Source organism: Choloepus didactylus, chromosome 6 (genome assembly GCF_015220235.1).
Source record: "Choloepus didactylus isolate mChoDid1 chromosome 6, mChoDid1.pri, whole genome shotgun sequence".
Classification (NCBI taxonomy): domain Eukaryota; kingdom Metazoa; phylum Chordata; class Mammalia; order Pilosa; family Megalonychidae; genus Choloepus; species Choloepus didactylus.
The window spans coordinates 75188850-75260938 of record NC_051312.1 but is presented as its reverse complement, the minus strand read 5'-3'; the positions used below and the strand labels follow the sequence as shown (position 1 = coordinate 75260938).

General features: G+C 37.9%; 2 protein-coding genes and 2 pseudogenes across 2 annotated transcripts; all 4 read right to left on the bottom strand.

The window, feature by feature from the left end:
- Positions 1-29863: 29863 nt before the first annotated feature.
- LOC119536317 (olfactory receptor 502-like) lies at positions 29864-30812 on the bottom strand. The gene has a single exon (XM_037839076.1). It carries the CDS (start codon positions 30809-30811, stop codon positions 29864-29866), a length of 948 nt encoding a protein of 315 aa, XP_037695004.1. The 5' UTR covers position 30812.
- Positions 30813-42718: 11906 nt separating this feature from the next.
- Positions 42719-52623, bottom strand: LOC119538614 (annotated as a pseudogene).
- Positions 52624-55941: 3318 nt separating this feature from the next.
- LOC119536309 lies at positions 55942-56883 on the bottom strand (annotated as a pseudogene).
- Positions 56884-66452: 9569 nt separating this feature from the next.
- Positions 66453-67398, bottom strand: LOC119536321 (olfactory receptor 502-like). Its single transcript, XM_037839079.1, has one exon. It carries the CDS (start codon positions 67395-67397, stop codon positions 66453-66455), a length of 945 nt encoding a protein of 314 aa, XP_037695007.1. The 5' UTR covers position 67398.
- Positions 67399-72089: the final 4691 nt, after the last annotated feature.

Here is a 72089-nt window from a genome sequence, read left to right as displayed (position 1 = left end):
AAATCCCCTTTTATAAAAGCCAATCCATTTCTGGTTTTTTGCATTCCAGCAGCATTAGCAAACTAGAACATATGCAGTCATCCTTGTCCACTCACAAGTTCTGCTCCAGGCCTGATCTTCTTTATTTCTTGTACTATTCATTTCTGCCATGTGCCTTTTAGACCCCATGTGGGAAGATGTTCTTCAACCTAAAACAATCAAAATATTTTTCTGCAATATATCTGCCTCCTCACTTCATCAGTCCTATTCAAAAGTACTTAAGTTGTTATCAAGAAGAAGGGTTGATTGCAACACCAGAATAAGAAGGAACAGGTTTCAAAATCTTGGGAACGGTGTTTGTTACATAGCTCTGTATCCGGCTCAATCCTGCTTCAGCATTAAATTGAATTACTGTTCTTTGGGGACATGAAAGTGGCCAGTGCGCTATGAGCTACGAGATATTGAAAACAGGCCCATCATTCATTTAATAATTCATTTATTCAGTTGATCAACCAACCTAAATTGAGTCCTAGCCCTGTAAAACACCAAACAAAACAAGCCTCTACCCAGATGGAATTTATTACACAGTATGGTCGCAATACAATAAAAGCATGTAGGAGACATGTTAAAAACATAGGAGAAAGAATGACTAAATTTGGATCTAAGGGGCTGGTCAGGGAAGGCAGCATATGTAAAGGGTTCAGATGCTAACAAGGGGTATATTTCCCAGGATCCTGATGGAAACTGTGTCCAAGGGCTTGGAGACTTGGACAAGGAACTTTTGGAATTTCAAAAATTTGTTGGGGATGGATACCAGGGACAGTGCCACTACTGCCTAATTCTATCTCCGTAGACAACTCAGTCCCCTTAACTGAGGGCTGCAGGTAATGGGGAGAAGTTCATGGAGTAATCTGAAGAAACAAACAAAGCATAGTTCACTGTTACTCAAAATGTGGTCCATGGACTGACGTTAGTTGGCAAAACTGTTTATTCTCAGTCCATGATACAAAAAGGACAGAAGTTGAGAGTAAGCATTTATACATTTTTATAGCAATCGAAGACAGTAATTTTAAGTCTGTTGAATCTAATAATGAAAATTTTGGTTTGTATTTCTATGTTTTTGTTGTATTCATCATTTTTTACAGTAATTCTAGTTTATTGTCTTTCTAATAAATATTGCTCCATGGAAAACTGGGAAAAACTGGTCCTTTATTAAATAGTTTGATGAACACTTGTTGTGGCCTTTGGCATCAGGAGACCTAGGTTCAATTTAAAGTGTATGAGCTCAAATTGTTTCTGTTTGAGATTCACTTTCATAATCTATAAAATGGGGTTAATAATTCCCATCTCATAGGCTTGTCATAAGATTTAAGTGGGATAGCATAAGTATGTGGAAAAGTTAACTGAAGTTATGGATGTGTAAGAACTCAGAACACTCTCAAAACTATGACAGATAGAACAAAGTGCCTCAATGTGTTGAGTCTGATAGGTCACAGCCATCAGAGTTGGAAAGGGTCCTCTTACCTTTTGCAAATTATTCTATTTTATCCTCAATTCCAAACATTTCCTCCTCTGAGACTTGTAACATTCCAACTATGACAACTCTGCTCTGCCCCCATTGATCTCCCAGCTACTCCTGATTCACTTGGGACTTTGGCACCTGTATCACAATTTTCCTCTTGATCCCTATTTTTGCCATTATAAAGGGCAACCTCAAAACCCCTCTACAAATTCTAATGAAAGATATCAAATAAGACCTAAACCAATGGAAAGAAATTCCATGTTCATGGATTGGATGACCCAACATAGTTGAGATGCAAATTCTCCCAAATTGATTTATAGGCTTAATGCAATTCCTATTTAAATCCCATCAGGAGACTATACAGACATAGACAAACTGATACTATAATTTTTATGGGAAGTCAATGGAATAGCCAAATACAATTTGAAAAAGAAGAATAAAGTTGGAGAAATCACACTGTCTGAATTTAAGCTCACTATATATCAACAGTAATCAAGATAATGTGGTATTAGTGGAGGAATAGATACAAAAATCAATGGAATAGCATAAAGAATCCAGAAATAGGCCCACACAGTCACAACCATCTAACTGTAAGAAAAGGCACAAAAGCAATTCAATGGCAAGAGAATAGTCTTTCCAACAAATGGTGTTGGAATGACTGGACATTTTATAGGCAAAAATTTAAATAGGTAAACTTCAAATTAAATCTCAGATCTTATACAAAAATTAACTCTAACTGGATCATAGGTCTAAGCATAAAATGTAAAACTCTAAATTTTTTTAGAAGGAAACATTAGAAGGAAATCTTCATGACCTAGGGATGGATGAAGAGTTCTTAAGACATGATACCAAAAACACAGTCCATAAATAAATAAATTGATAAATAAGACTTGATCAAAATATTAATATGTTGCTCTGTGAAAGAATAGCATCTTTCAGAGGATGAAAAAACAAGCCATATAATTTGAGAGCCTCACCCGCTTTGATGCTGGATATTCTCCAGCATCAAATCTCTGAACAGCTTTCTCTGGAAAGTGTCCAGCAGGGCCCCCTCTTCCTGGGTGAAGTCTATAACTACATCTTCCAAGTTCCCTAACTCCTAAAAACATCCCAGACACTTGGGCACAGAGGGGGCCGTCTCTAACAATGTCCAGAGTAAGATGTTTGAGAGGACAGCACTGAGGGTGTGCTTTACAGAAAGCTCAAACTGAGTTTGATTTTCAAGACAGATCATTCTCAGTGCTGAAGGGTCATTTGCCTTACACACACAGAGACACATACGCACACTGAATATTTAAATTTCCATTATAAAAGAAATATCAGAAACGTGTTCTGTGATATAACCTGTACATTTTCTAATAAACTGGTCATTGTAATTTCCTCCCCCCCCAAACAAAAAAAGAAAAAAGAAAAAGAAACAAGGCACAGATTTGTGGAAATATTTGAAAATCATATATCTGGCAAAGGGCTCATAACCAGAATGTATAATGTATAAATAACAATTTAAGCTCAGTTGTAAGAAAATACATAGTCCAATTAGAAAGTGGGTGTTAAAGGTTGAATTGTGTCCTCCCAAAAGAAATGTGAAGTCCTAATCCCCATTACCTCAGAATGTGACCTTATTTGGGATTAGGGTCATTGCAGATGTAACTGGTTAAAATGAGGGCATACTGCAGTAGGTGGGCCCTTAATCCTGTATAACTAACTGGTGACTTATAAGAAGAGGAGATGAGTCATAAAGACAGAGACATACAAGGGAGAAGGCCATGTGAAGATGGAGGGAGAGACTGGAGTTATACAGCTACAATCCTTGGAATACTTCTGGTAAATAGATGTTCTTAGTGAGAAAAACTAGGAAATTGGCGGGGGTGGGGTGGGGGTGGGGGACATTTTGAAGACCCTAGAGACCAGCCAAAGCATCTAAGACATGAAAAGCCAAGATCTCAGAGGGAAGAAAATTACAGAGAAGAGTGCAAGTCATTTCCCTTTTGGGACATTTGCAAATTCTTACAAGCGATAAGAAGATAGGAATATGGGTAGAGGTTGAAGCTATGAGGCAGAGAAGCTACAGACTTTAAGAGAAAAACACTGGAGTTTTGGGGATGGCAATACAGTCAGGACTAAAGAGGTCATGGTACCAGAGAACAGGGGGATGCAGAAAGTTAGCCTGACACTCAGAGGTTTTGTCCCTCTGTGCATATGCTAAATTTTTAAAGGAGGGGATTAAAAGCTAAAGAGAAACACACTGAAAACAAAGCACGAATTTTGGCAGGCTCACAGTACTAAGGAGACAAAAACTGGAAGCCAAGGCACACTGAAGAAGAGGAGCCCTAATAAACCCCTCAGACTCCTAATTGAGACTTCCAGAGAGCTATACTCAAAGGAAATGGGTTTAGTGGTAGTAGAGCTACAGGGGTTAGACTCAGTGTTGATATCTATGGTTATCTTAGTAGGATTGACTAATCCTAGCAATCAGCAGCCTGGTTCCCCTGGACCCCAATCTAGCCTATGGTGTACATATTTCCGGTTGTTTCCAGATGTACCTTGTTGGCAAAAGGGTATAGATTACAGGGCTAGGATGATCCACCAACAGACACAAGTGTAGAAATTTCTCAGGTAAGGAAGGGGCACAGCAACAGAGTAGGGGTTAAAGTTGGAAGTCATCTGCTGAAGCAGTAGGGGATCTGATTGGTATCACGCAAATGACCTTACCCAGTATACCTCCTGGGTGTCAGGAGCAGGTCCACATTAGTTCCACAGTGCCTGTAGTGGAGCAAAGGATGTGGGTGTCAGAGAAGGATACCTCTCTCTCCAGATAGCAGTAGTGGATTGCTCTGATGATGAACAGATGCAGGCTGAGAGTGGTCCCAGAGTCGGTGGTCCCAGAGTCAGTGGTCCTTGGTCGGATCTTGATCAGGATTTTCTGTGAGGGAGAAGGGAAAGGTGAAAGTATCAGGTGGATTTTCCTTTGCTGTGGGAGTAATCTCAGGGCTCCCATGTATGTGAAAACTGATAATTTTGTTGGTTCCATTGTGGGTGTATTTACAATATAAGTTGCAGCATCTCTATTGGTGGTCTGCTTATTATTGTGCATTGAATATGATGCAGTTATGCCATAGGGACATGAATTTAATGTAATCAGGACTATAGGCAGTATTTTTACCACTTGGGGGACCAGCGTTCTCCAAGTTTTCTCAGCAGGTGTTGTTTTAATAGTTGATTATGTCATTCTTCGATACCTGCTGCCAGGATGATAGGGTAACTGAAAAACCCAACGTATGTTACTTTGTAATGCCCTTTGTTGTATTTGCTTTGCGGTGAAATGGAGGCCTTGATCTGACTGTATGACTGTGGCACTTCCAAAGGCTATAAAAACTGTTTTGTTAACCCCTCACTACAAGTAGCAGAGATTGGTGCCTTGCATGGGTAGGCCAAGAGGAAGCCAGTATAGGTATCTTACATTGATAAGGCAGTGGCTCCTGTCACTGCAGGGAGAGGTCCAATAAAGTTAATTTGCCAGTTCTGATGTGGCCCTTTCTCTCTGAATTTCTACTCCCATACAGGGGGCCCGCTGTCTAGATTTGGGCATACGGTATAAGCCCTAATGGTTTTGCATAAATGTCTCTCTGCTGGGTTGACTCCATTATTGATGGGGATCTAATCATTCCCTCCACAAAAGACATGTTTAAGTTCTAACCCCAAGGCCTGTGGGTGTGAACCCATTTGTAAATTGGACCGTTGAAGATGTTATTAGTTAAGGTAGAGCCAAATTGAATGAAAGTGGGCCTTAATCCAATATGGCCGAAATCCTTATACGCAAAGGAAATTGCACACAGATATAAGACACCAGAAAAGGAGAGAGAAATCACTATGTGATGGAGCAGAGATTTATCCACAAGCTGAGAGTCCCTAAGAATTGTCAGCAATCCAGCACCAGAATACTACAGACTCTGGGAGAAAGCATGGCCTGTGGTTACCTTGATGTTGGACTTCTAGCCTCCAAATTATTGCTTAAGCCAGCCCATTCTGTGGTATTTGTCATAACAGCCCTGGAAAACTAAGGCAATTAATCCATTCTCATAACCTCATGAGGCCCAAATGCCCTGACCTCTCTTGTGACCACTTGGTAAGGTGGCTCGTTCCTAAGTTCTAGGGTCTGCCCCTCCTCCAAGAAGCTCACCAGCTTTGGTGGATTGGTTAGTTTGTTGACTTTGGAGTTGTAGCCTTCCTCTCCTTGTCTTGTTTGGTACGAGCTGACATATGGTACACCAAGATGGGCAGACTGGGAGTGAGTGTGGCAATTTTACCCCACATCTCTTTATTTCATCTGTCTCAGCCTTATATTTTCCAACCCTGATTTTGTGAAAGACCTGACCAAGTAGATAGCCCATTAAGCACTGACCAGGAATTGGTAAAAATATGAACCTTAGGAAAATGTTTACCTAGGACATATTCTATTAGGAGTATTTCATGTAGCTTAGCCCACTTGGCACTTTGATTTGTCCTCCCTTCCCCTATGGAAACTGGGGTATTTGAGTAGGGATAATAGGCTTCAGCTATTCATTGTCTGACTCCCTTATACCCCATGCTTGCTCCATACCTAAAGAAAGTGCATTGCCTTTCTTGCTTCAGGAATGCAGACCAATTAACCTTAGTGGTTAGGTATGTGACTGTTACCTAATGGAGTTGTGACACTAGAGGGCCAGGTTTAGCCCAGTCCTGTAGATACCATATCCATTTTAATAAGGAGGCCTTGGTTGTTAACCCAATTTTTGAGAAGCTTTTTCTATTAGCCAGGGCATAATAGGAATCTCTGTCCATAGAGTAACTGTTTCTGTCCAGCAGGGGCTTCAGATTGGTTAAGTTCCCAGTACACCTCTAGGAGTCTGAGAACCGCTTATACCAGAAGTCCATGGGTATGTGTTTACCTTTCCATTTGGTCCAGAGACTCCTGGAAGCAAATTTTGGAGTGGCTGAAACATGTAATTGTTAGTCTTGTTCTTGGGGCACTAGTGGGAGATATAAAGTATTAGCCTCCTTTAGTTTCTCTTGTACCTATTGTTGCCTAGGTCCCTACCGAAAAGTGGAAGACTTACAGTTGCCTTGATAAATAGGGGCCAGCAAATGTTAGAGGTGAGGATTGTGTTGATGGCAGAATCCCACTATTCCTACCAAATGTTGGGTCTTCTCTACCTATGTGGGAGGTTTAAGTGCTAGGAGTTTTTCTTTTTTTCTTTTTTTTTTTAATTCAATTTTATTGAGATATATTCACATACCATGCAGTCATACAAAGTGTGCATTCAGTTGTTCACAGTACCATTGTATAGTTGTGTATTCATCACCAAAATTAATTTTTGAACATTTTCATTACCACACACACACAAATAATAAGAATAAAAATTAAAGTGAAAAAGAACAATTAAAATAAAAAAGAACATTGGGTGCCTCTTTTTTTGCCCTCATTTTTCTACTCATCCAGCCATACACTGGACAAAGGGGAGTGTGGTCCATATGGCTTTCCCAATCACGTTGTCACCTCTCATAAGCTACATCTCTATACAATCATCTTCAAGATTCAAGGGTTCTGGGTTGTAGTTTGATAGTTTCAGGTATTTACTGCTAGCTATTCCAATTCATTAGAACCTAAAAAGGGTTGTCTATATTGTGTGTAAGAGTGCCCACCAGAGTGACCTCTCAGTTCCTTTTGGAATCTCTCTGCCACTGAAGCTTATTTCATTCCCTTTCACATCCCCCTTTTGGTCAAGAGGATATTCTAGGAGTTTTTCTTTTACCAGATTAGGTCATTCCTACCTTCTACACTAAGGGTGAGGAATCCTTTGTTAGGGACACTATTTTTTTATCCTACACTATGGCAATCAGTTGTTTAATTTCAGCCCCTATTAGATGGAGCTCATTTCCAACCAAATACTATACAGCCAGGCAGACTCTTTCATTTGGTTCCTAAGCTACTCCTTAAGAAAAGAGTAGGCCTCATGGCAAGAGAGGGACCATGTCTCTCTTCGAAGGCAAAGCCATCCCCTCCTTTTTGACCCTTGCCTTTTGCCTTTTATTACTTTGCTGGTGGTTATCAGCAAAACAGAGGATAAACTATCCAAGTCAGACTAATGGTGGTGATATCATGGTGCCTTTTTCTCTAGAGGGCACCAGTCTACCTCCCTGGGTTCTCCCCTCCCTCTGATTTCCTCTGGGGATTTGGGTTCCTACCTCCTGTCAGAGTGGCATCCTGATAAGAAGCTGCCATGAGCTGGGCTCAACACACATGGGATACCCTTTCAGCAAAGTAGTCACCTCTGTCAGAGTCCTGGGATGGGCAGGGATATAAACTTCCTTGCCTTTAGTCACTTTAAATGATGCTTTAGTGGGTTCAGCCCAAGGGTTGGGGTCTCAATATACCTCCAGGGAGGGACTATAATGATGACAATTGCAACAGAATAATCAAGTGTCATAGCAGCAGAGGCAGGCTAGCTGCTTGCAAAGCTATCTCCCCCAACTGCACTTAGGAGACCAATATCAGCCTGTCCTTGCTGCCTTATCAACTTGTTAACCTGCCATCGTGGTCCCCAGGTGTGAGGATGCCCTCTCATCACGGCATACCCCAAATCAGCAGCCCAACTGGAGGTAAGTCCTCCCATTATAGCCCTTTATGGGATCAGAGATAGCCCACCCTCAGTCTAGAGGAGTGCACTCCTCCACTTTCCCTGTTCAGGCCCAAAGGCCTTACAGTGTCCTGCCTGGTAGGGGACCCAAGGAGGTAGGCTGACGTTCATCCTGAGCAGCTCGGCACCTCTGACCCCAAAGTCAGTTGTAATGACATGCAATCAAATCATTGGCCCTACTGCTTAGCCAGGTTAGTGAAGCACAAGAGGAGGCTATAAAAAGAGCAGAGTTAACATGACCACAGACATAGGGGACTGGTGGTTTGATGGGTTGAGCCCTCTACCATAAGTTTTACCCTTGGGAAGACGGTTGCTGCAAAGGAGAGGCTAGGCCTCCCTATATTTGTGCCTAAGAGTCTCCTCCTGAGTGCCTCTTTGTTGCTCAGATGTGGCCCTCTCTCTCTGGCTAGGCCAACTTGAAGGGTGGGATCGCTGCCCTCCTCCCTGCATGGGATCAGACACCCAGGGGAGTGAATCTCCCTGGCAACGTGGAGTATGACTCCCGGGGAGGAGTGTGGACCCGGCATCGTGGGACGGAGAGCGTCTTCTTGACCAAAAGGGGGATGTGAAGGGGGATGAGATAAGCTTCAGTGGCAGAGAGATTCCAAGACGAGCCGAGAGGTCACTCTGGTGGGCACTCTTACGCACACTTTAGACAACCCTTTTTAGGTTCTGGAGAATTGGGGTAGCTGGTGGTGGATGCCTGAAACTATCAAACTACAACCCAGAACCCATGAATCTCGAAGACAGTTGTATGAGAGTGTGGCTTATGAGGGGTGTCAGTGGGATTGGGAGGGCCATGGGGACCACACTCCACTTTGTCTAGTTTATGGATGGATGAGTAGAAAAATAGGGGAGGGAAACAAACAGACAAAGGTACCCAGTGTTCTTTTTTACTTCAATTGCTCTTTTTCACTCTAATTATTATTCTTGTTATTTTTGTGTGTGTGCTAATGAAGGTGTCAGGGATTGATTTAGGTGATGAATGTACAACTATGTAATGGTACTGTAAACAATCGAAAGTACGATTTGTTTTGTATGACTGCGTGGTTTGTGAATATATCTCAATAAAATGATGATTAAAAAAAAAAAAAAAAGAGCAGAGTGCAGCAAAGAGCAATGTCATGTCAAACTGACAGAGCACTCCAATTTTTGAGCCCCAATGACTTAAGGCTGTCCAGTGTCAATTTGCCAATTGATTGTCCTATTGACTAGGTAGGCCCCGTGTCAGTTCTTTGATCATCAGCGAATCCTCACCACGTGAGTTTGAGGATTTCAGGGCTGATCAAGAAAAAGACATAACCACAAGATGGCAGTAGCACACAATGAGCTTTATTTGGTGCTGAAACTCTTTCAGTAGAAGACCTCCCAAAGGCAGCAGTGCAAGGCCACACCAGTAAAGGAGCAGGGCAAGGGGACTCCCAGTGAACGGGGGAATTAGAGAAAGACTTCCATGTCTAGGTGATGTTCTGCATGTTCTGCAGCAGCATGATGGGGAATCTCTGAATGAGAGAGTTCCAAAGGGCAACTGCAGTTTGGAGTTTTTGTAGCTCCGGAGTCTTTCTCATCAATGGCTAGCAGATGTTGGGTGTAGTTTCTCTGGGCATGCAAACCTCCAAATGCCTAAAATATGTGTATTTGGGCTATATTGAAAAAATTGGACATGTGAATTTGAATTTGGCCCCAGTGAGCTTTGGGCTAAGAGACCTACCCTGTGTGAAGAAGTAAACAACTTAGAGCAAGACACATCTTTGGCCCAATTATATAATGTATAACACCGTGTTAGAATTCTGTCTACTGTACTTGGTGTGTCTGGTAAATTTTTATTAAATACCAGACATTTTATATAAAACAGTGTAGAGGCTCTGGAAATTGTTACAAGTTTTTAGAGAGGTTGATAGCTGGGTGTTGGATATGTCATAATACAATTAAGGACTGATCTGATATGACTCTAGGTTGCAGTACTTGTATGTCTCCTTCTGCCTCTAATTCACCCATTTCTTGGAGCGTATTCCTCTGAAAGTCTCAACTAAAAGAACTTGGGAGTATTTATTATAGCTCCTTTCTCTTAGTATGTCTTTGGTCTTTGGCTTTTCTAGTACATGGCAATGCTCATCGTGGTGTCCTCTCCTTTCTCTTCCAGGTTCCATTGACTTCTAGCTTCTGGCTGCTTCCATGGCTCCTCTTTCTGTGTCAAATTTCCTTTGCATATAAAGACTTAAACCATATTGGATTAAGGCCACCTTCATTCAGTTTGTGCATACCTTAACTAATAACATCGTTTGAGGTCCTGTTTACAAATGGATTCACACCCACAGGACCAGGGGTTGGGACCTGAAGATGCCTTTTGTGGGGACATGCTTCAACCTGCAATAGAACCATCTTGCAAAACTATAGTACATATCCCAACCAGGACATTGATATTGATACAATACACTGATCTTATTCAGATTTACAATTTTACTCAAACATGTGTGTGTATTTAGTTCTATACAATTTTATTGCATGTATAGGTTGGTATATCCCAGCACCACTGTCAATATAACAGAACAGTTCTGTCACCACAAGAATCCCCTGTATTGCTCTTTACAACCATATCCACCTCCCTCCCTCCTCCTATCACCACAATCCCACCCAGTCCTTCACCCTGCCAACCACCAATCCATTCTCCATTTCTTAAATTTTGTTTTTTTAAAAATGTTATATAAATAGAATTAAGCAATATATAACTTTGGGGATTGGCATTTTACACTCAGCACAATTCCCTGGAGATTCATTTAAGTTGTTATGTGTTTCAGTAGTCTGTTTCTTTTTATTGCTGAGTAGTGTTCCATGATATGGATGTACCACAGTTTATTTAATCATTCCACTGAAGAACACCTAGGTGGTTTCTCTTTGGGTATTACAAATAAAGCTGTACATGAACATTTATTTGCAGGTTTTTGTGTGAACATGAGTTTTCATTTCTCTGGGATAAATGACCAAGAGTCCGCATACTTAGAATTTATTCCTTCCTCTTCTGTTTTCTGGAATAGACTGGGTAAAATTGGTGTTAAATTCAATGTAGTAAAATTCTACATTGAAAACACCTGGCCTGGAGATTTCTTGTTAGATGACTTTTAATTACAAATTCAACTTCTTTAATGGTTATAATATAAATGAGATTGTTTCATGTGGGTAGAGTTTCATAGTTTATGGTTTTCAAAGAATTGATCAATTTCTTCAAAGTTGTTGAATTAATGGGCGTAAATTTGTTCATAGTATTCCATTATTATCCTTTTAATGATTGTAGGCTTAATCGTGACATCCTCTGTTTCACTCCTGATATTGGTGATTTGTGTCTTCCCTTTTTTTGTATTTGTCAGTGTTGCTAGAGGCTGATTAATTTTACTGATTATTTGGAAGAACTAGCTTTTGATTTCATGGATTCTTTATATGTTTTTCTGGTTTCAATTTCATTGAATTCTGCTCTCCTTTATTATTTCCTTCCTTGTTGTTTTTTTTTTGTGTGTTTATTTTGCTCTTTTTTTCTAGTTTATTGAGGTAGGAACTTAGACATTAATTTGAGACTTTTCTTTCACGATGTAAGCAATGCATTAATGCCATAAATTTCCCTGTCAGTACTGCTTTAGCATATCACATATTTTGATATGTTGTTTTTTTTTCATTCAGTTCTATGTATTTTTATTTTTTTATTTTACACAGTGTATTCACATACCATACAGTCTATCCAGAGTATGCAGTCAGTGGCTCTCGGTATAATCACAGAGTTGTGTATTTTTCAACATAGTATATATTTTTAACTTTCCTTTGAAACTTCCTTTTTGACCCATAGCTTATTTATAATTTTTTTTTTTTTTAATTTGGAGAACTTCCTGTTATCTTTCTCTTGTTGATCTCTCATTTGATTCCATTATGGCCAGGCAACATACTCTGTATGATATCAATTATTTTAAACTTTTCAAGATTTGTTTTGAGAAAAAGCAAACATCTTTAGATATTTTATCCAGATTCATTACTTATTTTGTGCCAGAAGGTTGGTCTGATACAAGTTAGACTGCCTTATCAAGATGCAGAAGTCTCCATATCCGTAACAGGAAGGGTTGACTAGAAAAGAATATATCAGAGATAAATATAAGCCCTGTAGTGATGAAATGGTCTCAAAGAGCCTCTTACTTAGCCTGTCCACAGAGAGCATAGGCTTAAGGAAGTCACAGTATTAACAGGTATCTGTATGCTTTGATAATTTAATTTCCCTTTCTATTCTTTAGTTACATCCTCTGTAAAATAAGGATTAAAAAACTCATAGGGTTATTCTGAGGATTACTTATATTAATACTTGTAAATCACTTAGAACAGTGCTTGGAATGTAGTAAACAATCTGATATTGTTAGCTGCTACTGCTAATACTCCTACTACTTCTACTACTGCTACTACTGCTATTAACACCACCATTTGGCTGTTAACTCTCTAACCATGCAGATATGTAAGTGAGAAATTTTTGGTAAAGTGTGATTACAAAACTTTTAGTAAATTAGCCAGGTATCCTAGTTGCCAGTCTGGGTTATTACAGTATCTCAGTATTGGCATAGCTGTGGTGAGTATGGGTTTGAGTAAAAGCCTGTAACAGTTGTAATAGGATCTAACCATGAACAATTCAATCACTTGAATCAGGCTGTAGTATTCAATAGAATAGTGACCAAGATTTGAAGCCAGTAGAGCCAGAAGTCTAAGCAAGAACAAAAGCTTCATTCAGCCACTATTAATTTTTTATTAACTCATTTAAATATTTATATGTGCTTGCTATGTTCCAAGAACGGTTGTGAAATTTAGAATCATGGCAGAAGCGGAAAGATGGCATAGTTGTTTTTAAGAAGCATCTAGAGGCAAACCTAAGATGGCAGCCAGGTGAGACAGGGCACAAAAAACACCTCCGTGTAAAATACTAGATAAAAGTCAGAAAGTGACCCAGAACACCGGGTCCAATGATGCATCAGCCGGACAAGGTCTGCTAAATCCAGAAGGACTGTGGATTTAGTGAAACGGGAGTCTGCATTCTGAAATGAGTGAGTAAGCCAGCTGAAAGTCCCGTGGCCCTGCTGCGGTGTGGGGAAACCACAGGTTGGCATTTGGAGACAGACTAGTTGTTTTAAAAAAAAAAAACAAAACCCAGGAGCGGCTGCAGATACGGCAGTGAGAACCGCGCAGTGAAGCGCGGCAGGAGTGGGCTGTAGCCAACGCTTTGGTGTCTGGCATGGAAGATAGCCCTCCCAGCACCCGCTGCTGATTGTCTTGGGGCCAGGGGGACAGAGGGGAGACAAAAGGAGAGAGAAACCATGCCCCTTCCAGACATCTCCCCGGTGGCCTGGGATGCTCCCGCCCGGGGCCGGACCCACAGCCCAGAGTCACGCCACAAAACCCAGTGAGATGGGGAGTCTTTCCCGCAGCCCTGTGCACACACGGCAATATCGGCCGTGGACAGTGGCCTTTAGTGCACCCACAGCTAATTGTCCCTGAGCTGGGAAGGCGGAGCTGTGCGAAAAGGGGGAAATTAACACGCCCCATTCAACTATCTTTAAAGCAGGCTGGGAATTGCTCTGCATGGCCCAGCGACCCAGGGCTTCCCTGGAGGCCAGCATGCACTTGTGATGTGGCACAGCCTTCCCTCAGCAGAGGTCCTGGAAGAGCACGGCTGGCAAAGGAGACCCACTTGGAAATCCCAGAGATACTATGCCAATACCAAGGACTTGTGAGTCAGTGGCAGAGACAATCTGTGGCAAGACTGAAATGAAGGTTTAGACTCTTGTAACAGCCTTAAATCTCCAGGAATACCTGGGAGGTTTGATTATTAAAGCTGCCCTGCCTGCCTAACCACCCAGACACACGCCCCACATTCAGGGCGGACAGCACCAACAACAAACCCAAACTTAGTGCACCAGTTGAACCCCATAAGAAGCAGATCCCCACACACCACAAAGACAAAGTTGGGGAGAACTGACTTGAGGGGAATAGGTGACTCATGGATGCCATCTGCTGGTTAGTTAGAGAAAGTGTACACCACCAAGCTGCAGTGCAGACAAATTAGAGATCAAGTAAAGCAAATGCCAAGAGGCCAAAAAACAACAGAAAATCTTAAAGCCTATGATAAAACCAGACGATATGGAGAACCCAAACCCAAACACCCAAATCGAAAGATCGGAAGAGACAGAGTACTTGGCGCAATTAATCCAAGACCTAAAATCAAACAACAAAAGTATGGCACAGGACATAAAGGACATGAAGAAGAGCATGGTACAGGATATAAAGGACATAAAGAAGACCCTAGAAAAGTATAAAGAAGAAATTGCAAGAGTAAATAAAAAAACAGAAGATCTTATGGAAATAAAAGAAACTGTTGGCTAAATTAAAAAGACTCTGGATACTCATAATACAAGATTAGAGGAAGTTGAGCGATAACTCAGAGTCCTCGCCGACCACAGAACGGAAAATGAAAGAACAAAAGAAAGAATGGGGAAAAAATAGAAAAAATCGAAATGGATCTCAGGGATACGATAGATCAAATAAAATGTCCAAACTTAAGACTCATTGGTGTCCCAGAAGAGGAAGAGAAGGGTAAAGGTCTAGAAAGAGTATTCAAAGAAATTGTTGGGGAAAACTTCCCAAACCTTCTACACAATATAAATACACAAAGCATAAATGCCCAGCGAACTCTGAATAGAATAAATCTAAATAAACCCACTCCAAGACATATTCTGATCAGGCTGTCAAATACTGAAGAGAAGGAGCAAGTTCTGAAAGCAGCAAGAGAAAAGCAATTCACCACATACAAAGGAAACAACATAAGACGAAGTAGTGACTACTCAGCGACCACCGTGGAGGCGAGAAGGCAGTGGTATGACATACTTAAAATTCTGAGAGAGAAAAATTTCCAACCAAGAATACTTTATCCAGCAAAACTATCCTTCAAATTTGAGGGAGAGCTTAAATTTTTCACAGACAAACAAATGCTGAGAGATTTTGCTAATAAAAGACCTGCCCTATTTCAGATACTGCAGGGAACCCTACTGACAAAGAAACAAAGAAAGAAGAGAGAGAGAATAGAAAAATTTAACAGACATATGTAGAACATTACATCCCAAATCACCAGGACACATTTTTCTCTAGTGATCATGGATCTTTCTCCAGAATAGACCATATGCTGGGACATAAAACAAGCCTCAATAAATTAAAAAAAAAAAAAAAATTTGAATATATTCAAAGCACATTCTCTGACCACAATGGAATACAAATAGAAGTCAATAATTTTTTATTTGTAACTCCACTATTTACTTCCTACAGGATGTAAAATACATAAACTCTCATGACAAATCAGTGGTTTTGGACTCAATGTAAAATATGTAATTTTTGACAAGAACTACATAAAGGTGGGGGAATGGAGGAGGATAGGAACATAGTTTACATGTCCTATTGAACTTAAGTTGGTATCAAAGAAAAACAAGATTGTTATAGATTTAAGAGGTTAAATTTAAGCTCCACAGTAAACACAAAGAAAGTCTCAGAGAATATGACCATAGAGATGAAAAGTCTAGTATGGGTTACGAGAAGTGGGGGAAGGGGCAATGGGGAGTTTAGAAATGAGTATAGGGTTGCTGTTTGGGGTGAAGGGAAATTTCTAGTAATGGATGGTGGGAAGGTGATAGCATTACAACATTCTAAATGTGATTAATCCCACTAATGGAATGCTAGGGAGGGGTTGGAATGGGAAGATTTAGGCTGTATATATGTTTCCACAATCGGGAAAAAAAAGAAGACAGTCTAAATAGGCAATGACAATTAAATGCCAAGGATGATCCTGGATGGGATCTGAGGATGGAGAGGAGGAGGCTCAAAGGGACACAGCGGGGACATAAGAAAAAAAAAAAAAGGAAATACAGAATGTAAGCTTTGTATCAACGTTGAATTTCTCGAACTTCTTAGCTGCACTTAATGGGATTGCATAAAAGAATGTTCTTGTTCATGGGAATTGTATATGTGAATTATATTGTTTGTTCAACGATATGTGCAGCTTGTTCTCATATGTTCAGAAGACAGAGCAATAGATATGGATGATGGGGAGAGAGGGAGGGAGGGAGGGAAAGAAAGAAATGGTGGTGTGACAGGATGTTAAAGTTGGTGGATCGGGGTATCGGGAGGAAAGTCAGGGTATGCTGGAGTTCTGTGTATGGGTTTTGTATTGTTTTTGCAATTGTTCCTATAAGTTTGAATTTATTTCAAAATAAAATTAAAAAATAAGTAAATAAAAAAAAGAAGCATCCAGCATTGTGGAGAAAACGAATACTGAAATCAGTAATTGCGGTGCCCTGAATAATATTAAGAAAACAAGAGTTCTGCAGGAGGGGTGACAGGTGGGCTTAATTTGGTCTTGGGCATCAAGAAGGTTTCCTACACAATGGACCTGTAGGATAGTTAAGTATTATCAAGATGAGGGATAAAGTGCATTTCAGGTAGAGGTACTGCATGTGACAGGGTCCTAAGGCAGCAAAAACTATGGTTATGTTTCAGGAATGGAAAGACCTGATGATTGGTTCCTAGAGTTTATACATGGGGGCAGAGGGGAGAAGAATTATGAGAGATGGAGAGAAAATAGAGGCAATATTTGGGCCTTGAAGCTATGTTAAGAAATTATTACCTTTATCCTCAGTATCTTTGGAGGATATTATCAAAGGAATTAATCTCTTCAGATTTATGGCCATAGTTTGTGTATGGGAAATAAATTGGAAGAGATTAAGAGAAGGGAGAAGAAAGTTGGTTAGATATAGTATTGTAAAAATAAATACAGTGATGATAGCTTGGAAATAGAAATGCTGACAGTGAAGATGGAGATGTATATATATGTATCAGACTTCGATTGTAGAAGTAGGGAGGGGAAAGAAGGTTTCTGAATCAATAAATTAATTGGATGATGGTGCTTCTTGCTGGGATGCAGAACAGGAGGGGAGCACATAGTAGGGGAGCACATTGGGGACAAAGGGGGATGATTACTTTAGAAAATTTGTGCTTGAGGTTCAATAGACAAAAATGTTTTGGTCTAAAGCACTAAGATGGGACAAAAAGAAAGGAATGTTGTAGTCATCAGCATGTCCAGGTTAATGAAGCCTGTCTAGTGGGAAGTCATAATTTCAGGGGAGAGACAGTCTAGTCCCTGGAATTTCCTGAGAAGGATGCGGTCTGACCATGAACAAGTCACTCTAGGAGTTGATTCCACTCAGTACTTGAGAGTTCAGGAGCCCTGCTCATTCCCACGGAGGAAGTCACCTCCTCTGACCTGATGCAGGAGTTCACGGGTTCGATAGGGGAGTTGCATCCTCTTCTCTGAGGACCTCCTATGTCCAGAATCATAAGCCAGGAACACAGGTCAGAATTTTTGGGGGTCCACAAAGCCCATCCCCAGCAGGTAACCTTTCTGCAAGCAGATGGTTTCCAACACTTTTACTATCTGGTTCCCCTTTGTCATTTCCCCTTAAAATGTTTTCAGTCATAACTATAGTTATGAAGCTTATCTCAGGATAAGCTGATTTGAAAATGGACATTGTCTTAAAATGTTAACTTACGTCAGAGAACTACTTTTGAAAAATATATAAATACAGTTAAAGGATTTTCAGCACATAAGGTATTTTTTCTGTAATATTACTGTAGTTAAATCAATGCTTATAAGAGATGGTAAACTTGACAGAGTCTCTTGGACATGGTCTGGGCATACAAGAGCACTTCTTTTTGTAGATATCAGTAAGAACAGTTATGAAGAGTCTTTGGAATTGAGGAACCCAAAAACGTGGAACCTTTGAGTGCTAGTTTGGTCATGGTTCTGAGTATCCAGCAACAATAAAACTTGGGAGATTAAGTGCGGTCTTTATTGGGCTTTTAAGATCTAAATGGCCATTTTTTTTCTCTGAAAAATATTTCAAAGCAGAAGGTTTTATAACATGAAATGGATATTGTCATTAGGGTGAGCAGTAGAAATGTAGATTTCCAGGAATGAAGAAAATTTAAAATCGTAAATATTTGGAATAGTATAAAAATATATTGTACTCTTCTTAATTCTTTCAAAATATGTATGTTTGAAGGAAAAATTATAACATTATCTCGTGTGTTGATCGAAATAGATTAACATGTAACAACTGCAGTGTAAAGATGAGTGGAGAGGTAAATAAGTATATACAATTGCTAGGTCTCTACATTTTATGTAAATTGACAATATATTAACTCTAAAATATGAAAAATTGAAAGCATATTTGTAATCCTGGGAGAAACAAAAAGAAAATACAATGGGTATACTAAAATACCAATGATAAATTAAAATGGAATTTTAAAAATAAATAATGCAAAAAGAAGGTTAAAAAAAAAGGGTGGGAGGACAAAAATAACCAGATAAAGGGTATTTATGAAAAACCTTCAACTAACATCACTATTAATGATAAACTATTGAATTTTTTTGCCCTGAGATTGCAAAAAAGGCAAGGAGGCCCACTCTCACCATTTCTATTCAACATTTTGATACAGCTCCTAGTCATTACAATAAGGCAAGTAAAGGTAGTAAAATGCAGAAAGATGAAACAGTAAAATTGTCTGTTTGCATGTAACATAACTGTTTACTTAGAAAATTCTGAGGGATCTCTAAAACATACACTGGAACTAATTTAGCAAGCTTGCAGGGTGTAAGGTTTATATATATATAAATAAATTGCATTTTAGATACTGGAAACAAATGATTGAAACATGAAAAATGTAAATCTACTTACAATAGGTCAAAAACTGTAATATACTTGGGAATAAATTTATGACAATCCATTACAGATTTCTCCATTAAAAATTGAACCTTTCTGAGAGAAAATAAAGAATAAATAAGTAAATGGAGAGGTTACATGTTCACGAATTGAAAGACATAAAATATTGCTAAATGTCTGTTTTCCAAAAATCGATCTATAGATTCATTGAAATCCATATCAAAATTCTAGTAGGATCTTTTATAGAAATTGATAAAGTGAGTCTAAAATTTATATGGATATGAATACCAGCTTGAATAATAAAACAGTTTTAGAAAGGAAGAACAAAGTTGGAGTGTTTGCAATATCTACTTTCAAGACTTACCATAAACCTTCAGTAATCAAGAGTGTGAAAGGATAGACATATGGATCAAAGCAACAGAAAAGACTGTCCAAAAATAGACCCAAATGTATATGGTCAATTGATTTCAGACTATTAAAGGCAAGGAAATGGAGAAAGTGTTTTCAAGAAATGTTATTGAACAAGTGTATATCCACACCCTTACTCCATAAACACACATTAACTCAAAATATGTCATAGATAAAAATGCAAAAGATAAAATTATTAATAATTTCTAGAAGTAAACATAAGATAAATTTTTGTACCTTGTTGTAAGAAAAGATTTTGCAGGTATTACGTGAGAACCAAAAAACATAAAAGTAACAAATGATAGTCTCCATCAGAATTCAAAATTAATCATATTCAGATGACACTGAAACACAGAGAGAGAGAGAGAGAGAGAGAATATTTGTACTGCATATATCTGACAAAGGACTGGTATCCAGAGAAAGGCTGGATGTGACAGCCCACAGGTCAACCACCTGTTTGTGTAAATTAAATTTTATTGGAACACAGCCATGACCATTTATTTACGTATTGTCTATGGCAGCTTTTGCACTACAAAGACAGTAATGGGTGTTTGCAATAGTGACCTTAGGGCCATAAGGCTAAAATATTTCCTTTCGAGTCCTTTAAGAAAATATTTCAGACCCCTGGTCTAGAATATATAAAGAACTCTTAGAACTAGATAATAAGAAGTAAAACAGCCCAATTAAAAAGTAGGTGAAACATTTGAACAGACACTTCAGAGGAGGTATATAAATGGCCAAGAAGCAATTAAAAATGCTTAACTTCATTTGTTGTCAGGAAAATACAAATTTAAGCCATAGATAGAATTACTACATGACTAAAATGGCTAAAATTAAAGAAGACTGACAGTGTGAAATATTGCAAGGTTTTGGAGCAATTAGAACTCTCAAATAACAAGTGGAAATGTAAAACAATACAACGAATTTGTAAAATGTTGACAGTTTCTTAAAAAATGTAACCACTATATCTCCTAGCAGTCCTGTCCCTTAGGTATTTACCTAAGACTAATAGAGATATATATTTTTGCAAAAAATTACATGAATATTCATAGTCGTTAAATTCACAGTTACCCAAACCTGGAAATAATTCCAAAGCCCACCAATAGGTGAATGGATTTTTTTTTTTAAATGCGGTATATTTATATAATTAAATACTACTCAGTAATAAATGAACCAAACTACTGTTAGATAAATCAGGGATGAATCTCAAAATGATTAAGCTGGAGGAACGTGGTGAGATGCAATAGAGTGTATATTATATGATTTTCATTTTATAAAATTATAGAATATGTGAACTGGTCTCTATTGTCAAAACGCAGATCAATTTTGGATTGGGGCCAGGGTCAGAGTGAACAATAACTGGGGAGTGACTGAAATGTTCTTTTACTTGATTGTGGTCGTGGTTTCATGGATATGAATGCAGTCTACTATACTTCAAAAAAGTTAAATAAAACAAACCCCACAAATCTAGTATAGCCTAGCCAAGTTTACACTAAAAAGCTGCCATAATGTGTTTGTGGTGTCAGGGCTCTGGTCTGGTCCTAAATATTGTAACTAGACCATTCTGGAATCCAATAATCTTGACATCTTTGTTAAAAAAAAAAGCTGGACTTTTCTTGAGTAATGGCATTGTTCTTTATTTTGATTAGTGTTTTGGTTTCATGATGTGATGTCTTAGGTTCCTGGCTGCTAAAACAAACACTATACAATGGGTTGGCTTAACAACAGGAATTTATTGGTTCATGGTTTAAGAGGCTAGAAGACTTGCTTTCTCTTGGGTCAATATCTTCTGGTTGGATGGCAGTCTTCGGGGTTCTTTGGCTTTTCTGTCACACAGTAATACACATGGCAGTGTTTTCTCCTTTCTCTTCTAGAGTTTTATTGACTTCCAGCTTCTAGCTGTGCCCCTTGGACATTCTGTCCATGTCTGAAATTCATTTTGCCTATAAAAGACTCCAGTAATCCATATTAAAGCCCAACTTGATTCAGTTGAGCCACACATTAATTGAAGTAACATCTTCAAGAGATCTTATTTACAATGGGTACACACACACACCAAAACATGAACCATGACCAAGAACATGTCTAAACTAGGGTACACAATTAAATCCCCAACACAAGGTTATATACATTTGTCAAATCTCCAAATTGTATACGTAAGATACATGCATTTTACCATATGTAACTATACCTCAATAAATAAAATATCATAACATTTAAAATCTGCCTTTTGGCATCTTTGTGGGTTTTGGGAGGGAGTAAAATTGGACGCATATATTCAATTCACCAGTTTTATCCAGAGGTCCCTACTTCCATATAAATTTTAGAATCAAATTTCTAAATTTTCTAAAAAAAATCCATTTGAGATTTTAATTCAAGTTACATTAATGTCACATCTTTATTTTGTTGAATCTTTCCAACCCAGAGCTCTTTTCATGCTTCTTTTTGGACCTTATATATATTAGTTTTCCATTGCTGCATAACCATTACCACAAATTTAGCAACTTAAAACAATACCTGTTTATAAGCTCACATTTCTATAGGTCAGAACTCTGGTCAGGCTTGGTTGGATTTTATGCTCAGAATGTCACAAGGTCAAAATCAAACCTAGCCAAGCTGGGCTCCTATCTGGGAAAGAATCCAGTCTTGCCACTCCCCATTTCCTCCCTTTCAACAATGGGATTAGGAGAGCGACATTTCATTTTCTGCAGGCCACCATCATTCCTCATCATCATGTGGTCCCCTTCAAAGATGGCAGTGGCACAAAGGATTCTTTTTGTGCATCTTATTTCTTTGCCTTCCTTTTCTGCTAGAAACTGCAAACAATTCTCTGCTTTGAAGGTTTTCACTGATTAGATCAAGTTCATCTGTATAATCTCCCTTTCTTATGGTCACTGACTTGGGACTTTAATTACATCTGCAAAATCTCTTCACAGTAGTACCTAGGTTAGTATTTGATTGAATAATCAGAGAAGGGAGTGCTGGGACAGGGGTGTGTATGTGGGGTGGGGTGTGGTTGGGTCCTATCTTAATTCTGCCTGTTGAAGTCCTTCAAAATAAAATAATTTTTATAAAGATCTTACACATAATTTGTAAGGTTTATATTTTATGTCTTTCCAGTTTTGCTACATTATGAATAGGTTGCTTTCACTATTTTTTCTAATTTGATTTTTGCATATATAGTGATGGTGATATCTGGAATATTCAGCAACAGATTTTGGGCTGAATTATTCTCATGGTGTGACTGAAGATTTCATTGGATTTTCTGTGTGTTATCACATAATTTGAAACTATCAACCAGTTTGCCTCTTCATTTTGGATTATTACAACTCATATATATTATTTGTTTCTTTTTTTTTGGCCCAAAAATCATAGCACACTGTTGACTAATGTAGTGACAGCAGCTTCCTTATCTGGTTCCTGCTTGGATTTTCTAAGTACATTATATCATTCTGATTGCAATTAGGTCTGCAATTGTGTTCTTCTGTTCCATCTTTCCTGCCTTCTTTTGTATTATTCAAAGACTTTATATTATTGCATTTTAATACTGCTATTGGCTTTTAAGCTACCTATCTTTGCACTATATTTTTAGGAATTCTCTTAGAGATTTCAATGCTCATCTTTAATTTATCACTATTTCCTTAGCAATAATATCGAATTACTTCAGTTAAAATATGGGAACTTTGCAATAGTATAGTTCCATTTTCTGTATGCCTTTCTTTTTGCTATTTTAGCCATATATAAATATATATATTCATATTATATTTGTATGCTTTATACCTCTAAAATTACAGTGTTATAATTTTTGCTTAAAACAGTCATGTCTTTTAAAAGAAATTCGAGAAAAAAATTATTTACATTCAAATATTTCTTATTTGTAATGCCCTTAAATCCTTCATGTAATCCAAGTTATAGCTGGACATTATTTTCTTATGGCTTAAACTTTTCCTTTACAATATTAATCTGCAGACAAGTTTTTCTAGAATTGCTTTATTTGAAAATATCTTTGTCTTTTATTTTTAAAAGGCAGTTTTACAGATATTAAAATTGTTTTTGACAGATGTTTTTCTTTGTACAACTTTAAATATTTTATTCCAAAATCTTCTGGCCTCCATGCTTTCCGATGAGTCATTAATTATACAACTGTTCTCTATGTAAAATGTGTTGTTTTCTCTTGTGACTTTCAAGATTTACACTTTAACTTTGGTTTGAAGACTTTGATATTATTTTTTTTCTTTTTAGCCTACTTTTTAAAAAATTTTTATTGAGATTATTCACATACCATACAGTTATCCAAAGATCCAAAGTGTACAATCAGTTGCCCCTGGTACCCTCATATAGCTGTGCATCCATCACCACACTTAATTTTTGTTCAATTTTTAGAACCTGTTCATTACTCCAGACAAGAAATAAAGTGAAAGTCGAAAAAAGAAAAAAAGAAAAAAGAAAAAAAAAAGAAAAGGAAATTCAAATCCTCCCATACCTGTAACCAACCACCCTCAACTTTTGACTCCTAGTATTGGTATAGTACATTTGTTATTGTTTATAAAAGAACATTGGAATACTACTAACTGTAGTATATAGTTTGCAATAGGTATATATTTTTTCCCTATATGCCCCTCTATTATTAACTTCTAATTGTATTGTCATACATTTGTTCTGGTCCATGGAAGAGATTTCTAATATTTGTACAGTTAATCATGGACATTGCCCACCATAGTCTTCAGTTGTATACATCCCCATCTTTTGACCTCCAACTTTCCTTCTGGTGACATATATGACTCTGAGCTTCCCCTTTCCACCTCATTCATGCACGATTCATTGCTTTTAGTTATTCTCACATCTTGCTACCAACACCTCTGTTCATTTCCAAACATTTAATTTCATCCTAGTTGAACATTCTGCTCATACTAAGCAACTGCTCCCCATTCTTTAGCCTTTTCCTGTATCTTGGTACCTTATATTTCATGTCTGTGAGTTTACATATTATAATTAGTTCCTATCAGTGAGACCCTGCAATATTTGCCCTTATGTGTCTGGCTTATTTCACTCAGTATATTGATTGCCCTCGAAGTTTTGTCATCAACCCATTTTTTTTTTTTTTTAAGATGGTTTTGTTCATATGCCATACATTCCATCCTAAGTAAACAATTGATAGTTCTCTGTGTGGTCACATATTTACGTGTTCACCACCTTCACCACTATCTATATAAGTGCATCTACATTTCTTCCACAAAGCAGGAGGGAGAGTCAAAGAAGGTAGAGAGGCAAAAGAAAAAGAAAAAAGAAAGAGGAAAAAAAATGACAGCTAGGAAGCAGCAAAAGGAAAAATAAGCTTAAATCAAAGTAAAGAGTCAGACAACACCACCAATGTCTAGTGTCTAACATGCCTCCCCTACCGCCCCATCTGTGTTTACCTTGGTATATCGCCTTTGTTACATTAAGGGAAGCATAAATCAATGATTCTGTTAGTTACAGTCTCTAGTTTATGTTGTTTGCATTCCCTCCCCCAATGCCTCCCCATTTTTAACATGTTGCAAGGTTGACATTTGCTTGTTCTCCCTCATAAAAGAACATATTTGTACATTTTATCACAATCGTTGAACACTCTAGATTTCACGAAGTTACACAGTTCCAGTCTTTATCTTTCGTCCTTTCTTCTAGTGTCTCACATGCTCCCAAACTTCCTCTCTCAACCATATTCACATAGTTATGTTTGTTCAGTGTACTTACATTGCTGTGCTACCATCTCCCAAAACTGTGTTCCAAACCATGCACTCCTGTCTTCTCCTGTCACTCTGTGGTGCTCGCTTTAGTGTTTCCTATAGGGTGGGTGTCTTGTTCACAAAGTCTCTCATTGTCTGTCGGAAAATATTTTGAGCTCTCCCTCATATATGAATGACAGCTTTGCTGGATATAGGATTCTTGGGTGGTGGTTTTTCTCTTTCAGTATCTTAAATATATCACATGACTTCCTTCTTGCCTCCATGGTTTCTGCTGAGAAATCCACACACAGTCTTATTAAGCTTCCTTTGTATGTGATGGCATGGTTTTCTCTTGCTGCTTTCAGGATTCTCTCTTTGTCTTTGACATTTGATAATCTGATTATTAAGTATCTTGGCATAGGCCTATTCAGATCTATTCTGTTTGGAGTATGCTGTGCTTCTTGGATCTGTAATTTTATGTCTTTCATAAGAGATGGGAAATTTTCATTAATTATTTCCTCTATTATTGCTTCTGCCCCTTTTCCTTTCTCTTCTCCTTCTGGGACACCAATGATACGTACATTCTTGTATTTTGTTTCATCCTTGAGTTCCCAGAGACGTTGCTCATATTTTTTCATTCTTTTCTCCATCTGCTCCTTTGTGTGTAAGCTTTCAGGTGTTTTGTTCTCCAGTTCTTGAGTGTTTTCTTCTGCCTCTTGAGATCTGCTGTTGTATGTTTCCATTGTGTCTTTCATCTCTTGTGTTGTGCCTTTCATTTCCATAGATTCTGCTAGTTGTTTTTTTGAACTTTCGATTTCTGCCTTATGTATGCCCAGTGTTTTCTTTATAGCCTTTATCTCTTTTGCAAAATCTTCTCTAAACTTTTTGAATTGATTTAGCATTAGTTGTTTAAATTCCTGTATCTCAGTTGAAGTGTACATTTGTTCCTTTGACTGGGCCATAACTTCGTTTTTCTTAGTGTAGGTTGTAGTTTTCTGTTGTCTAGGCATCTGACCTTCTAGGCCACCCCAGTCAGGTTTTCCCAGATGAGAACAAGCTCAGGTCACAGAAGGAGGAAATATTCAGTATCTGGTTTCCCTGATGGTTTTTCTTAGAGGACTGACACACCCTGTGCTTTTCTGCGTGGCAGGAGCACCTGTCAGCCTGTCACAGGCTGGTGTAAGGGGGTGTGGCCCGTGGCTCTCCTCCCCTAGGTGTGGTTCCTGTAAGACAGGCAGGAGAGCTGGGCCCCTCCCTTTCCTCTTGGGAAGCTATGCCCCCTCCAGAGAGGTCATCTGCATATATCAGTAAGTTCTTTGTTTCCCTTACTCTGCTGGTCAAAGTGCTGTGATTTTTAAAAGGCTGAGGCTTTCTTCACTGCAAAGCGCTGCGGGCAGAAAACGGCTGAGGCTTTCTCAACAGAGAATGGGACAGAAAGCTCCCAGATTCACCCATCAGCCAGAGATAGCACCCGATCCTCTGGGCTCCCTGTCCTGAAACAGATATGTTCTCCGACTCTCCCAAGGTCACTTGTCATCAAAAGTCTCTGTCTGCTTGTTGGGGATTCACTGTCTGTATTGAGTGGTTAACATTACAACCCCAGTTGGAGCTGGGCTGAGGTACACTAGCTTGTTTGGAGAGTGCTGCTCTCTAGCACCGTGAGGCTTCCATGAGGGAGGGGCTCTCGGCTCTTGGCGCGGGTCCGCAGTTTTTACTTACAGATTTTATGCTGCGATCTTGGGCATTCCTCCCAATTCAGGTTGGTGGATGATGAGTGGACAGTCATGTTTGTCTCCCTGCAGTTATTCCAGGTTATTTACTAGTTTTTTTGGTCATTTATGAATTATTCCGGGGGGGACTAACGGTCTTCCACTTCTCCCTATGCCGCCATCTTAGCTCCTCCTTTGCTATTATCTTGACACCTTGTGCATGCATGCGTATGTGTGTGTTTATCTTGTTTGGAATTCATTCAGCTTTTTGGATTCAAAAGTTAATATTTTTCCCCAGATTTGGGACATTTTAATTATTAATTCTTCAACAGCTAAGAAAGCCATGAGGGTCTTAAGTAGGAGCACAGTATGCTCCCTCTTTGCCATTTAGAAGGATCCCTGCAGTTGCAGAGTAGAGGATGGGCTGGAGGGACAGATGAAGCCAGGAGAACTGTAAGAAGGCCACAGCAGAGGAAAAGAGACCCACTGCAGGCAATGACTGCAAGGAGGGAGGAGGGTTTGAATTTCAGATTTAGGAGGCAGAATGGAAGGTTGGCAAAAAATTGAAGGCAGTCAGGGTTGAATGGACAGGAATCTTAACCTGAGGTGGGCCCAGGGGCCAGCAGGATAACTGCTCTCTGAAGGGCATCTGCCATTTATTCTCTCTGCATCTGTGGTTCCAGAAATGCAGATGGGCCTGCATGAGCCCCAGTATACTCATCCCTCATCACAGACCAGGCCCCTACAAATTATAGGGCAGCCACCAGCCACCTGCCCTAGGAAAGAGGAGTCAGTGGGGAAGGATTGGGGGAGGGGACAGGCTGCAGGATATTCTGCATCAGACTTCAGGAATGACTTCTTGAGGGTCTCTAGACCTGGGGTCAATGGGAACTGAGATCTAGAGAGACCCCATTGTTCAGGAGTTAGGAGTGGGAGTATGGGGGAGGAAGATTGGGGAAAGGCCGGGACAACATATTTGACTTCTTTTGGACTCCTTCAGTCTTTAGGAGACTCAAGTCCTTTGGGATTTCTAGTCTGGGAGAACAGAAGAATGTCGCTTATTTCTTTAAATATAGTCATGCTACAGATTATGTCTTTTACTTCCTATATCTTAAATCTTTTGGGTTTTCTTTCTGTGGTCTGTTATTTCCACTGGAACCATATTTGGTCTCTTAGTTTCTTTTGTGCTGTTCCTTGTTTTACACGATGATGGTCATTGTATTATGTAATTATTGGTAAGAAAAATAAAGTATTGAGATGAAGAACTTCCTCCAAATGGATGTTTGTTTGCCTATTCCAGTCATCCTGAGGCATCTCCTGTCCTTGACCCCCTTAATGGAAGTTCAAGGCTTGAGATTTCCTGGAACAACTGAATTGCATATCAGCACAAGAGTTTGGTGACTTGAAACTTACCTTTATGCTGAGGACATATGTGAGATGTGTTTTTCAGAATTCTCACCTGAACATTCCCTAGGCTTTACATCTGCCCTCCTTTTCCCAAAAGTATACTAAATTCACAGCCCATGTTGACAGCTGATCCTTATTATTTGTCAAATTTCTTTATGGCAAAAGCATTTTGAATGCTGAGCTGACTTCTCTAGAGTCTCAAACTTTTTGGTGAGGCAATTCTTTTATCATCCTATAAGGTCTACTGTGTTTTTAAGATGTACTTAACTTCATTTCTTTTAATTGTGTTCACTATGCAAGTTGAATAAAATTACCAAGCCTTTCATTGTTGAAACAAGCCTGAAAGGTAAATTATGCATCTATGATTGGAAGATTTGACTTATACTATTGCATGCAAGTAGCACTATATTCAACACAAAGCGTCCTCACCTCCTGTGATCCTTTTCTCAGATGTTATTTTCTCAGTGACTCCCATACTGACCACTCCCTGTCCCTTATCTGCTGTGGTTTTTCTTTCTCCATGGCACTTATCTTCTAATAGTCTGTATCACCTACTTATTAGTTTTATTTTCTGTCTCCTATTCTAGAAAATGAATTCTATGAGGGCAGACATTTTATGTTTATATCTTACATTTCCAATGGACAAGGAGAATGCCTGGGAAGTATTAGAGGCAATATACATTTTTCAATATATGAAGAACAAAGGAATGAAATGATTTATGACATATTTTTGTTTACAAAAAAAGTTACAATTTGCATTGAAACACTAAAGAGAGGATAGGAAAAACTAATGATAGTCATCAGCATACAGAGATTAATTAAGCCTCTCCAGTAGGAAGTCACAATTTCAGGGGGGAAATGGACCAGTACCCTGGATTTTCCTGAGTTGCGTTTGGGCCTGAACATTATTTCACTGAAAGAGACTGTTTCCCACAGGCTCAGTGTGATCCAGTGACCTGGAGTCTCCTTCTGGCATCATTGCTTGTATTTGCTCCACTCAGTCGCTGAGGAGTTCAGGAGCCCTGCTTCTTCTCATAAAAGAAGTCACCTCATCTGACCTGATGGAGGAATTCAGAGTTTAGTCAGGGATGAGATGTGGGCTGAAGGTAATATCCCATTCTTCTCTGGAGACCTCTAAAATCTCAAGCCAGAGTTGGAGGCTACTAACACAGACCAAAATTGTATGTGTCCACAAAGCCTACCCAAGCAGATACTATTTTTCCTGACAGACAGTTTCCAACCATTTTACTATCTAGTTTTGCTTTTCATTTCTCCCAAGCATGTACCCAGCCATAACTAAAGTTATGAAGCTTGTCTCATGATAAGCTCCTGTTGAAATTGGACATTGTCTTAAAGACTTGGAAGCACAAAAACCTTAATGTATGTCAGAGAACTACTTTTGAAAAAATGTGTAAACACAATATAAGTTTTTTCATCAGATTAAGTACTTTTTCTACGTGAACAAATTTGTGTTTCTTAATTACAAATTTTATTTCATTTTAGTAAAGGAACTCACTGTTGGCTGTGCTTTTACTATTTGGTATTGGGAAATCCACCCCTACATTTATTACAAGTTCCACAAGTTTCGCAAATGTATTTCAACCTCAGAACTCAATACTCATTTCTTACATTTTGTTGTATTATTACATCTGCCCTGAAAAAATAAAAGGTTTCAATGAGAAAAAATGTTTCTATCAAGCTCTCTCTTTAGAGCGCTCTTAATCTCATTATTCCTGAGACTGTAGATGAGAGGGTTCAACATGGGGATCACCACCATGTAGAACACAGACACCACCTTGTTCTGGTCAGTTGAGTAGCTGGATTTGGGCATCACATAAATGAATGTAATTGTCCCAAAGAACAGAGTGACTGCAGTGAGGTGGGAGGTGCAGGTGGAGAAGGCCTTGTGGCGTCCCTCGGAAGAGCGCATCTTCAGGATGGTGATGAGGATGTAGGTGTAGGAAACGATTATGACAAACACTGTGATCACAATGACAGACCCAGCAGAAAATGAGGGAATAACTGCGGGAATACTAATATCAGAACAGGAGAGTTTAACTAAAGGCGCAAAATCACAGAAAAAGTGATTGACTTGATTTGGTCCACAGAATAATAAAGAAAAGAAGGAAAGAGTAAAGGAGGATGCATTGAAAAAACTACCTACATAAGCCACAGAGAGTAATTGGACACAGATTTGTGTGGACATTCTGATTGTATAAAGCAGTGGGTTGCAGATTGCCACAAAGCGATCATATGCCATTACTGCCAGGAGGAAGCCTTCAGATGTCCCAAAGAAGGCTGCTGAACCAAGCTGGATGGCACATCCGAAATAGGAGATTGTGTTCCTCTCCAGTAGGAAGTTTACAAGCATATTGGGAGTGACAGATGATGAATAGCCTATGTCAGCAAAAGCCAAGTGACTCAGGAATAAATACATAGGATGATGGAGCTGAGAAGAGATTCTGATAAGAATGATTGTGCTGAGATTGCCAGATATGGTCACCAGGTAGATGCATAGGATGACCATGAAGAGGATGACCCGAAGTTTGGGATCATCTGTTAAGCCCAATAGAATGAACCCTGTCACTGCAGTGTGGTTCCCATCCACCAGGGAATCCATGAGATACTGTCGCTGGTATCAAAGAGAGCCTGTGATGGACAAATTATATTAAAGAAGTTATGAATTTGCTGGTTTCATTTTCCTTACTAGGCATATGGGAATGCACGATAAATAAAGCTGTATCATTCAAGCATTAGGGCATCAATCAATGATGTGTGCACCTGTGTTTTCCATTACAGTTTTAACAGAAACACCAGAATTCTTTCTTCAAATAATGTTGCTTTCTTTTTCATACTGTATTTTTTCAAAAATATCTTTGAAGGTGTTTTAGAGCCAAAGAATAAAATATATGACTGACAAGAATAAAAAACTTATTTTCCATTCAATAATGTTAAATAATTTCATTATTATTTTAAGAGGAGGAAACTGAGTCTCAAAGAAGTTATATAACTTGTAGAAGGCTACGCAGCAAGTTGTGAGTCAGAATAAGAATCCTATGCAGTCTGATTGTGAAGTGTTTCTTTAGTATATGCTATAATTGATGTTAAGTAATACTTACCAGAAAATGCTATACACTTGGCTATGGGTGGGTAACAGAAGGATTTAAGTTTTTTGGCAAGTACTGTATAAAAGACATGTCTAGTTCATTACATATTTGACAATGTATTTCAGTTAAACTAAACTATTTTTTTAAAAGGGGAAATACAACTGTTGTTGATGCTTATACCAGAAAGGAATTTCAAATTTGGTTTATGAATGAGATAACCTGTTGTAAATTTATTGAATATTTTTAAATGTTTACATTTGAAAATTTTTTTTATCAAGCAGAGTGAAATATCTATGTAATTGCTTTGCAAAAACCATGTTTGATGTTCAAGATACAACTAAAATAAATTTATTCAAACAAAGCAAATAAATAATTTTCTACTGTAACAATGTTTTCTAATTCAAGTGTAAGAGGATGAAATAATACTATTTTTACGTAATATAGTGTTTAACGAACTGTAGCATAAAAAGTTAAGGAATTTGCCCAGGAGTCCTCCCAGCTGCTACACAAGTGACCCTCATCTTCAAATTTTCTAGCTTTATAGTCTAATCCTTTTCCAGTGTATTTTGTTGCCAGTGACGGTAGAGCATTCATTATAAGGTGAGTCTTTCTTCAAGGATATTTACTAACAGTTTATCTCCAGAGCTTCTCAGAGCTGGTGGCTTTATTAGCATTATAGCTGGGTGCTGGGTTTATACAGTGTTGAAAGACCATTAAGTTTCTGGTGTTAAAAGTAAGTAAACATGGAACTGTAGCACATAGCATCCTTTGTGATTTGCTCTATAACTACTCGATCAGTTGCGCCTTGAGTGTCTTCACCTTTCTGTATATACCTTGTATTTTATAATAAGGAAAGAACTGCAAATGTGGAACCATATCCCATAACAATTTTTGAAATTACCTACATGACTGCTTGTTGAGCTGTGCATCAAGACATGACACCTTTCTGTATGTATGTTGTTTTTTACAATAATGGAAATGGCTGAAGTTGTAGAACTGTGACCCATGACATTCTTTGAAATTTGCTCTCTAACTGCTTGTGATATCATACTTTGAAAGTTATCACTGTTATGTGTATATGCTAAAGTTCACAATTAAAAAATGTTATTTGTGAACTTTTGCATATACACAATTTGCTAACTTGGTTTATACCTGTTTAGCATATATACTTTAGCATATACACATATAACTTTAGCATATACTTTAGTATATACACATATAACATTAGCATATACAGAATTTGCTAACTTGGATTATACCTGTTTAGCATATACACTTTAGCATATACACATACAACTTTAGCATATACTTTAGTATATCCACATATAACTTTAGCATATACACAATTTGCTAACTTGGATTACACCTGTTTATTCACATGAAAAAGATTGTGGAAACAGAATAAGTCAATTCAGGTTGCTTACTGATTGTTAACATTTTCCCTGTTTCCCAACTACGGCTTGGAGTAGAGCCATGGTTAGAGAATACAGTGTTCTCAAATAATGCACGAAAATCAGTATGTCAGATTAATTCACGAAAGCCAAAAGCTTACCTCTTGAAATAAGAACTAGTCATCTTTCAGTAATAAATTCAAAGTCATTGTGGTTTTATAGCTATCTTTCTTTATTGTTGGCTCTTGAGGATAAATCTATGAAGACTCTAGAGATTCTAATGTTAATTCAAAAGCATCATGGATGATTATCACATTCTCGAGTGGCTATTGAGTAGTTCAACACAAACACATCTAGCCTTTAAGGATTATGTTGTTTCTCAAGTGGTCAATTTATTCTTTGGTTTCTATCTAAATGTGCATAGTTCTATAACTCTCATTCAATAGTTCTTGAGAAGTTTAATATAACAAATTGTCTTATAGCTAAAGGCAAGTTCCAAGTTTACTTTGACATTTCTAATTACAGAAAACTCAGTACTAAACTTCAGGTTAAAAGCAACCTTATCTTTATCCATTCAATATATGTTAATGATACGTGGGTTGTATTGATATCCATAAGATATGCCTTTAGGTACCTTGGGGAATAGGTACCTAAATATAAATTTGAATGTTAATTACAGCTGTTTAATACAGAAACATCCCTCTCTGGTTCTTCATAGAAACTATTTTGGAAGTCAATCTCGGTGCTTCCTACATATCCCAGAGGACTCAAGCCACTGATGCTCTGAAAGTGACCTTTTCCACACAGCCTTTGTATTGCCTTTTCCTCCTTGTCTCTCATCCTCCCTACTTCTTCACCCCTGATTCCCGGGATCATCTACCAAATGAATTACCTACAGCAACATGATTATCTCAGGCTCTGCCCTCTGGGAAACTCAAACTAAACTAAGACAGAGATGCATTCCTGCTCCCTACCCCAATCCAGGTCAAAAAAGATACCTGAGAAACCCTCAGAGTTTGTTGTGAAAGCTCTGGAATAGGAAAGACATAGAGACTGGTGTCTGCTCATGCCTGAAAGAGCCTAACATTGCGAAGATGACTGGATCTCTACTCAAGTACAGCTTCAGCTTTCGCTGTTGTTTACCTCTTGTCCGTTTTTTCAGTTACAGCACTAGAGGAGCCAATTGTAGCTTAGTAGGTAAAGGCAGGCTCATTAATAGGAGGTGTTCCTGGAGAGGCTGACCATCCCCTCCTGCCTCCCTTCTTATACCAGTTTCTGAGCCTGAGTCAGACATAAATTGGGCACTGAGGAATGGGAGCCGAGAGAATTCTTAAATTGGAGAAGATTGAAGATTTGATTTCAGATTGGTCTATACTTTTAAAACCTGGTATGAATGTTAATACCTGAGAATGCCCCAGGATCTATGGGAAAGGCACATAATTTCATCTGGAGACAGGAGAGAAGAAATTGATAGAGAGGCATTGAAATGAGAGCAGTGAAGAAAAGTAAGTTGTCTTTTGCCAGCATAATACTCAATCTGCTTTTCCAGAAAAGGTTATGTTTTATTAGCATAACAGGAGAGCTCATTTTTATCTATAGTCTTTAAAACTGCAAATAATGAATATTACACTTTGATAGATTTGGGGGTGGGGAATTCTCAATCAAATTTTTTCATATAAATGTGGAAAGAGATTAAGTCCAAATTTACTTGTTTAAGGGAAAGGTAATATTACCATCATAAGGTGAATGATGATAAGAAAAAATAACCTCAGCAGAGTCTCTGGAACAGCCTTTCTTACTTCATTTAGTATAATTCAGTGGTCAATTGATTTTAGATGAAGGTTAAAGGTAACTAAATGGAGGAAAGGGAGTTTTTTCAAGAAATATTACAGAACAACTGCATATTCAAAGCCTTCCCTTATATACAAAAACTAATTCAAATAAGTCATAGATAAATTATAAAAATTTACAGAGATAAACATAGGAGAAAATTTTTGCACCTTGCAACAGGCAAAGCAAATATTTTGTAGTTATTACCCAAGAACCACAATGAAAATTAAAAATTATATATTAGTCAGTATTAACATTCAAAACATTTGTTTTTCAAATGACACCAAGCTAATACAGAAGGGAATATAATATTTGCAATGCATATATCTGAAAAAGGACTTGAGTCCAGAAAAATGAGTTGGAAAATGACAGCCCACAGGCTAACTACCTGATTGTGTAAGTAATGTTTTATTGGAAGACAGCCTTGGCAATTCATTTACATGTTGTCTATGGCAGCTTTTGCACCACAATTACAGAGTAGAAAAGTTTTAACAAGCACCATGTGCCTACAAGTCTATGTTATTTACTTTCTGTTTCTTTAAGTAAATGTTTTCAACCCCTGGTATATAATATACAAAGAATTCTTAGAGACAGATAAAAAGGAGTAAAACAGTCCAATTAAAAAATAGGTGAAACATTTGAATAGACACTTCATAGGAGATATATATTACCAAGAAGTAATTAAAAATGTTTAACTTTGCAAACTAAAAGAGGCTGAATCTAGAAGGTAGTTTACCAGGAGATAGTGTAGGGGTAGGGATAAGGAGTTAAGGCTTAAGTTGTACAGTAAAATTTGCTTAAATTCATTATTTGTCAGGAAAATACAAATTTAAACCATAGCTAGACACTAGTACACACCCATTAAAATGGCTAAAACTAAACAGACTGACAATACGAAATGTTGTGAAGGTTTTGCAGTATTTAGAATGCTCAGATAACAAGTGTAAATGTAAAACCGTCCAACAAACCTGGATAACTGACGCTTTTTTTCACAAGTTCCCAAACCTGGAAACAATTCCAAACCCCACCAACAAGTGAATGTATTTTTTAAAAAGTGGTGTGTTTATATAATGAAATCGTATTCAGCAGTAAATGAAACAGACTACTTCTACACACAAAAGGGATGAATCTCAAAATAATTAAGCTAAAGGAAAGTCGTCAGATGCAATAGAGTAAATATTGTATGATTCTCATTTTTCAAAATTATAGAAAAAGTGAATTAATCTGTATTTTCAAAAAGCAGATCAGTTGTTGCTTAGAACCAGGTTCAGGGAGAAGGCTGGATTGCAAAGGGCAAGAAGAATGATTGTGGAGTGATTGAAATGTTCTTTTATTTGATTATGGTTGTGGTTGCATGTGTATATATAATAGACATATCTGATCAAAATGTACACTTTAAAGGGATGCAGTCTATTTTACCTCAAAAAAGTTTAAAGATATCATTGTTCTTCATCTTGACTAGAGTTCAGTTACATGGGTATATAAACTTGTCAGCTCTTCAAACTTTACTCCTAAGATTTGTGCATTTTACTTTAACTATGACTCAATAAATAAAATATAACATTTAAAATTTGATTTCTGGCACTTTAGTGGGCTTTGGGATGGAGTGAAATTGGATGCATATATTCAATCCACCATCTGGATCCAGAAGTCCCTACTACAATAGGAGTTTTAGAATCAATTTGTAATTTCTCTAAAAAAAAATACTTGAAATTTTATTTGTAATTATGTTAATGCTAAAGATTAATATACTGAAAATTGCCATCTTTATGCTGCCAAATCTTCCCAATTTGGATTTCTAGTAATTTTTCATTGCAAACTGAACGTTGCAGATAATAATTGTACATGGAATCTTCTGAAGATTGTTGAGTTAATTCTGTGGTGGACAGCTAACTTTTCTGTATTTAAATGAAACACTTTCTCTGAATGGTTTCCAGCAGATATGTTTGTTGAGGTCTTGAGCTCCAGGTGTGTTTGTTTAGATGTTTTTCAGTTTGGTGGGTTCATTTTTTTTCTCTGGAGTTTGCTTGATTCCAGGTACCCACCAAATTTCTAGCTGCTCTTCAGTCCCAAGCCTTGTCCTCTGACCCTTTAAGCCACTACCATTTTATCCATTCTACATCCCACATTTTGCTTTGGTTCAAGAATTCATTTAGTGAAAGAAGGAGGAAACTCATAAACTTCTCCTATGCAATCTCATCTTTCATGGCTAGGTTCCTCTCTCATTTTCCTGTGCCATTTCCTCTGATCTTTTTGGAGTATTCCATGTTTGCATACTTCTGTGGTAAGCCTGGGAATGTGAAATTGCACTCATCCTTCTGCATTTCTTTCTTTCCCAGGATGTTCTCTCTAAATTTCCCACCATGCTATCATACCTGAACTCCAATCTCTGCCAACACCAGCTTACAAATCTGTGGTTCTATTTGTCATCTGCTCTGTGGAAATTGGGGGGTGTTCTGTAGCAAAAACACTACAACTTTACAATTCTTATCCATTGCCATTGCAGTATTTCAGTGAAAACAATTCTGAGATTTCTGCCTGTTTTTGATTGCCATCCAGTTTCTTCTGCTATTTTAAAAATATTTTGTCTAGTTTTCATAACTGTTGCCTGAGAAAGGATTATTCTCACTGCTTTATACCACTATTTCCAGTAGCCAGAACTCTTGTCATTGAGCTTTTCAGTTGCATTCCCTTTATTGCCATGTTTATTGGCCAAATGAATTATTGTCTTGTGAAATACTTGCACATACCTCTTGCCTATTTCTTTTTCAGGTTGTCTTCCTTCCTACTGATATATATGAATTTTTATATATTATCTATTTCAGTAGTTTTTAAATTATATATATGACTAACATTTTCTGTCACTCTATGACCTGACTTTTTACCTAATAATCTCATTTGGTAAAAAGAGGTTATTCATTGAATATAGTAATTTGGTATCAATAGTTTTCTTCAGAGGTAATATATTAGTTTTTGATGTGAGATACTGTTTTGGTTTGCTAAAGCTGCTGAAATACACTATACCAGAAATGGACTGGATGTTAACATTGAGGATTGATTAGCTTACACATATGCAGTTCTAAGGCCATGAAAAATGTTTGAATTAAGGCAATAACAGGACTACACCTTCTTTGAGGCTACTTTACTGGTAAGCTTGGGCTCCTCTGTCATTTAGCAAAGCACATGGCAATGTCTGCTTGTCTCTCCCTGGTTTCCTTGTTTCTAGCTTATGGCTTCAGTAGCTTTGTCTCTGCTCCTCTGGGGCTTTTTCTGTCAGCTTCTCTTAATTTCATACCTTAACTTCTGCATGTGTTTTATCCTCTTAGAAAAGACTCCAGTAGGAAGATTAAGACACATCTTGAATAATGTGGGCCACATCTCAATTGTGAAACCTAATCAAAAGTTACCACCTGCAATACGTCTGTACCCACAGGAGTGGATGAAAAGAACATGGCCTTTTCTGGGGTACATAACAGCTTCAGACTACCACATTCCATCCCCTGGACCACAAAAAGATATGTTCTTTCCATACGCAAAATATATTCATTCCATCTTTTCATTTTAATAACAGTATTAAATACAAAGTCTATTCAAATTCAGTTACAGGTGTGGTCTGTCCTGGGGTAAAATTCTCCTCAGGCTGTGGACCTGTGAAACTTAGAACAAGTTATCTGCCTTCAATCTACATAGGAGGGACAATCACAGAGTGGAGGTTACCATTTCCTTAGGGAGAAATAGAAAGGAAAACAGGGGTCAACGGACCCAAACAGTTCTGAAAACATGCATACTTCTTTAGATTTCCAGGTCTGAAAGTCATCTATAGAATGACATTTTGTCCTCCAGGTTTGATAGAGCATCAGCTCCATACTTTCCAAGGGCTTGCACAATGGCCTTGATCTTTCCAAGTACTGGAGTGAGAGATTCAACATCTCCAAACATTGGAGAGATGGTTGTGCTCTCAGCTCCACCCTGTTCAAGCATCAGGGTGGTTCCATACTCTCTGCCATCTGTCTCTGGGGCACAGGCTCAAATGCCTCAGAGAAGTGGGGTGTTGGCCAGACTCTTATCAATCTCTGGGAAATTTGCCCCACCCTCTCTGAAGCCTGGGGTGGCAGCAGTCTTCCTGAACAACAAGTTGGCCAAGCTCTCCTCAATCCCCCAGGCATTTGAGAGCCCTGGGATGGTAACACTCTTTCTGAACAATGGGGCAGAAGGCTCATCCTCTGCAAACTTGGGCAAATTCATACTTTTCACATGTATGGGTGGGTTCACTCTCCTGGCCTGAAGTGTATCTTATCCTCAGATCTCAGCTTCCATGGTTCTACCTTCGGTGTCATTTTTCCTTCAGTCTGCCCCCTTTCTGTCCCTTTTATTCCGTGCTGGAAGTGATTCCAACATTCATACAGATTTCTCATGAAAATTTGTCAGTTTCACATGTGGCACATAGAAGGCCCAAATGTCAGACAATAGGACCTTCAACAAATCCTTTCTGGATAACTGCATTTCCAATCCTGACTCACACTGAAATTGCTGACTGTTTCCATGTTCAATTTAAACCTCGCATGGTCAAAGGAGAGGCTAAACCTGCCTATATTTGTGCCTAAGAGTCTCCCACTGAGTACCTCTTTGTTGCTCAGATGTGGCCCTCTCTCTTTCGCTAACCCAACTCAGCAGGTGAAATCACTGCCCTCCGCACTATGTGGGATCTGACTCCCAGGGGTGTAAATCTCCCTAGCAACACAGAATATGACTCCTGAAGATGAATCTGGACCCAACATCATGGGATTGAGAACATCTTCTTGACCAAAAGGGGGATGTGAAAGGAAACAAAATAAAGCTTCAGTGGCCGAGAGATTCCAAATGGAGTCAGGGGTCACTCTGGTGGACATTCTTATACACTATATAGATAACCCTTTTTAGGTTTTAATGCATTGGAATAGCTAGAAGTAAATACCTGAAACTATCAAACCGCAACCCAGTAGCCGTGACTGTACAAGATGATAGTATTGCCATGTAGCTTACAAGGGGTGACAGTGTGAGTGTGAAAACCTTGTGGATCACACTCCCTTTATCCAATGTATGGATGGATGAGTAGAAACATGGGGACAAAAACTAAATTAAAAATAGGGTGGGAGGGAGGAATGATTTGGGTGTTTTTTTACTTTTATTTTTTATTTTTACTTTTTCTGGTATAAGGAAAATGTTCAAAAAATAGATTGGGTTGATGAATGCAAGTTATATATATATAACCTCACATGGGGCACTATTCTCTGGGGACTTGCTTTCTGGAGACTCAGAATTTTCCAAACCATGAATTTCTGATTCCATTGTACCCTAGAGTTCAGTTCTTAGCTTATGTCTTCCCTTTCACATTTTACTATAAGCTATAAGGAGAAGCCTGACCACACTTTGCACATTTAATTTGAAAATCTCTTCAACTAAATCTCCAAGTTCGTCACTTCAAATTGTGTCTTTCATCTGACATCAGGACTCAATTTTGCCAAATTCTCTGCCACCTTAAAATAAGGGTTGCCTTTCTTCCAGTTTTCAATGACACATTTGTCATTTTTTTCTAAGGCCTCACTAGCAGTACATTTAGTGTCCATATTTCGGACTATAGCCTCTGCAAAGCAATCTAGGAGTTTTCTATCAAGCTCCTCACAGTTTTTCCAGAATCTTCTCCTTATCCCATTCATAAAGTAGTTCTAGCATTTCTGGTATTTGCAAAGAAAAGCACCCCACTTCTTGTTACCAAAATCTGTTTTGGTTTGCTAAAGTTGCCAAAATGCAATACACCAGAAGTGGACTGGCTTTTAACAATGGGGATTTTTTAGCTTACAAATGTACAGTTAAAAGGACTGAAAATTTCCCAATGAAGGCATCAACAAGATGATACCTTCTCTGAGGAAAGATTACCAGAGAGCTTGGGCTCCTCTTCAGATGGCAAAGGCATGTGGCGACATCTGCTAGTCCTTCTCTCCCAGGTTTCGTTGCTTCCAGCTTCTGGCCTCAGTGAATTCCTCTCAGCCTCTGTGGGGCTTTTTTTCTGTGAGCTTCTCTTAATTTCATCCCTTAGCTTCTGTATGTGTGTGTGTGTGTTTTAATTGAACTTTTTAAAGAAAAAAAAGCACAAAAATCCTACACACTAAAATTACACATCAAGTATTGGTCCAATCTTGTATCGATCTATTTACAATTAAACAGCACCATGGTTTTCTCACCTAGGTTAGTTTAAACATGCCCAGAGAATTGTTATTCAAAGTATATGTTCCTTTAAAATAAAAGAAAATAAGGGCACTCAAACCATCAACAAACTATAGATTATTGATGACATCACTAACTTTACTTAAGAAAAAATTGGTGTGAACACTTTTTCCCCCAATTGGCAAACTGAGATGTTGCTGTTTCATGTGGCACACATATGAACAAACAAATTTTTTGATGACAGGGTATTATATTGAAAAAACCTCATATCTCCATCTCCAAATATAAAAATTCTCCTTTGGAATTAATGCTGCTGTCTTCTTTTGAATTCAGGTTCCATCACCAGCAAATCTATGTCTGATATAGCCACAGTCTTAAAAATTACTGCATAAAAAAGGAAGTAGTAAAAGCACTTAGAAACAAGATATGTTACAGTTATAGATATGATATCGAATCAGGCTATAGGAAATTTAGTACCGTTTTAAACATGACATTTAAACTAATTAGCAGTTTCATTTGCCATCAAAATTAATAATGATGTTTCACATCCAAATAGGTGCGGTAGTTTGGTATTTCCCAATTGAGAACAACATAAGTGCCTTCTTGCCTCCACTCTTCCATCTCATTTAATTGTCAGGGGTGCAAGAATCATGAGTTAGCCCCCCTTCTCATTTTTGGAACTTACTTCTGTAATCTCCAAATTAAATATAATCCTTGGCAGCTTTACTACAGTCATAGTACAGAAGAATTAGGTTATTTCACAGGGTTTTTCAGTCCCCTAACCTAATTTGCAGTTGGTTCTTAATTTACCTCTTTGTTAGGAAAGATGAGGGAGGAGAATTGCTATTTACCATGAGTAGAGGTAACAGTGAACTGTAAAGCACTAAGGCATAAAGCAGTGTTTCATCATTTGGTCTCACTGCTGATGCTTAAGTGATGTCAGTAAACCTTTCACACTTGAAAATTATGAGTGGAAATGTTGTCTAAAAGACCATAATCAGGCACAATTGTCCCAGGCACAGATAGAATGGGTTTTCCTTACATCCTTACTGCAAATTGGGAAAGAAGAGATAAGTAGTTTGTTATTCTGTAGTGGGAATAGCTGCTGTACTAGATTCATTGTGTTACCTGGCCCAGGACCTATGCATTTGGGGGCATAGTTAGTTATGAAAACTTCCAAGTAGAGTAGGAAGATTAATGAAGGTATTATATAGTAGTGACCTTCTAACCCTGGATATGAAAACAAGTTCTTTATATAGAGATTTCAAAAATACCTATGCAGCAAGAGGAAAAGAGATGCTTCAACTGAGTATCAGTTGACCCTCAAAGATCTGACTGCCTTGACTAAATTAGTGCCTAGGGTTCCAGAAGGTTGCCTGTCACCAGAGTGGTGGAAGGCACCAACATTTAGTGTGTCTGTGAATAATCAGCTCAACCTATAGGGATGGGGAAAGCAATAGTGAAAAAGTTTGCCAGTCTCTTTATGGGTAAATATTAATTCAGCAAATAATTAAAATCAGAACAGAAACAAACTTTAAATACTGCTCTTTCAGTTTTCATTGAAAACGCTTAAGTTTTGTAACATCATTGACAATTTCTGGAAATTGACTAGTTTGACTTGTTAAAAAAAAATTCTGTATTCAAAAGGTGCTAGGTGCTGTTCTTCATGGATGCAGTGTTTCATTTACAGGTCCAAATCATTTAATTACAGGTATTATAATTGTTGAGTGTTTTAAAATAAATGATTATCTATTTCTTAACTGCCTTTCAAATTAGAAATTGTAATTACATGAGTGTCAAAGTCTGGTTCTTTGTGTTTTATTAATTATTTTTGTTGGTCTCCATCACAGATGTAATTTTCCACCAATCATTCCTCAGAACTAAATCCATTGACAGGGAATTCAGTGCAGTGGAAATAAATTTCACGCCATAGAGTAGGAAACAACAATAATAAAAAGGAGGAGGAGAGGTCTGGGACCAGCCAATAGGATCAGTTCAGTTCTCAGCTAGTGTTGGGGTTTGGAAAGGTTGGCTCACTATAACCTATACAACACAGTCCTTTGGAATCTTCAGTTCTTCCAACTTCATTTTCTCGGTCAGAGGCCTGTCGGAAAATAACCAACAATGACTACTCGGTTCCATTCCTTCTGCTGCGTGTAAGCACCTGTTCATGTGGTATACTGTGTCTACACTGCGGACCACAGTTTGAGGTCTTTGCCAGTGGAAAGGTGCAAACAGAGCTGACATTTATATCCAGAATTGGGTGGGGGCTCAGGAATATCCAATCTCTGTGCTGCTCTTTTCTTCTGTTTCCCAGTTCATCACAGCACTCTGTAAGTGCACCATTTGGTCAAGTTATGTATGCACCATCAATGATTGCTTGTGCCATTTCATGATCATTGCTCTTAAAAGCATGTGCTGCAGCGTTCAAGGCATCCCAGATCTCTTTGCAACCTTCAAAAGCTGGTGCAGTATCCCATAATTCCTCCCTCTTGCTGCGTAGTTGTCCATCTGTCATGGGATAATCGCTTCCCCCCCCCTTTTTTTTTTTAATTAAATTCAGTTTTATTGAAATACATTCCCACACCATACAATCATCCATGGTATACAATCCACTGTCCACAGTATGATAACTTAGTTATGCGTTCATCACCACACTCTATCTCTGAACATTTTCCTTACATCAGAAAGAACCAGAACAAGAATAAAAAATAAAAGTGAAAAAAGAACACCCAAATCATCCCCCCATCCCACCCCATTTGTCCTTTAGTCCTTATCCCCATTCCTCGACTCATCCATACACTAGATAAAGAGGGTGTGATCCACAAGGTCTTCACAATCATGCTGTCACCCCTTGTAATCTACATTATTATATAATTGTCTTCAGGAGCCCAGACTGCTGGGTTAGAGTTTGGTAGTTTCAGGTATTTACTTCTAGCCATTCCAATACATCAAAGCCTAAGAGGTGTTATCTATATAGAGCATAAGAATGTCCACCAGAGTGACCTCTCGACTCCATTTGAAATCTCTCAGCCACTGAAACTATTTCGTCTCATTTTGCATCCCCCTTTTGGTCAAGAAGATACTCTCAGTCCCACAATGCCAGGTCCACATTCATCCCCGGGAGTCGTACTCTGCATTGCCAGGGAGATTTACACCCCTGGGAGTCTGGTCCCACATAGGGGGGAGGGCAGCGAGTTCACCTGTCGAGATGGCTCAGTTAGAGAGAGAGAGGGCCACATCTGAGCAACAAAGAGGTACTCGGGGAGGCTCTTAGGCACCATTACATGCAAGCCTAGACTCTCCTTTGTGGTAATGAGCTTCATAAGGTCAAGTCCCATGCTCGAGGGCTCAGCACATCAAACCGTCAGTCCCAATGTTTGTGACAACATCAACACCAGTCCAGGTGAGGATGTCCAACACATCCGCACCTTCCCCCAGATCCTCGGGGCTGGGGAGGGGGAGGCTGTAAATATATTTTTTATTATCTGCCCAAATTACTCTAGGATGTGTCACTATTTCACTCCAGCCTATACTAACCTACCGTATCTCACTTCCTATTCAAAGTTCCATGCAATTGTGGTGTTTGAACAAATTGACTGTAGAGTTGTACCGTTTAGAAAATTTAGATCCTGTACCAAATAGATATCTATTCCCTTGGTCTCATATGGAAGTTGAAGTTTTAAAACACAATCAGTTTCAACCTTTACCCTTTGGCCTGGCTTGCCCTGGTCTTAACCAGACCTGCTTCATTCATATCACTAATTGAAGTCTGGGCTCTTTTTCAGCATTTTTTTTTTTTTTTTTTTTTGACAGTGGCTGTATGCACTAATACTGACATTCATATCTGCCGAGCTCTAGCTCTGAGTTTCAGGTGTCTCAGAGATATGCATTGTTCCAGAGACCAATCACGTTATACGCTAGGGGATCAGCATCTCAAAGTTTAGAGATAGGCATTACAATTCAGGGATAGAGTTAACTGCTGTAAGAGCTTACAGTCTAGGGACTATTACAATTATTGTGTCCACGTTAGGCTATGTTCTAAGATTCAATTCTGAGTTTACACATTGTAGTTAGTCCATATTGGTGAGGCATCATCCCTCTCACCATGTTTTCTCCAACACTTTTACTCCTATATATATATTTTCCTACAATTTTATAGAGTTATATTCACATACCATACATTTATCCACAGTGTACAATCAGTTGTTCATGGTATCATCATAAAGTTGTACATTTATCACCACAATCAGCACTTGAACATACTGATTACTACAAGAAAAATTGTTTTTTTTTAGCAATAAGAAAAAAATGATAAAAAGAAAAATAACATGTCATACAATACAATATACTAGTAAGGACAGCAAATAACACTACTACCAAGAATCCCATATTCCTCCCCTATATCCCCTTCTCATATACATTTACCATTGGCATATTGCCTTTGTTACATTTAATGGAGGTATATTACAATGTTACTGTTGACCATAGACTCCAGTTTGCTTTGATTATGTTTTTTCCTGAATACCATCCGTTTTTCAAATTTCTACATGGTTGACATTCATTTGCTTTCCCACATGCAAAAACATTTTTATATTTGTATATTTAGTAACAGTCATTGGCCACTCCAGTTTTTGCCACGTTATACAGTCCCAGTCTTTATCATCTATCTTTACCTCTGGTGTCATACATTCTCCTATCCCACCTCTTTCAGCTTTACTCACAGACATCTTTGTTCAGTGTACTTACAATACCATGCTACCATCACACAGTATTATGCTATCTATTTCTGGATCTATGCAATCACTCCTAAACATTCTGTAGTCCTTCAGCATCAAATGGCTGATCTCTGCCCTCTTTCTATCTCCTTGTCACCTGTGTTGTCAGCTTTTAACTCCCAAAGTTTGTTCATTAATGTCTGTTCATATTAGTGAGACCATACAGAATCTGTCCTTTTGTTTCTGGCTAACTTCACTCAACATAATGTCCCCAAGGTTCATCCACATTATTACATGATCCATGTCTTTGTTCTGTCTTGCAGCTGCATAATATTCCATCATGTGTATATACCACAGTTTGTTTATCCACTCGTCCGTTGATGGACATTTGGGCTGTTTCCATCTCTTGGCAATTGTGAATAATGCTGCAATAAACATCGGTTTCCAAATGTCTGTTTGTGTCTTAAGTTTCAGTTCCTCTGAGTATATACTTAGCAATGGAATAGCTGGGTCATATGGCAAATCTATATTTAGCTTCCTGAGGAACCTCCATACTGTCTTCCAGAGTGGTTGCACCATTCTACATTCCCACCAACAATGAATAAGTGTGCCTCTTTCTCCACATCCTCTCCAGCACTTGGCATTTTCTGGTTTTTGGATAATGGCCATTCTGGTAGGTGTGAGATGATATCTCATTGTGGTTTTGATTTGCATTTCCTTAATAGCCAGTGAAGTTGAGCATTTTTTCATATGCTTTTGAGCCGTTTGTATTTCCTCTTCAGAAAAATGTCTGTTCATGTCTTTTGCCCATTTTTTAATTGGATTGTTTGTCTTTCTGTTATTGAGATGCAGGATTCCTTTATATATTCAGGATATTAAACCCTTATCTGATATGTGGTTTCCAAATATCATCTCCCATTGTGTAGGTTGCTTTTTTACTTTTCTGACAAAGTCCTTTGATGTACAAAAGTGTTTAATTCTGAGGAGATCCCATTTGTCTATTTGTTCTTTGGTTGCTCGTGCCTTGGGTGTAAGGTCTAAGAAACCACCTCCTATCACAAGATCTTTAAGATATTGCCCTACATTTTCTTCTAAGAGTTTTATGGCCTTGGTGCTAATGTTTAGGTCTTTGATCCACTTTGAGTTAATTTTGGTATAAGGTGTGAGATGGACATCCTCTTTCATTTTTTGGAAATGGATATCCAGTTCTCCAAACACCATTTATTGAACAGGCTGCTCTTTTCCAGTTGCTTCGGCTTCACTGCCTTATCAAAGATCAGTTGTCCATAGATGCGAGGGTCTACTTCTGAACACTCAATTCGATTCCATTGATCAGTATATCTGTCCTTATGCCAGTACCATGCTGTTTTGAGCACTGTAGGTTTGTAATATGCTTCAAAGTCAGGTAGTGTGAGACCTCCCACTTCATTCCTCCTTCTCAAGATATTTTTGGCTATTCGGGCACCTTACCCTTCCAAATAAATTTAGTTATTGGTTTTTCTATTTCTGTAAAGTAAGTTGTTGGGTTTTGAATTGGTATTGCATTGTATCTGTAAATCAGTGTGCCGGTTTGAATATATTGTGTCCCCCAAATGCCATTATCTTTGTAGTCTTGTGTGAGGCAGACGTTTTTGGTGCTGGACAGATTTGCTTGGAATGTGCCCCACTGAGCTGTGGGTAATGATCATTTTGATGAGATGTTCCCATGGAGGCATGGCCCCACCCATTCGGGGTGGGCCTTGATCAGTGGAGCTATATAAATGAGCTGACTCAGAGAGAGGAAACTAACTGAGTGCAGCTGGGAGTGATGTTTTGAAGAGGAGAAAGCTTACTAGAGAGGAACATCCTGGGAGAAAGCCGTTTTGAGGCCTGAGCTTTGGAGCAGATGCCGGCTGCCTTCCTAGCTAGCAGAGGTTTTCCGGACGCCATTGGCCATCCTCTGGTGAAGGTGCCCGGTTGCTGATGTGTTACCTTGGACATTTTGTGGCCTTAAGACTGTAACTGTGCAGTGAAATAAACCCCTATTTTATAAAAGCCTATCCATCTCTGGTGTTTTGCATTCTGCAGCATTAGCAAACTAGAACAATCAGTTTAGGTAAAATTGCCATCTTAACTATATTTAGTCTTCCAATCCATGAACATGGTATGTTCTTCCATTTTTTCAGGGCTTGTTCAATTTCTTTTAGCAGTTTCTTATAGTTTTCTATGTAAAGGTCTTTTGTGTCCTTGGTTAAGTTTATTCCTAAATACTTGATTCTTTTGGTTGCTATTGTAAATGGGAATTTTTTCTTGATTTCCTCCTCTTGTTGCACATTACTTGTGTATAGGAACACTACAGATTTTTGCATGTTGATCTTGTAGCCTGCTACTTTGCTGTATTCATTGACTAGTTCTAGTAGCTTTGCTGTAGATTTTTCTGGATTTCCTACATATAGAATCATGTCATCTGCAAATAGTGAAAGTTTTACTTCTTCCTCTCCAATTTGGAGACTTTTATTTCTTTTTCTTGCCTATTGCTCTAGCTAGAACTTCCAGCACAATGTTGAATAACAATGGTGATAGTGGGCATCCCTGTCTTGTTCCTGATCTTAGAGGAAAAGCTTTCAGTCTCTCCCCATTGAGTGTGATGTTAGCTGTGGGTTTTTCATATATTGCCTTTATCATATTGAAAAAGTTCCCTTCTATTCCTATCCTTTGAAGTATTTTCATCAGGAAAGGATGTTGAATTTTGTCAAATGCCTTTTCTGCACCAATTGAGATGATCATGTGGTTCTTCTGCTTTGATTTATTGATGTGGTGTATTACATTAATTGATTTTCTTGTGTTGAACCAGCCTTGCATACCTGGAATAAATCCCACCTGGTCGTGGTGTATAATTCTTTTAATGTGCTGCTGGATTTGACTTGCGAGTATTTTGTTGAGGATTTTTGCATCTGTATTCATTAAAGAAATTGGTCTATAATTTTATTTTATTGTAGTATCTTTGCCTGGTTTTGGTATTAGGGTGATGTTCGCTTCATAGAAAGAGTTAGGTAGCTTTCCCTCTTCTTCAATTGTTTTGAAGAGATTGAGCAGGATTGGTACTAATTCGTTCTTGAATGCTTGGTAGAATTCACATGTGAAACCATCTGGTCCTGGGCTTTTCCTTTTTGGGAGCTTTTGGATGACTGACTCAATCTCTTTACTTGTGATTGGTTTGTTGAGGTCATCTATTTCTTCTTGAGTTAATGTTGGTTGTTTATGCTTTTCTAGGAAGTTGTCCATTTCATCTAAGTTGTCTAGTTTATTAGCATATAGTTGCTCATAGTATCTTCTCATTATCTCCTTAAATTCTATAGGGTTGGTAGTTATATTTCCTTTCCCATTTCTGATTGCATTTATTTGCATCTGCTCTCTCTCTCTCTCTTTTTTTTTTTTTGTTAGCCTAGCCAGTGGTCCATCAATTTTATTGATTTTCTCAAAGAACCAACTTCTGGTTTTGTTGATTCTCTCTATTGTTTTCCTGTTCTCAATTGCATTTATTTCTGCTCTAATCTTTGTTATTTCTTCCCTTCTGCTTGCTTTGGGGTGAGTTTGCTGTTCTTTCTCTAATTCCTCCAGGTAAGCAGTTAACTCTTCATTTTTTGCTCTCTCTTATCTTTTAATATAGGCATTTAGGGCAATAAATTTCCCTCTCAGCACCACCTTTGCTGCATCCCTATAAGTTTTGATAAGTTGTGTTTTCATTGTCATTTGCCTTGAGGCATTTACTATTTTCTCTTGTAGTTTCTTCCTTTACCCACTGGTTTTCTAAGAGGGTGTTGTTTAGCCTCCATGTGTTTGTGAGTTTTATGACCTTCTGCCTTTTATTTATTTCCAACTTCATTCCATTGTGGTCTGAGAAAGTGTTTTGTATAATATCAATATTTTTAAATTTGTTGAGACTTGCTTTGTGACCCAACATGTGGTCTATCCTAGAGAATGTTCCATGAGCACTTGAGAAAAAGTGTATCCTGCTGTTGTTGGATGTAGTGTTCTATAAATGTCTGTCACGTCTAGTTCATTTATCATACAATTCAACATCTCTGTTTCTTTAGTGATCCTCTGTCTAGATGTTCTGTCCATTGATGAGAGTGGTGTATTGAAGTCTCCAACTATTATTGTAGAGGTATCTATTTTTCCTTTCAGTGATCGCAGTGTTTGCCTCATGAATTTTGGGGCATTCTGGCTTGGTGCATAAATATTTATGATTATTATGTTTTCTTGATGAATTGACCCTTTTATTAATATATAGTGTCCTTCTTTGTCTCTTTTAATTGTTTCGCTTTTGAAGTCTAACTTGTCTGATATTAATATAGCTACTCCCGCTTTTTTCTGGTTGTTGTTTGCATGAAATGTCTTTTTCCAACCTTTCACTTTCAGTCTATGTTTATCCTTGTGTCTAAAGTGAGTTTCTTGTAGACAGCATATGGATGGGTCCTGTTTTTTAATCCATTCTGCCAGTCTGTGTCTTTTTATTGGGTAGTTTAATCCATTTATGTTTAGCATTATTACTGTAAGGGCAGTACTTTCTACTACCATTTTGTTTTTTGGAATTTATATGTCATATCTTTTTTCCTCTCCTTTTACCTTTCCTAATAATCTTCATTTCTGCACTCTTCTCCAACTCTCTCTCTCCTGTCTTTTCCTATCAGCCTGTAGCACTCCCTTTAGTATTTCTTGGAGTGCCGGTCTCTTATTCACAAACTCTCTCAGTGTCTGTTTGTCTGAAAATGTTTTAATCTCACCTTCATTTTGCAGGAAAGTTTTGCTGGATATAGAATTCTTGGTTGGCAGTTTTTCTCCTTCAGTATCTTAAATATATCATGCCACTGTCTTCTTGCCTCCATGGTTTCTGCAGAGAAATCTGTACATAGTCTTATCGACCTTCCCTTGTATGTGATGGATTGCTTTTCTCTTGCTGCTTTCAGAATCCTCTCTTTGTCTTTGTCATTGGACAATCTGACCAGTAAGTGTCTTGGAGTAGGTCTTTTGGGATCTGTTCTATTTGGGGTACGTTGTACTTCTTGAATCTCTCATTTTCTGTCTTTTATAAGAGTTGGGAAATTTTCAGTGAATATGTCTTCTATTACTCTTTCTGCCCCGCTTCCCCTCTCTTCTCCTTCTGGGATACCCATAACACCTATATTTGTGCATTTCATGTTGTCACTCAGGTCCCTAAGACCCTGCTCATATTTTTCCATTTTTTTCACCATCTGTTCTTTCATGTGTATGAATTCGAATGACCTGTCTTCCAGTTCACTGATCCTTTCTTCTGCCTGTTCAAATCTACTGTTGTGTCCCTCCATTGTGTTTTTCATCTCCTCCATTGCGGCCTTCATTCCCATGAGTTCTGCCATTTGTTTTTTTAAGTTTATGAATTCTTCTTTATGGTCATCCAGTGTCTTCTTTATATCCTTCAGCTCTTTTGCTATATCTTCCTTCATTTCATCGAATTTATTTAGCATTAGTTGCTTCCACTCCTGTGTCTCAGCTGTGTTATTAGTTTGTTTCTTTGGCTGGTCCATGTTTTCGTGTTTCTTGGTATGGCTTGTTATCTTAAGTTGTCTAGGCATCTGATTTTCTTGATTAGTTTATTTTGGAGCTTGTTTTCTGTCTTTTACCTAGTGGTTTTCTTGTTGGTTGGCTTTGTTCTCTGACCTCTGTTATTCAGTTCAACTTATTCTAGACCTCTAACTTAGGTTCTACTTAGTTTATCAGAATTTTTCCCCTCTTGTTTTTTCTGTTTCTTGCTCTGCCTCTATGTAACCTTTTTGTGAGTGGGTCTCCTCAGATATGGTCGACCCTAGTCAGATTTTCCCAGTCTAGTGAGGCTCAGGTCTCATTGGGAGGGTATGGAGTTTTCCTGAGAATGAGACCCTCCTATGAGGCCTTTAGAATTGGTGCTTTTCCTCTCCTGTCCAGCAGGTGGCGCTGGACAGCCTGCAGCTCCCCCACCAGTGTAAGGAAGTGCGGAAACTTTAGTTCTCCTGGTGAGTCTGATCCTGTCGGGGGCGTGGCTGACTGAAGCAGGAATCTGAATTCCAGCCCCTGGGGTCTGAATTCTCAGAAGGAGGACTGCCAGTTGAGCTGGACCTCCCTCCACTCTCCCAATCTTTAGAACTCCAGTTGTCTCTCAGGGGCACTATTCCCTTCTCCCCTCTCCTCTTTGGGGCCTCTCCAGGTAGATTCCTTGGTCAGCCTGAGTTGCCAATTAAAGATGGGGGTGGAGGCCTTCAGTAGTGAATACGGAACTCAAAGACACTGTGGGTACTCTGTATCCCCCGAAGCCCAGCCTAGTCTCTCAACCTGAGCTTTCCGATAGAAAAATAACCACATATATTACTTTTAGATTAAAAAAAAAAAACATAGAAAAGAAAAACAAGAAAAAGAAAAAATAAAAAAAAAAACAGAGTCTCTTTTAAAAGTCTTTCCCCAGCCTGGAAGTTTTGTCAGTGTCAGAATAGAGCATTTAAAGATATCCTTTGGGCTATTGTCTGATAATTACTCTCCAACAGCTTCAGTTCCACCCCTGCTGGGGGCTATTGAAATGCAAAAAGATAAGGGATCAGTGAGAAGCCAGAAGGGACAAAATGTAGGGGAAAAAAAAAAATGGCTTATTTGGAGTCTGGGAATGGGTGTCCACTTTTATGTGCCCCCACTTCTTGGAGCCCAGCCCTTCTTTAGCACCCCAGCTCCCAAAGTTGGTTAATTAATTTAATTAATTCTGCAGTTGAGGCTGGGTTGCGCCTCCCTTCTTGCCCTCAGCAGATTGCTGTTTTTTGGTTCCCCCCCCCCCCCTTTCAGGGAGCCAGCAGCAAGACAGTCTGTAAGGTCTGGGTGGGGAGGGGCGCCAGACCCCTGGTCCGGGGAACTTACAATGTTCGCTGCGATCTCAGCTTTTCCTCCAATGCCAAACTTGCATCCAATGTGTGACTGGTTACTGGAGACCCGGAAAACACTGTTTCATATAGTTCTTGGGTAATTGCCAGCTGCTCTAGGGGAGAGACGAAATTCTGCTCCTCACCACTCCGCCATCTTGCCCCGCCTCTCACGTTTCCCTTTTGGTTTCTCCTTTTTCAAAGGCTGATTAAGACCTAAAGCAACACCGGTGCCCTCCGAGTTCTCGTTGAGGCTGCCCGAGGAGTCGTGCTGGGCGCCCACACACCCCCATGGGGGCTCTCGGCGCCGTCCGCCACCTCTGGTCGCTCGTCGAGGCCCATCGCCGCCTCAGCCTCCGCAGGCACCGCCGCCACCGCGCTCCGGGCAGGCGCGCCGCTCTGCTTGCCCTGAGGCCCAGCCTCCGCCCCCCTCGCCGCTCCACCCACTGCCTTGGCTCGGCCACTTCCTCTGCGCGCACTTTTACCTCAGCCTCGGGGCCAGCTGCCCTGTAGGCGTGGTCGGCCCGCCGCTGTCCCTCCGACACGGCCCTGCCAGGCCGGAGCTGGTTCATCCGGGGCTGGTTCATCCCGGTCAGGCCGTAGCGGCCGCCTCGCCCCTCACCGCCCGGCACACCCGCGTCCAGGTGAGCCCCGCGCAGCCACCGCCCATCCGCCCTTCTGTACATGTTTTCCTCTTATAAAGGACTCCAGTAAGAGGATTAAGACCAACCTTGAATGAGGAGATGAGGAGGTTCACATCTCAATTAAAAAACCAAATCAAAAGGTCCCACCTACAATAGGACTGCACACACAGATAGGGATTAAAAGAACGTAGCCTTTTCTGGGGTACATAATAGCTTCAAACGACCACAGATTCATTTACCTACCTCATGGTCGTTAAGATTCCTAGAGTACGATTTTCAGTAAGATTTTCTCCTTTAAAGATTTATGCTTGTGGTTTTTTTTTTGTTTTTTTTTTTATCATTATTCGGGACTATAATTCACCTAGAAATATTTCTACATATAGCATGAGGTAAGAGTGAGTATCATTTGTTCCAAACCTTTATCCAGTGATTCCAGGATAATTTGAAAATATACTGCAAACTTTACCATAAATAGAGCAACTATATAAGTATGGCTCTGGTCCTAGTTTCTCTAGTCTATTCCACTGGACTGTTTATCTATGTTTGGGCCATATCCTTACTTTCTTAAATACTGCTTTCTTTAACATAAGTTGTAATAGCTAATAGACATCTGATAGAAGAAATATTTTTTGGGCATCGAGGTCTTTTGGAAAAAAATTATTTTAGAGTCAACTGGTCAAGTTCCTATGAAAACAAAACAAAAGTAATTATTGTAAGCAGAACTGTATTAATTACCTAGATGGATATGAGGAGTGTTGGTATATTCTTATAGGAACCAATGAAGAGAAAGGAGAAAGGCCTTGTGTAACTCTGCTGGCACAGGGAAATTTTCAGTTACGAAACTCTGTTTAGTTATTTTTCCTAATTAATGGATTGTGTTTTTGATTCTCTGTAATTGTACCTATTTTAAGTTTTGTTTTATTCCTTGAAATACAGTAATATTATTATTTGCCTGTTAATTCCCATATCTTAAATATTACTGGTTTTGTTTCTGTTAACAGTTGTTGATACTGGGTCCCCTATTTGGTTTCATTTTTCCCTTTGTTGTAGTAATTATTATTCACTGTCATACTAACTGTATTTGAATAATTCTTGGTAGGAAAAGGAAAGCCATGGGAGGAAAAACTTCCTCCAATCAGGTAATTTCTCTATTCTAGTCACCCTGAAGTACAATCTGTTTTTCACCTTAATCCAAGTTCAAGGCTTGAGATTCCTAAACCTCCAGCGGTGCAAATCTGTACAAGGTCTTGCTTAACTCAGTCTTAACCTTGCCCTGAGGGTATTGTGAGATATATTATTCAGAATTCTCACCCAAACAATACCTAGGATTTGACATCTGTTCCCCTCTCCCCAAACAAACACGAAATGCAAGGCCCTGGTTGGTGGTTGATTCTTCTGACTTTTCATATTGCTCAAGGCAAAAGCATTTTTGAATGTTGTGTTTACCTTTCTAGATATGCACATTTTTGTGGCGAGGCAATTCCTTTTTGTCCTGAAAGCTCTAAAGTGATTTTAAGATATATTTAACATTTCATCATTTCTTTTAGTTGTGCTCATGATAGGAGTTACGTTAAAATTTCAAAACTTGTCATTGTTGTAACAGAGCCTCAAAGTTAAATTTTACTCATATGAGTGGAAGACTTGACCAGCACAAATGTGCACAAGTAGCACCATACTCATCATGAAGTGTCCTCACCTCCTGCAGTCCTTTGCTCAGATGTTATTTACTCAGTGAGGCCCACACTGACCATTCCCTGTTCCTGGCATATCAGTCCCCTTCACTCTGTCCTGTTTTCTTTTTAGGCATTGCACTTACTGCCTCCTAATACTCTGTATCACTTGTTATGTTAATTTTGTTTTCTCCAAATCTAGAAGATAAATGTCGTAAGGGCACACATCTCTGTTTGCCTCATATTTCTAATTGCCTAGAAAAGTGCCTGAAAGAATAGAGATAGTATAATTTTTGAATAACTGAAAGAACAAATGTATGAATGAAGTGATTAATGCCATAATGCTACATTTTTTTTTTTTTTTTTGCTTGCAAAAATGGATGCAAATTGTGTGGGAAATACCAAAGAGGGAACAGGAAAAAATTATTGTGATAGTTGCCAATATATCACTAAGCCTATCCCGGACAAGTCACAATTTCAGGGGAGAAAACAGTCCATTCCTTTGGACTTTCCTGCGCAAAAGGTGGCCTGACCATGAACAAGTAACGTCTGGGCGTGTTACTCCCCATCTCAGTGTCATCCAATGAGCTGGATTCTCCTTCTGGAAATTGTTCCTTGTTCTTGCTGCACTCAGTTCATGAGGAATTCAAGAAACTTACCCTTTCTCATAGAGAAAATCAACTCCTCTAACCTGAATAAATAATTCACGGTATTGACTTTGAGTCTCATCTTCTTCTGTTGAGAACTCCTATGTCCAGGTTAGAGTCAGAGGCTATAAACACAGGCCAGAATTTTATGGGTCCAGGAAGTTCATTATCAGCAGATAAACTTTCTACAGGCAGACAATTTCCAGGAATTTTACTCTCTGTTGCATTTTGTCATTTCCCCTCAGAATCCACCTTGTTATAATTGTAATTATCAGGGTTCTCTCAGGATGAGTTGTTGATGAAAATGCACACACTCTTAAAGCTATGAAGGAATACTAACTTAACTTATGGCTGAGAACTACTTTTCAAAAAATATATGAATACAAATTTAAAAAGATTTTCAGCAAATTAAGTATTTTTTCATGTAATTAATTTGTTTTTAATGAAAAATTCATTTCAGTAAGGTATCTCATTGTCACCATCTGATTTTTTATTTTATATTGGAAAATCTACCTTCCATTTTTTAGGAGCTTCAAACTGTATTATGATATATGGATGTATTGTGACCATAGGAACTCAATTGTTTTTCTTATGTTCATGTTATATTATTACAACAAACCCAAGAAAATTAAATGTTTCCTTAAGAAAATATTTTTCTACGAAGCTCTCTCTTCAGAGCACCCTTAGTCTTATTATTCCCAAGACTGTAGATGAGAGGGTTCAACATGGGGATCACCACCATGTAAAACACAGACACGATGTTGTTTTCCCAGTTGAGCAGCTGGATTTGGGCATCACATCATAAATGAATGTAATTGTACCATAACACAGAGTGGCCCCTGTGAGGTGGGAGGTGTGGGAGGAGAAGGCCTTGTTGTATCCCTCAGAGGCGGGCATCTTTAGAATGGTGATGAGGATGTAGGCGTAGGAAACGACTATGACAAACACTGTTTTCAGTGATAGACCCAGCAGAACATGAGGGAACAACTGCAAGAATACTAATATCAGAACAGGAAAGTTTAACTAAAGGAGCAAAATCACAGAAAAAATGATTGACTCAATTTGGTCCACAGAAGAATAAAAAGAAGGAAATAGTATAAATTGAAGCATTGAGAAAACCACCTATATAAGCCACAGAGAGTAACTGGACATAGATTTGTTTGGACATTTTGGTTGAATAAAGCAGTGGGTTGCAGATTGCCACAAAGCGATCATATGCCAAAACTGCCAGTGGGAAGCCCTCAGCTGTCCCAAAGAAGACGGCAGAACCAAGCTGGATGGCACATCCAGAATAGGAGATTGTGTTCCTCTCCACCAGGAAGTTTACAAGCATATTGGGAGTGACAGATGATGTATAGCCTATGTCAGCAAAAGCCAAGTGTCTCAGGAATAAGTACATAGGATGATGGGGCTGAGAAGAGATTCTGATAAGAATGATTGTGCTGAGATTGCCAGATACAGTCACCAGGTAGATGCATAGGATGACCACAAAGAGGATGACCCGCAGTTTGGGATCATCTGTTAAGCCCAGTAGAATGAATCCTGTCACTGCAGTGTGGTTCCCATCCACCAGGGAATCCATTAGACACTGTTGCTGGTATCAAAGAGAGCCTGTGATGGACAAATTATATTAAAGAAGTTATGAATTTACTGGTTTCATTTTCTTTACTAGGCTTATGGGAAGTTATGATAAATAAAGCTGTATCATTCAAGCATTAATGCATCATGCAATAATGAGTGTACCAGTATTTTCAAAATTGTTTTAAAGAAACACCAGAAGTCTTCCTTCAAATAATGTTGCTTTCATTTTCATATTTTTTCAAAAATATCTTTGAAGTTGCTTTAGAGCTAAAGAATAATAAATGACTGATGAAAATAAAAAAATACTAGACTTCAGTAAAATAAGTAAGATATATTTATTTAGTTGTGTAATGAAGTCTTAGGAAACAAATTTATTATGTGCTTCCTAAGAGATAAGCACACAGCTACAATTTATATATACTTATGTGGTTGTAACTTATTTTCCATTCAATATATTAAGTAATTTCATTATTATTTTAAGAGGAGTAAAGTGGGTCTGGAAAGAAATTATGTAACTTGCACAAGGCTACACAGCAGTTTGTGAGTTAGAGTATGTATTCTGGGCAGTCTGCCTATGATCTATTTCTTTACTACATATACTTTATAATTGAAGTTAATTAATATTTACCAGGAAGTCCAACACACTTGGGTATGGTGGATAACCAATTAGCCTTTAAGTTCTGCGGCAGGTAATATATAAAAGAGATGTCTAGTTAGTTACTTATCTGACAAAGTGTATCAGTTAAGCTGTACTATTTTTTTAAAAGAGAAATACAACTGTTGCAGATACTTTTACCTGAAAGGAATTTCAAATTTGGGTTATGAATGAGATCACCTATTATAAATTTATTGAATATTTTTAAATGTTTATGTTCTAAAATATTGTTCTTTTATCAAGTAGAATGAAATATCAGTGTAATCACTATGAAAAATCATGTTTGATATTTAGAATATAATTAAAATAAATTTATTGAAACAAAGAAAATAATACTGTACTGTACCAATGTTTTCTAATTGAAGTAGGAGAAGATGAAATATTATTTTTTCATAATATATAGTTGAATAAATTGTTGCATAAAAAGTTAAGACATTTTCCTGGGATCTCCCAGCTAGTAGACAGGTGACACTCATCTTCAAATTCTCTGACTTTTTATTCTCAGTCTTCTCCAATGCATTTTCTTGCCCAAGAAGGCAGATCATTCAACTCATTAAAAAAAAAATTTGAGTTGTCTTTGAAAGATATTTGCTAGCAACAGATCTCCAGAGCATCTCAAAGCTAGTGGATTTATTAGCATTATAGCTGAATACTGAGTTTATATAGTGTTGAAAGACCATATAAGCTTCTGATGTTAATAGTAGGTGTTCTGGTTTCCTAATGCTGCTGTTATGCAAAATACCAGAAATGGATTGGCTTTTATAAAGAGAGTTTATTTGGTTACAGATGTATAGTCCTTGGGCCATAAAAGTGTTCAAACTAAGACATCCAGTGGGTACCCTCACTGAAGAAAGGCTACTGGCATCTGGAACACCTAGCTGGGAAGACACGTGGCTGGCATTTGCTGAGCCAGGTTTTGTTACAGCTCCTCTCTCAGCTCCTGTCTGTTTTTGGTTCTATCTCCCAGGACGTTTCTCTCTAACTGCCGGGGGCTCCACTCTTAGCATATCCTGGGTGAAAGTCGGGGCTTCGTCTCTTAGCTAAATGACTTCCTGTATGCATCTCCAAGGATTTCTAAGCGTCGGCATCATTCAGCAAATATATAGGCCTGTGTGGCTCTTTTTAAAAGACTCCAGTAAACTAATCAAGACCTACCGTGAATGGGCGTGGTAAAATCTCCATGGAAACATTCAATCAACAGGTCACACCCTAATGAAAAAGATTAATCAATCTATCCCCTCAAGATTGCATTAAAGAATGTGGGTTTTTCTGGGGGACATAACATATCCAACCTGGCACAGAAGGTAAACAAGGAATTCTGGAAACTTGGATTATGCCTGTTTATTCACTCGAAAGAGGTTGTGGAAAGAGAATAACTCAGCTCAGTTGCTTACTAACTGTTAACATCTTTCCTGTTTCCCATCTATGGCTTGGAGTACAGACCATCCTTAGAGAATAAAGTATTCTACAAAGTACATGAAAATCACTATGTCAGATTCATTCACAATACCCAAAATCTTACCTCTTAGAATAAGGGCTAGTCATCTTTCAGTAAGAAATCCAAAGTCATTGTGATTTTATAGCTATCTTTCTTTATTGTTTGCTTTTGAGGATAAGTCTATGAAGACTCTGGAGATTGTAATGTGAATTCAGAAGCAGTGTGGATGATTATCAAATTCTCGAGTGGATATAGAGCAGTTCAAGTCAAACATACACATCAAGTTTTTAAGGATTGTGTCAATTCTCAAGTGGTCAATTTATTTTTTCTAGGTGTTTGTGCATAGTTTTATAATTTTCATTCTATAATTGTTGGGGAGTATAATATAACAAATTATCTTATATCTAACGGCAAGTTCCAAGTTTACTTTGATATTTCTAATTACAGAATACTCAGTACTAAACTTCAGACAAAAGACAAACTTAGCTTTATCCACTCAGTAGATGTTAAGCATACGTATGTTGTATTGATATCTATAAGATATGCCTTTAGGTACCTTGGGGAACAGGAGGTCGAACTTGATGTAAATTTCAATTTTAAATGCAAATGTTCCTTCACAGGAAGAACTTGGAGGTCAGTGTATGTGCTTCTTACATATCCCAGTGGAATCAAGCTGCTAATGCTCTGGCAGTGACCTTTTCCACACACCCCTTGCACTGCCTTTTCCTCCTTGTCTGTCTCACCCTCCCTACTTCTTCACTCATGATTCCTGGGATCGTCTCCCAAATGAACTGCCTACAGCCACATCTTTGTCTCAGGCTCTGCCCTCCGGAAAACTCCAACTAAAATAAGACAGAGATGCATTCCCGCTCCCTACCCCAAAAATAGGACAAAAAAGATATCTGAGAAACCCTCAGATTTGTTGTGTAAGCTATGGAGTAGAAAGGACATAGAGACAGGTGTCTGACTCATTTTATAGTTATTATCCAAAAACCGCAAACCATAAAAATTAAAAATGTAATATTGGGGGGTATTAATATTCAAAACATTTGTTCTTCAAATGGCACCAAGCTAACACAGAAGGGAATATAATATTTGCAATGCATATATGTGAAAAAGGACTTGAGTCCAGAAAAAGGGGTTGGAAAATGACTATGTAAGTAATGTTTTGTTGGAAGACAGCTTTGGCAATTCATTTACACGTTGTCTATGGTAGCTTTTGCACCATGACAAAGTAGAAAAATTATAACAGATACCATGTGCCTATGAGTCTAAATTGTATACTTTCCGGTTCTTTAAGAAAATGTTTCCAAAACTAGAATAGATAAAGAACTGTTAGAAATAGACTAAAAGGAGTAAAACAGGCCAATTAAAAATTGGTGAAACATTTGAACAGACACCTCCAAAGAGATATATAAAAATCCAAGAAACAATTAAAAATGATTAATTTCACAAACTAAAAGAGGCTGAATCTAGAATGTAGTTTACCAGAGTATGGCGTACAGGTAAGGGATAAGGAGTTAAGGCTTCAATTGTACAGTAAAATTGCTTAACTGCATTAGTTTTCAGGAAAATATAAATATAAACCATAGATAGACACTACTACACACCCATTAAAATAACTAAAATTGAAGAAGACTGACAATATGAAACGTTGACAAGGTTTTGGAGAAATTAGGACTCTCAAATAGCAAGTGTAAATGTAAAACTCTGCACCAAATCTGGAAAATGATAATTTATTCACAATTGTACAAATGTGGAAACAACTCCAAAGCCCACCAACATGTGAATATATTTTTAAAAAGTGGTATATTTCTGTAATGAAATAATACTAAACAATAAATGAAACAAACTACTGCTACACCCAACAGGGATGAATCTCAAAATAATTAAGGTGAAGGCAAGTAGTCAGATGCAATAGAGTGAATATTGTATGATTCTCCTTTTACAAAGATATAGAAAAAGTGAACTAATCTATATATTTTTTTAAAAAAAAGCATCAGTTATTGCTTGGAGCCAGGTTCAGGGAGAAGACTGGATTGCCTGTGGGCATGAGGAATAATTGTGGAGTGATTGAAATGTTCTTTTATTTGATTGGAGTAGTGGTTTCATGGGTATATATAATACACAAATCTGATCAATTGTACAATTTAAATGAATGTAATCTATTTTTCATCAAAAAAGCTTTAAAGAAACTACTTAGGAGTATGCAGGATGTTTCTTGAGTGATGGCATTGTTCTTAATCTTGACTAGAGTTTTGATTACATGGGGATATAAATTTGTCAACTCTCCAAACTTTATACCTAATATTTATGTTTTTTACTATATATAATTATGCCTCAATAAATAAAATATAACATTTACAATCTGCTTTTGGGCATTTTAGTAGGGTTTGGGAAGGAATAGAATTTTACGCATGTATTCAGTCCACCATCTGGATTCATAAGTCCCTGCTACAATAGGAATTTTTGAATGAATTTGCAATTTCTTTGGAAAAAAAAATAACAGTTGAGATTTTCTTTGTAATTATGTTAATGCTAGAATTTAATGTACTAAAAATTGTCATCGTTATTCTGTTCAATCTTCCCAGTCCAGAGCATGCTATATATTCCCATCTCTCATGCTCTTTTTGATTACTAGTAATTTTTGGTTGCAAATGGAATACTGCAGATAATAATTGTACTGACTCTGGAATCTTCTGGTTTGTTTGTTTTATGTTGTAGTGGACAGCTAACTTTTCTGTTCTTAAACGAAACACTTTCTCTTACTGGTTTCCAGCAGATAACATCTTTGTTCAGTTCTTCAGCTCCAGATGCGTTTAGGTTTGTTTAGGTGTTTTTCAGTTTGGTGGGTTCCTTTTCTCTGCAGTTCCCTTGATTCCAGGTACCCACCAAATTTTCAGCTGCTCCTCCAGTTCCAAGCCTTGTTCTCTGTAAGCCACTAACATTTCACCCATTCTGCATCCCAAATTGTGTTTGGATTCAGGAATTCATTTAGCCTAAAGAGCAGTAATCTCATAAACTTATGCTATGCGATCACATCTTTAATACCTAGATTCCTCTTTCATTTCCGTATACTATTTCCTCTGGCCTTTTTGTCTATCCCACCTTCGCATAATTTTGAAGGCTGGGAATAGGGAGTTATACTCACCCTTCTGAATCTCTCTCCAGCCCGGGATGGTTCTCTAAATTTCCTATCATACTATCATGCCTGAACTCCAACCTCTGCCAAAACTATTTCACAAAGCTGTTGTTTTATTTGTCATTAGCCCTGTGGGATTTGGAGAGGGTTCTGAGGCGAAAACACTACAAGCACACAATTTTTATTCCTCACCATTGTAGGAATCAAGGGAAAACAATTCTGAGGTTTCTGCCTGTTTTTCATTGCTATCCAGTTTCTTCTGCTATTTTAAAAATATCTTGTCACATTTTCGTAATTGTTGCCTGAGAAAGGGTTATTTTCACTGCTTTATACCACTATTTGCAGTAGCCAAAACTGTTGTCATTGAGCTTTTCAGTTACATTCCCTGTATTGTCATGTTTATTGGCCAAATAAATGAATTATTCTCTTGTGAAATACTTGTACATACCTCTTGCCTCTTTTTCTTTTGAGGGGGTCTTTCTTCCTGTCGATAAGTGTGAATTTTTATATATTACCTATTTGAGACATCTTGTAATGATATATATTACTAACATGTTCTGTTACCCTGTGACCTGCCCTTTTACTTAATAATCTCTTTTGGTGATGAGAGGTTATTCATTTAATATAGTCAGTTGAATCAATAGACTTCTTCAGAGATAGTATATTGGTTTTTGGTATAAGATACTGTTTTTGTTTGCTAAAGCTGCTGAAATGCAAGATACCAGAAATAGACTGGCTTTGAACATTGGGGATTTATTAGCTTACAAATTTGCACTTATAAAGCCATTGAAATTTCCCAATTAAGGCATCAATGGGACAATATCTTCTCTGAGAATGGGTTCCCAGAGCTTGGGCTCCTTTGTCATATAGCAAAAGCACATGGCGACGTCTGCTGGTTCTTCTCTTCCAGGCTTCGTTGCTTCCAGGTTCTGGCTTCAGTGGCTTCCTGTCCTCTTTTGGGGCATTTTCTGTGTGCTTCTCTTAAGCATCTCTTAACTTCTGTGTGTGTTTTATCTTCTTATAAAGGCCTCCAGTAAGAGGAATTAAGTGGATAACATCTTAATTTAAAAACCTAATGGAAAGGTCGCCCCCCACCAATTGAGAAAGCCTTCTTGACCAAAGGTAGAAGAGGAATGAAACAAAGTAAAGTTTCAGTAGCTGAGAGATTCAAATAGAGTTGAGAGTTTATTCTTATGCATTATATAGATATCCCTTTTTAGTTTTTAGTGTATTCGGATAGCTAGAAGAAATACCTGAACCTGTTGAACTGCAACCTAGTAGCACTGATTCTTGAATACAATTGTATAACTGTATAGCTTATACAGTGTGACTGTGTGATTGTGAAAACCTTTTGGCTCACATTCCCTTCATCCAGGGTATGGGGAGATATGTAGAAAAATGGGGACAAAAAGTAAATGAATAAGGGGGTGGGACGGGGGTGATGAGCTGTTTAGTGTGTTCTTTTTTCCTTCTATTTTTATTTTTATTTTTATTTTTTTTGGAGTAATGAAAATATTGCAAAATCGATTGTGTTGATGAATGCACATCAACATGTATATGAGGACACTGTGAACAATTGGTTGTACACTTTGGATGGAATGTAGGGTATGTGACTGTATCTCAATAAAATTTCAAGGAAATGAAAACTGTATTCTAAGTTAAAAATAAAAATTGTACTTAGATATTCCACCAGTTAGGATTTTTCATTTCGGGGTTTGCCTTCACAAATGATGATGATGATGTTGATGATGGTGATGATGATGATGATGATGATGATATGGATTTGGATGTCGTACTATTTTATCAACAGTTTGTTACAAATCATTTGAGGTAAAAATTGAGTAGACAGTAGAAAAAATAAGAAAAATAATAGGTTAATTAGCAGTGGGTAATAGTTTGATGGTTGTCATCACTTACTAGGATATACAGTAAGAATTTCAATGCAGGAGTGAGAACACCTGGATTGCCCTTCTGGTTTACTTTTTCAAAATGTCAGGCTAGATGTGTCAATCATCCACTCTGCAGCAAATACAAAACGGGTATAACAGTGTCTTCCAAGTTTAGACTCCCAAGCACAATGCAGAATGACCCTCAAAATCCCGTTACAATTAATATACTGTAGATCACCTCAAAACCTCAAGCCCCCTTTCCTTAAAAATAGAGAGGTCTAGTTCAGACTCTTAAATAAAGAGAAAGAATGTTTGAAGCACACAATCACACACAAAAGTACCCTCACCTACCAAAAAAGATTTGCACCCAGAGGATTGGACTAAAAGAACATGGCCTTTTCTGGGATATGTAACAGATTGAAACTACAGCAGATACATTGACCTATCTCATGGTGAACAAGTACCTACAGCTTTAATGATTTATTGTTTTTTATCATTACTCAGCACTGTAATTCACCTAGAAATCTCTCTACATATAGCATGAGGTAAGGATCATTTTATTTTCTTGCAAATATTTACTCTATGTCTAATTCTTGGTCTATTTTTTCCTTGTTGTGCTGGTCATTAGTATTCAGTGATTGATGGTAACTATCTTTGAATAATTCTTGCTAGGAAAACCAAGGGTCTGGGAGGAAAAAGCATGATCTGTTTATCACCTTAATCCAAGTTCAAGGCTTGAGATTCCTAAACCTCCAGCAGTGCAAATCTGTACAAGGGCTTGCTTAATTCAGTCTTATCCTTTCCCTGAGACCATTATGAGATCCATTATTCAGAATTCTCAGCCAGACATTACTTAGAATCTGACATCTGTCGCCCTCTCTCCAAACAATGCTAAATCCATGGCCCAGGTGGGTGGCTGATTCTTCTGATTTCTCATATCCCTCAAGGCAAAAGCATTTTTGAGTGCTGTGCTCACCTTTCTAGATTCTCAGACTTTCTGGTGAAGCAATTCCTCTTTGTCCTGTAAGCTCTAGAGTGATTTTAACATATATTTAACATTCCAACATTTCTTTTAGTTGTGCTCATGATGAGAATTGGTTAAAATTACCACACTCTCATTGATGGAACAGAGCCTCAAAGATAAATTATGCTCATATGAGTGGAAGACTTGACTAGCACAAATGTGCACGAGTAGCACCATACTCAACATGAAGTGTCCTCACCTCCTGCAATCCTTTGCTCAGATGTTATTTACTCAGTGAGGCCCACACTGACCATTCCCTGACCCTAGAACATCAGTCTTCTTCTCTCTATCCTGCTTTCTCTTTAGCCATTGCACTTACCACCTCCTAGTACTCTGTATCACTTACTTCTTAGTTTTATTGTCTGTGTCCAGTGCTAGACAATAAATTTCCTAAGGGCACACATCTGTTTGTCACACATTTCTTATTACCTACAAAAGTGCTGGGAATAATATAGATAATATAATTTTTGAATGATTGAAAGAACAATGAATAAATGAAATGATTAATGCCATAATGCTACATAATTTTACTTGCAGAAAAGGTTGCATATTCTGTGTGAAATACCAAAGAGAGAATAGGAAAAAATTAGTGGGTAGTTATCAACATACAGAAGTCGATGAGCCTATCTCAGACAAGTCACAATTTCATGGGAGAAACAGTCCATTCTCTTGGACTTTCCTGCAAAATAGGTGGCCTGACCATGAGCAAGTCACCTCCGGACTTGTTACACACCATCTCAATGTCATCCAATGTACTGGATTCTCCTTTTGAAAATTGCTGCTTGTTTTTGCTCCACTTAGAGCATGAAGAATTAAAAAAAAAAAAAAAAAACCTACTCATTCTCATAGAGGAAGTCATCTCTTCTTGACTTGACTAAAGAATTCACAGTATAGATGTGGGTCTCATCTTATTCTTTGTTGGGATCTCCTACATCCAAGATTAGAGTCAGAGTCTAAAAACACAGTCCTGAATTATATGGTCCAAAAATTCATTATCAGTAGATAGATAAACTTTCTACAAGCAGACAATCTCCAGGAATTTTACTCTGTGTTATGTTTTGTCATTTACCCACAGAATGTACCTTGACATAACTGTAGTTATCAGGCTTACCTCAGGATACAGTGCAGATGAAAATGTACACACCATTAAGTCTATGAAGGTACAGTAATGTAACTTAGGGCTAGGAACTACTTTTTCAAAAAATATTTTAATACAACTGTAAATAGATTTTCAGCAGATTGTTTTGTCATGTGAAGTAATTTCTGTTTTCTTAATGAAAAATTTCTTTTCTTTAAGGAAACTCACTCTTACCCACTGATTTTTTGTTTTTTTTTTTTGCAAAATCCACCCCAAAGAAATTCAATTTTTTTTCTTGTGTTCATGTTATATTATTACAGCAAGCAAGAAAAATTAAGGTCTTATTAAGAAAAAATTTTCCTACCCAGCTCTCTCCTCAGAGCGCTCTTAATCTCTTTATTCCTAAGGCTGTAGATAAGGGGGTTCAACATGGGGATCACCACCAAGTAGAACACAGACACCACCTTGTTCTGGTCAGTTGAGTAGCTGGATTTGGGCATCACATAAATGAATGTAATTGTCCCATAGAACAGAGTGACAGCAGTGAGGTGGGAGGTGCAGGTGGAGAAGGCCTTGTGGCGTCCCTCGGAAGAGTGTATCTTCAGGATGGTGATGAGGATGTAGGTGTAGGAAACGACTATGACAAACACTGTGATCACAATGACGGATCCAGCAGAAAATGAGGGAACAACTGCGGGAATACTGAGATCAGAACAGGAAAGTTTAACTAACGGTGCAAAATCACAGAAAAAGTGATTGACTTGATTTGGTCCACAGAAGAAGAAAAAGAAGAAGGAAAGAGTAAAGGAGGAAGCATTGATAAAACCACCTACATAAGCCACGGAAAGTAACTGGACACAGATTTGTGTGGACATTTTGGTTGAATAAAGCAGTGGGTTGCAGATTGCCACAAAGCGATCATATGCCATAGCAGCCAGAAGGAAGCACTCAGATGTCCCAAAGAATGCTGCTGAACCAAGCTGGATGGCACATCCAAAATAGGAGATTGTGTTCCTCTCCATCAGAAAGTTTACAAGCATATTGGGAGTGACAGATGATGAACAGCCTATGTCAGCAAAAGCCAAGTGACTCAGGAATAAGTACATAGGATGATGGAGCTGAGAAGAGATTCTGATAAGAATGATTGTGCTGAGATTGGCAGATACGGTCACCAGGTAGATGCATAGGATGACCATGGAGAGAATGACCCGAAGTTTGGGATCATCTGTTAAGCCCAATAGAATGAACCCTGTCACTGCCGTGTGGTTCCCATCCACCAGAGAATCCATGAGACAGTGTCGCTGGTATCAAAGAGAGCCTGTGATGGACAAATTATATTAAAGAAGTTATGAATTTGATGGTTTCATTTTCCTTCCTAGTCATATGGGAATTCATGATAAATAAACCTATATCATTCATGCATTAGTGTATCAAGCAATGATGAGTGCACTTGCATTTCCAAAATTGTTTCAAACCAACAGAAAAATTCTTCTGTTAAATAATGTTCCTTTCCTTTTCTTATTTTATATTTTTAAAATTATATTTGATGCTGCTTTAGAGCCAAAGAATAAAATCTATGACTGATGAGAATAAAAGAGTTTTTAGTTTACCAAAATGTAAAATATATATGTATATGTGTGTGTTTCTCTCTCTCTCTCTGTCTGTGCGTGTGTGTATTTATAAAATGTAGTTAGGTAATGAGGACTTGAGAAACAACTAAATTTATTATATGCTTACAAAATTGTAAGCATACAGCTAAACTTTATGTATATATATACATATATATAGTTTAACTTATTTTCCTTTCAATAATTTTATGTAATTTCGTTATTATTTTAAGAATAGGAAACTGAGACTGAAAGAAGTTATATAATTTGCACAAGGCTATGTAGCAATTTGTGAGACAGAATATGAATGCTGGGTAATCTATGGACTATTTCTTTAGTAAATGTGCTTTATAATTGAAATTAAGTAATACTTACCAGGAAGTCCAATACTCTTGGTTATGGGTGGATAACAGATCAGCCTTTAAGTTTTCTGATAGTTAATGTATAGAAGAAATGTCTAGTTAATTACATATCTAGCAATGTGTGTCAGTTAAACTAGACTATTTTTTTAAAAGAGGAAATACAAATGTTGATATTTGTATCAGAAAGAAATTTCAAATTTGAGTTATGAATGAGATGAGTGGTTGTATATTTATGAATATTTTTAAATGATTATGTTTTAAAATATTGTTCTTATTGAAGTAGAATGAAATCAATGTAATTGCCTTGCAAAAACCATGTTTTATATTCAGAATGTAATTAGCGTAAATTTATTCAAACAAAGCAAATGTTTTCTACTGTAACAATGTTTCTAATTGAAGTATGAGAGGATGAAATAGTATTATTTTTACATAATATACTGTTGATTAAATTATAGCATAAAAAGTTAAGAAATTTGCCCAGGACCCCCCCGTTAGTACACCTGTGACCCTCATCTTCAAATTTTCTGGCTTTATTTATTCTTAGCTTTGTCCAATGTATTTTGTTCCCCATGAAGGCTGAGGATTCAGACCCATAAAAAAAAAAGTCTTCTTCAAATATGTTTACTAACAGTAAATCTTCATATCATCTCAAAGCCAGTGGACGTATTAGTATTATAGCTGAGTACTGAATTTATATATTCAGTAAATCTTCATATCATCTCAAAGCCAGTGGACTTAGTATTATAGCTGAGTACTGAATTTATATATTCAGTAAATCTTCATATCATCTCAAAGCCAGTGGACTTATTAGTATTATAGCTGAGTACTGAATTTATATATTCAGTAAATCTTCATATCATCTCAAAGCCAGTGGACTTATTAGTATTATAGCTGAGTACTGAGTTTATATATTCTTGATAGACCATATGAGTTTCTGGTGTTGAGTTTCTGTTGTTAAGAGTAGGTAAACAAGAAATTCCAGTAACTTGGATTATGCCTGTTCATTCACATGAAAAAGATTGTGGAAATAGAGTAAATCAGCTAAAGTTGCTTACTAATTGATTGTTTATTAACATCTTCCCTATTTCCCATCTATGGCTTGGGAATACAGAGGAATCCTCCGAGGGTATAGTGTTCTAAAATAGTAGATAAAATGGAATATGTCAGATTCATTCACAATACCCAAAATCTTACCTCTTAGAATAAGAACTAGTCATCTTTCAGTAACAAATGCAAAGTCATTGTGGTTTTATAGCTTTTTTCCTTATTGTTTGCCTTTGAGGATAAATCTGTGGAGACTCTAGAAATTGTAATGTGGATTCAAAAGCACCATTGGATATTATCACATTCTCAAGTGAATATTGAGCAGATGAAGTCACACAAACACATCTAGTCTTTAAGGATTCTGTCAATTCTCAAGTGGTCAATTTTTTCTTTTGTTTGTATCTAAGTGTTTCTGCATACCTCTATAACTTTCTTTCAATAGTTGGGGAGTATAATATAACAATATTCTTATAGCTAAAGGCAAGTTTCAAGTTTATTTGGATATTTCTAATTTCGGAATATGCAGCACTAAACTTCGGATAAAAGGCAACCTTATCTTTAGCCATTCAATATATGCTCATGATTCATATTTTGAATTGATATTTATAAGGTATGTCTTCAGGTACCTTGGGTAATAAGAGGTTGAACTTGATGTACATTTGAATTTTAAATACAAATGTTTAAAACAGAAACATCCCTCTTCTGTCCTTCATAGGAACAAGTTTGGAAATCTTTCTGCTTCTTACATATCCCAGTGGACTCAAGCCACTGATGCTCTGACAGTGACCTTTTCCACACACCCGTTGTATTGCCTTTTCCTCCTTGTCTCTCATCCTCCGGACTTCTTCACTCCTGATTCCTGGGATCATCTCCCAAATGAACTGCCTTCAGCTACATCATTGTCTCATGCTCTGCCCTCTGGGAAACTCAAACTAAACTAAGATAGAGATGCCTTCCTGCTCCCAACCCCAATAAAGGGCAATAAAGATACCAAGAAATCCTCAGAGTTTGTTGTGAAAGCTATGGAATAGGAAAGACATAGAGACTTGTGTCTGCTCATGCCTGAAAGAGCCTAACATTTTGAAGATGACTGGATCTCTATTCAAGTACAGCCTCAGCCTTCGTTGTTGCTTACCTCTTTCCATTTTTCCTCTATAGCACTAGAGGAGCCAATTGCAGCTTAGTCAGTAAAGGTAGGCTCATATTAATAGGAGGTGTTCCTGGAGAGGCTGACCATCCCCTCCTGCCTCCCTTCTTATACCAGTTTCTGAGCCTGAGTCAGACATAAATTGGGCACTGAGGAATGGGAGCTGAGAGAATTCTTAAATTGGAGAGGATTGAAGGTTTCATTTTAGATTGGTCTAGAGTTTTAAAACATGAAATGAAACCTAATACTTGGAAATACTCTAGTATCTATGGGGTATGCCCATAATTTCATTGGAGGCAGGAGAGAAGAAATTAATAGAGAGGCATTGAATTGAGAGCAGTGAAGAAAAGTATAAGTTGTCTTTTTCCAGTAGAGTACTGAATCTGCTATTCCAGAAATGATAATGTTTTATTTTCATAACATCAGAACTGATTTTTACCTCAGGTGTTTACAACTGCATACAATGGTTATTTCACTTTGATACCTTTGGGTGGGTGGCCTCAATCAAATATTTACATATAAATAAATGTGGGAAGTGATTAAGCCCACATTCAGTTGTGCAAGTGAAAGGTAATATTACAGTCATCAAATGAATGCTCATAAGAAAAGTAAGCTCAGCAGACTATGTGGAACAAAGTCTTGTGTATGACTTTTCGTATTAAGTCAGTGGTCACCTCCTTTTAGACATATGTTAAAGGTAATTAGATGGGAGAAAGGAATTGTTTTCAAGAAATATTACTGAACAACTGCATATTCATAGCCTTTCTGTTTTACCATATACAAAACTAATTGAAATGAGCCATAGATAAAATTATAAAAGTTTACAGAGATAAACATAGGAGAAAATTTTTGCACCTCGCAATAGGCAAAGCAAATATTTTGTAGTTAATTCCCAAGAGCCACAGACCATGAAAGTTAAAAATGATATATTAGTCAATGTTAAAATTCAAAACATTTATTTTATAAATGATACCAAGGAAATACAGAAGGGAGTATAATATTTCCAATTCATATATCTGAAAAAGTACTTGAGTCCAGAAAAAGGTGTTGGAAAATGACAACCCACAGGCTTACCACCTGATTATTTAAGTAATGTTTTATTGAAGGACCGCCTTGGCAATTCATTTACATGTTGTCTATGGCAGCTTTTGTACCACAATGACAGGTTAGAAAAGTTGTAACAGACACCGTGTGCCTACAAGTCTAAATTATTTACTTTGTGGTTCTTTAAGAAAATGATTCCAACCCCTTCTCTAAAATATATAAAGAACTCTTATGTATAGATTTAAAAAAAGAAAGTAAAACAGTCCAATTGAAAATAGGCAAAACATTTAAACAGACACTTCAAAGGAGATATATAAATGGCCAAGAAGGAATTAAAAATGTTTAATTTACAAAGTATAAAAGAGGCAGAATCTGGAATATAGGTTACCAGGGTATGAGGTAGGAGTAGGAAATAGTGAATTAAGGCTTAAAGTGTACAGAAAAAAATGCTTAACTGCATTAGTTTTCAGGAAAATACAAATTTATACCATAGACAGTACTACACACTCATTAAAATGGCTAAAATTGAAAAATACTGACAATATGAAATGTTGCCAAGGTTTTAGAGTCATTAGAACCCTCAGATAGCAAGTGGAAATAGAAATCAGTGCAACAAATCTGGAAAACTGACAATTTATTCACAATCACACAAACCTAGAAACAACTCCAAATCCCACCAAGTGAATGTGGTTCTTTTAAAGAGGTATATTTATATAATGAAATACGACTCAGCAATAAATGAAACAAACTATTTCTATATACAAGAAGGGTGAATCT

Coding starts and splice junctions, on each gene's coding strand:
- LOC119536321 (XM_037839079.1), bottom strand. CDS start 67,397: ATGGATTCTCTGGTGGATGGGAACCACACGGCAGTGACAGGGTTCATT.
- LOC119536317 (XM_037839076.1), bottom strand. CDS start 30,811: ATGGATTCCCTGGTGGATGGGAACCACACTGCAGTGACAGGGTTCATT.